Source organism: Miscanthus floridulus, chromosome 16 (assembly GCF_019320115.1).
Source record: "Miscanthus floridulus cultivar M001 chromosome 16, ASM1932011v1, whole genome shotgun sequence".
NCBI classification, from domain to species: Eukaryota; Viridiplantae; Streptophyta; class Magnoliopsida; order Poales; family Poaceae; genus Miscanthus; species Miscanthus floridulus.
In genome coordinates this window covers 116,416,894-116,488,982 of record NC_089595.1, presented here as the reverse complement: position 1 = coordinate 116,488,982, position 72,089 = coordinate 116,416,894, and the positions used below count along the sequence as shown (strand labels likewise).

General features: G+C 45.8%; 3 protein-coding genes across 5 annotated transcripts; 2 read left to right on the top strand and 1 right to left on the bottom strand.

Moving 5' to 3' along the window:
* The first annotated feature begins 28,811 nt into the window (after positions 1-28,811).
* LOC136514403 (protein RADIALIS-like 3) lies at positions 28,812-30,029 on the top strand. 2 transcript variants are annotated; one of them, XM_066508364.1, is made up of 2 exons: positions 28,812-29,246; positions 29,879-30,029. In XM_066508364.1, the coding sequence occupies exons 1-2, from the start codon at positions 28,960-28,962 to the stop codon at positions 29,901-29,903; spliced, it is 312 nt and encodes a 103-aa protein (XP_066364461.1). In that variant the 5' UTR covers positions 28,812-28,959; the 3' UTR covers positions 29,904-30,029. The 2 variants fall into 2 exon arrangements, with proteins under 2 accessions (XP_066364461.1, XP_066364460.1); XM_066508363.1 differs by having other exon boundaries at positions 29,876-30,029.
* Positions 30,030-33,904: 3,875 nt separating this feature from the next.
* Positions 33,905-34,785, top strand: LOC136512871 (protein RADIALIS-like 3). 2 transcript variants are annotated; one of them, XM_066506882.1, is made up of 2 exons: positions 33,905-34,245; positions 34,410-34,785. In XM_066506882.1, the coding sequence occupies exons 1-2, from the start codon at positions 34,027-34,029 to the stop codon at positions 34,464-34,466; spliced, it is 276 nt and encodes a 91-aa protein (XP_066362979.1). In that variant the 5' UTR covers positions 33,905-34,026; the 3' UTR covers positions 34,467-34,785. The 2 variants fall into 2 exon arrangements, with proteins under 2 accessions (XP_066362979.1, XP_066362980.1); XM_066506883.1 differs by having other exon boundaries at positions 33,908-34,296.
* Positions 34,786-58,141: 23,356 nt separating this feature from the next.
* On the bottom strand, positions 58,142-60,636 carry LOC136513655 (zinc-finger homeodomain protein 6-like). Its single transcript, XM_066507620.1, has one exon. It carries the CDS (start codon positions 60,149-60,151, stop codon positions 59,333-59,335), a length of 819 nt encoding a protein of 272 aa, XP_066363717.1. The 5' UTR covers positions 60,152-60,636; the 3' UTR covers positions 58,142-59,332.
* Positions 60,637-72,089: the final 11,453 nt, after the last annotated feature.

Sequence of the window (72,089 nt, the reverse complement as noted above, 5' to 3'; positions counted from 1 at the left end):
CCCTCGATTGAGATTTTGTGGGCATGGCTTAAGGTTAGGATCAAACGAGAAGGTCGAGATGACCCTATCTGCTTCTGAGTAGATCGGGCGAGGGCCACTAGGGCTCATCTATGTTTTCTCCCCTAGCTCTGTTTGACATGAGGAGGCCTCAAGCCCTTTGTGGGCTAGCCTTTGAACCCCGGTCGGTCATCGCTCATGTCGAATGAGGCGACTACCGCTTCGTGACGCAACACAAAGCGTTGTGATGCATTAATTTCATAGGCAATGCTTAGGATGTATGGGATGAATGAATGATTGTATGCATGAATGCGTGTATAAGAAAGGATGAATGAATGATCATGCATTAGAAAATAAAATAATGTAAGAAGGTTTGGTAAAGTTACTTTGATGACTCGAGTGATGATTTTTGAGGAGCTCTTATCGGATATGTCTGAATGGGATCCGTGTTCATCATTCATGATGGAGTCAGCATGGCCCACATGGGGCATCCCACTGCTCCTTACCCTTCTCTCGGTAGTCGCCTAAGCCATCCAATCGACCCAGGTAGTCCGTTGGTCTTTCCTTGACTGAGATCCTATTGGTGGGCCCTTCCAAACCCTACATGGGAAGGCAGAGGATTATTTGCGTGTGGTTGTGCCTTGTTTCCTACGCTCGGGTTGCGGTAGTGGTGGGCCCTGCCCAGGCCATGTCCTATTTTAACTAGGCGATGTTTTGTTGGGTAGGGCCGTGTAACACTCTCGGTGTTACACTGTACAACTTTTTGCTAAAACACTGCATGAGCATCATGCTTATATGTAAATATATGCAATATAGGGTGTAAAGCAATACACGGAAAGTGAAACATTCATCGGAAACACAAAACGAATGTTACATTTTATGTCGCGTTATATCGCTTAGGGTTCTAAATGAATTTTTATGGCATGAAAATGCTATAGAACACATATGCAAAGCTTTCGTAAAGTTTGTTGCATGAACTTTGTAGGTGACGGTGAAATACGTATGGTCGAGAACGGTATTCGCTAGCTAGTGTAACGAGTAGCTTGGAAATCACATTCGACGCGAAACCATTTAGGGCTTAGCAAAAATTTCCTAAGTCGGACAACGCATTGACGAAGCTAAGTTTGGCAATTTTTGTAGAACGATCGGGTTAAGCAGTGGCGTAGTCTTAAGGTTGGTTTTAGTAGCTTGATGCACCATATTGAACGTAAAATAGTTGGTTTAGCTACTGGGCCATCGGATTGAAATTTCAAGCAGCTTTAAAAGGCTTGCAAGTCATGATTTTGAACGATGCCAACGCCTGGGCGCGGTCACCCTGCTTGGCTCTCAGCATTGCCGCGTCGGCCACCCGACGTGCCTGTGCCCGCACGCATGCTCGCACGCGTGGCCCCACGCTGCTGGCCACGGCCTCCTACTACCACGCTCTGGCACGCAACTCACACGCGCACGCCAGGGTCCAGCATGCCTGGCTGCTCTACCCACCATCGCCATCACCATCGCATTGCCGCGTCCATGATTGCGCTGTGCTTCGACCGTCGTTGCCGCATGAGCACTGCTCCCGTTGACCTTTCACGGCTGCATGTGCGAGGGCCGACCGCTTGCCTTCACTTTCACGTCTACGCATAGTGCCATGCCACGCCGCTGTGTTCCCGAACATGCCAGCCTCTGTGGCATAGTGCCATGCCACCCTTGCCTTGTGTGTGTGGAGCTGTGGTCGCACGTTGGAGTGCTGGACTCGTACGCGCACAAGGAGTCATCACCGTCGCACTATGGTCCTCTCCCAATTAGTGAATGTGCCACGCCAAGCCCCGTCCCATCGCCTTGAATCGCACTGGCCAAGCCACACCGAGGCCTAACCATAGAGCAGGTCCCATCCTATAATTGCGCATGTTTGGAGGTCGCATTGGAGTCTAGCTTCGTGCCAGTCTCGCCACTATTGCAGTAGTACGATGTTGGGGTGCCAATTTGAGTTTTTCCCCTCACCGGCCATCATAAGACCGAGTTGAGTCGCCTAAAAAATTGGCCTTGTGTAGTCCACCTCCTTCCAATTAACCATGCGCACAACTAGTCTTGGTAGTTATCCAGCGATTGGAGTCGTCCCGGTGAGTTTCCATCTTACTGTGAGGTAATGCGGGGTGTTTTCCCCGCGATGGTTCGCCATGGCCGTCACGGTAGGTACTCGGCCAGGGCATCACTTGGTGCTCTATTGTTTCAATTGATGGGTGCCATTGTGCTATGTTGACTTGGTTGCCTCGCCTGTGTAATAGTTTCACCGACGGAGTAGCAGGTCACCGACGACGCCGTTGATGCACTTGTTGTGAACTAGAGTCTCCCCATGCTCATGGCCAACCACCTTGCCAAGTCTCACGCCTTCGTCTAGTGCATCCGTCATGAGTCTGGTGAGGCCCTCCTGCTCCTAGGGTAGTTGGTTGACTCAATTAGGGCCGAGGTTCATCGGAGCGCGTGGCTGTCTCTGGTGGATGTGGTGTAGGTGCTGTTACCGTGGCCGACGCGTTTGAGCGTAGTAGCGATTCAAATAGGACATTTATATTGTTGCCCGTAGTCTGTAGATGGTTAAAGAGTAGTGGTAGAGGCACTGGGCTAGGTAGATGCACTGACGTCGGTGTTGCCGTAGCCAGACCCCACCACGGCGCATGGCCACATTGTCGTGCTGCACCAATTGTGGCGTTTGATACATCGATCAATTGCTCTTTGCAAGTAGAGTGTTAGGGTGGTGCTGGTTGGTGTCGGGGAGGTCCATGCTCGTCGGCGTTGGCCGAAGATGCCGCGGCCTTATTTAGTTCTGACCAGGGACTTTGTAAAACATGAATTGGATTAAGGGAAGGGTGCTAGATGCGAAGACAGTGACTCAGCTAAATAGTGTGTGAGTGAGCTTCGTGAATAGAAAAGTAAATGGGGGTTCTTTAGCAAAAGCACCGGCTCACACGTGGGTTCAGCCGTGGGCCGCGTTGCGTGGGCCGTGTCCGTGTGCTGTCGCATGGGCCGCGCTAGTGCACGCGGGCGTGAGGGAGTGGGCCGAGCCGCGTATAGCGGGACACGCAAGGGAAATCGGTTTTCCAATTTTTCCAGTGAATTACAAATGTTTATTCAATTTAGTTTTTAGCTATACTTTGAGAAATTATAGTAAATTCTATAGATGTCCAAAAATAGGGAAACAAAAATTGTTAGGTTCACAAAAATGCTATCTCCCTGTTGGTATAGTTGGTTCACAGTTAGATGTTACAATGATAGGTTCATAAATTCAAATTGGAAAGCTTAATATTAGTTAGCTTAATATTTGTAGGAATTTTTGTGGCCAACCGGTGATAGCTTTAGCCATGAAATTTTTATAGTAGACTCATGAGACTACTATGTGCTTACTGTAATTTTTGTAACCCTAGAATAGGTTGATAAATAGAATAGGCTAAGTACTACTTGTTTTATTATATAAGGAGTAAATCGGTATTAAGAGTAAGAATACCCTTAGTTGCTATGATAACATATGTCATGCTTCATACTTGTTAGTGGTAACAGTAGGTAACTTAGCACCTTAGTCGGTAGGACTAGCTTAGTAACTTGATAGATGTATTTTCATTTTAAGAGCTGCTGTTGCCATATTACTAAGTGTTGCATCATCATTTCATGTATGTAGATCACAAGTTGGTAGAGTTCATGCCCATGGATGAACTAGATTACAAGGAGGTCATTGAGGAGTATGAGGAGGAGATCCTCATGCAGGAAGGAGCTCCGGAGCCTTTTGGTGCTGACTTTGCTGACCCACTGCCTGCCCAAGGCAAGCCCCGATGCATAACCCATATTTTATGATCACTGAATATATATATGATGTGCATTTACATTACAAGCATTTTATGAAAACTACATGCATAAATATATCTACCTATGAGTCCTACTAGTATAGGTTGAGTAGCTGCTATGCTCAGGATATCGGTAGCGTGAGTAACCTGCCGTTACTCACAAATAGGTGATAAATATGATCACTCATGATAAAATGGTGGAAAGGAAAAGTGGTGACCGGGCAGGGATATGGTTTGGGTACTGGTGGGTGTAAGAGGTTGTGTCCTATGGTCAACAGGGCATAGCTTGGTTACACTTTTTCTCTATCTGTGTCGGTTAAGGACATGTCATTGCATATGGCTCTAGGCAAGTCACAGACTTATTATTCCGAGCACATACTTAGGTATGGGTGTAGGGAAGACTCGTTGCTCTCTTGTTGTGGATCTGACTCTTTCTAGACCGACTGATTAGAGGCGGGGATGGTGGAGGTCCTTGCACCATACTAAGTCCGGGACTCAGGAGTGGGGGCTTGGAGTCCAAATTTGGACGGGGACCTGGACACCTAGGACAGAGGGTGATGGGTTAGTCCTGCTTGTGCCTAGGGTACAAGCAGGGCATGTGTTTTTGGGGTACCTAGCTGGGGGCATTGATTCGTGAATCGCCGGCATTCTGGTACGGCTTGTCTATGATTTAGCATCGTAGTAAGAACTGGAAGATGGAAGGTGATGAAATGGAACTGATTGCTCAACTCTTCCTTAAAAGTAGAACAAGTGCTTACATAGACTGGCTAGCTAATAAATTAATGTGGCTATTAATAATAACATACCTAAGGACTCACTACTAGTACTGCTTTTTGCAAAAAGGAAACCAGCAAACCATAAAGCTTCTCATATCTTTTGGAGTCGGGGAATTATCCCCACTAGATGGATAAGTCTTGCGAGTACATTGTGTACCCAGAGTTTATTTACCCTTGTTGCTGGTAATGCATGAGGAGTACCATTATGTGAAGGATTCTTCTGGTGGGCACAGATGGAATCCTTGCATACTATCGATAGCTGTTTTCTCGATGTTTATCTTCATTCTATTGTTTATTATTCCGTACTCTATCATTTAGTAATGTAATAATGTAATTTTTAAGAACTTCAGATGTATGAAATGGATAAGTATTGTAACACATTCTCATGATTGGATCCTTGGGGAAAAATGTTGATTTTTTGGTCTCTTCCTTGGGGTGTGCCCGACGGATAACGTCTATTGTAGCTTACTTTCGAGGTGCTTAGTATCTGATGGAAGATGAGCGCCTCCGTAAGTACATTATTTTAGGCGGTTCTGGCATAGCACATCCCATCAGTTAGGATGCGTCCCACCATATGCTTATCCATATTAAATAGGGGAAGGGAGAGGGTTTTTGTCCCATTCTTTCACCTTTCTCCAACTGCTGCCTCTCCTCCTTTTTCGCCAAGCCCGTTCATGCACCATGGCGGTTTCTAGGGGAGAGAGAGGGTAAAGCGAGGGAGAGGAGAACTCATAGATTCATTCATGAATCCGAGGCATGATGTCGAACTGGAGGCCATCTAACATCGATGAGGAGGTGCTGGCCGCTTTTGTCGAGAATGGGCTGCTCTCGCCGAAAGAGGTGGCACATTGGAGGGCTCCTGCGCTAGGGGAAGCTATTCCACCACCATGGGCTGATGGGGTTGTCTCCTTCCTCACCTTCCATGAGTGTGGGCTTGGATATCCCATGCACTAGTTCTTGCGTGGGCTCCTCAATGAGTAGGGACTGGAGCTGCAACACCTTAATCTGACTAGGGTGCTACATGTTGCCGGTTTCATCACCATTTGCGAGGCCTTCCTCAGGATGGATCTGCACGTGGATCTCTTCTAGTGGTTCTTCACCAGGTGAGCCTTATCTAAGAGGAATCCACTTAGAACTACGCTGGTTAGGGGCTTTGCCTTATAAAAGAAGCCAAGGCCATCGGGCTCCTACCCTGTGTACCCCCCTATGACTCTAATCGGGGGTGGCATGGCAAGTGGCTCTACATGAGGAACCTAGTGGAGGTGCCATTCCTGCCATTCACTGGAAGAAGGCTAGAGAGGTGGGAGAGCTGGTCATAGGGTCCCTCTAGTCGGCAGAACAAGCTAGAGGTCATCGAGGTGGAGCTTTAGAAGCTGGTGTAGCACTGCCTTGATGGGCTGTGAGTCTTCCACACCTTCTTCTACCATCGAGTCACCCCACTAGTGGAGAGGAGGAGGCCGATGTGGGCATACTTTGGCCCAACAGATCCTGACTGTGTGTCGTTGGAGGAGTTGCCGAAGGATGAAGTCTATAGTTGACTCGACCAGGTGCTGCAACAGAGGGATAAAGACTCCCTTGAAGGAATGCCTGGACCTCTTCATGCTGTGATGCTGTCCAATCTAGTATGCTCCCCTCTTCTTATTCCATGTCCTTTTCCCTCTTGCTCTCATGTATTTTGACTTTGAGTCATCCGTTTCATAGGGACTCACGGGTTACAAATCCCGATCGCATCTTCTGAGGGGGCAGGGGTGCATAGCTCGACAAGCTGCCCTGAAGGAGGTAGTGCTTGCCAAGAAGAAGAAGAGAGCTAAGAAGGCCTAGAGGAAGTACGAGAAGGAGAAGGAGATCAATGATGGGTCCAGGCGGGTGAAAGCTAGAGCGACGTGGAGGTGGAGCTCGAGTCGGAGGAGCCCATAGAGATGGGTGGGGATGTAAGCACCTCTGAGGATGAAGGATATAGGGGCATCATCATGACCTTAGTCAAGCATTGTGAGCCTACGGAGAAGCGTGATGATGTTTCCAAGTCAAGGAAGCATGCCGCGAGCGATGCCCTAAACCCTAAACCCTAAACCCTAAACAAGAGGCGAAGCATGCACTGTCGCCATGCCCTTTGGAGGCATTGTTGGCTCTACACCCCCCCTGCTCTAAGTGTGTTAGGGCATGCTGGCTGGTCGGAGGAGCATGTTCATGCCCCTATATCTTCAGGGTCGACGCATGTGCGCAACCCACAATAGGGAGATGCCCCGTTAGTTGATCTGGTTGGTTCGCCATGAGCTAGCGGTCGTGGCCATTTATGGGCCAATCGAGAACCAGCCAGGTTATCTCCTCCCTCGGTTGATGTGAGGGGGCACAAGTCATGACCCATGAGCGGTCCTCGTCTGGTGGGCTCGTTGCCAGTGGGTCGGGGCTTTAGGGCCCTACCACTTTCGTCTAGGTATGCATCTATGTTTCTTTTCGATCTCATAGTTGAGTTCTTTGAGCACGACTGACTTGCACTTATTTGATAGCGGCCAAGGATTGATGGGACTAGGCATCACGCCGCCTCCCATGTGGAAGGAGTGGAGACCTAGCCTGTAGCGAGTCACGATGAGCGATAGGGAAAGCCGATTGGCGGCTATGCGGCCTTCCCTTCTAGGGGTTGCATCCTACCGGCTGATCATGAGTTTGGTGACAACGACAAAGGCAGTGATGGTGGCAATCCCCATGGCGATAGTGGAGGTTGGGTTAGAGGTGACCCTTGCGATCCCTCCCTCAACAGCTATGGCGGAAGAGTGGAGGGAAACCGAGCTCCCTGCCTCACCCGATGGAGGAACACATAGCTCGCCCTCCTAGTTAGAGCTAGAGGGGTCGGGAGGAGACGTGGCCAGGCTAGAGGTAGAACATCCATCGGTGAGCCATGAAGTCTAGATAATGGAGATCCCCTGCTCCGGTGAGGCAGGCACTAGGGTGGAGCTGCCATCCATCCCGCGCGTCGCAGGAGTTGGTGATGATCCAATCATCGCATGATATTGCATTGGCTGGATCTTCCAGCAGGTTAGGGGTTTCCCGTGAGCTGGTGTGGCCCTGCCTTGGTGACCTAAGGAAGGCTCGGTTCATCCTTCGCGATGAGGAGGAGGTGGGGCTCAGGCACTTGCTTGAGGAGAGAGGACTATCGATGGAGTCTGTTCTCGCCCAAACCAAGGCGAGGCTCAAGGAGGTCTTGGAGTGGGTTGAGCTTATGCATCAGGCAGTTACAGCTGACCTACCATGCGTTGCAGAGGTAAGCTTTCTATGTTTTTAGCATTTGTCCTTGACTCCTTGGTCTTTTACTAGTTGTTTCAGCATGTTTGCTTTTCGCTTTACAGGATTTAGAGATGATGTTGATCCACAAATCCTGTTTTCTTTGGGAGGAACATAGTCAGATGGGGTAGGAAGCCATGATGTCATGGTGGGTTGATGAGTTTCAGCGCTAGCTAGAATCCGCCTGCCATGAGTCTCAAGACCAGGTGGCTGAGGTGATGAGAGCATGGGCGGCGAAACTACTCATGGCAGAACAGGCGACTGATGCTGAGCGGGGACTCAACGTAGTGAAGGTCCACTTGGTAGAGACCGAGGTGGCATTTCATAAGTCCTTGGAGGCTCTAGAGACGGAGCGAAAGGCCTGGTCGGAGGCTGAACAGGAAGTGGTCATGCTCTGGGGGTTGGTGCTTGGTGCCATGGAGTCAAACGCTCGTCTACTCAACAAGGTGGCCCTACAAGAAGGACTCTCCATCCTCGAAAGCACCTGCCTTGTTATGTATCTATTCCACCTTCAGTTGAAGCCTTGGTTTTTCCTCTCCTTTGCTTCTGAACTTATCATCCTTTTTCTAGAACTGGGTGGAAAAATTGGTTCTTTAGAGCGAGAGCTATAGACAACCAAGGCGGTGATCGATTGGAGCACGGAGGCACTAGCCAAGTCCCATGAGGAGCGACATGCTCTCAAGGGGGAGCTTGACCAAATTTGTAACATCACCTATGTGGTCATTTCTGAGGTGTTTGGATCAGGACCGAGCACCAGTACGCCCATCGTCCAGCTGGCGGAGGTCCCGAATGAAGTTTGGGTGCTCATCTCCAATGGCATGTTCTATGGGATGTTGGGGGTATTGACCTCAGTGGTGACGTAGCACCTAGATCTAGACTTCGCCACCATCTGTAGAGGTTATGCCAGTGGCTGGAGCGCCGATGTAATCCATGCGCTTGGGGAGAGCTTGGTGCCATATGCATAGATGGTTGCCGAGCAAGTTTCCGCGTAGTGGGTGATGGAGGCTCACCACTCGAGCATGGCTGAAGGCATGCACCAGGAAGATGCCATCTAGCTTATGAAAGGAGTGGAGACAGAGTTGGAAGTGAGCGTCATCCCGCCTCCGACCGAGCCAAACGTCGTCCAATAAGAAAACAAGCTGCCCTTATCCTCGTCGATCGCGTCGTCGGCCGATGCCACCAAGCGGCCACAATAGAATTTAGAGTAGAAACAATCAGTATATGTATAAGATAAGTTCATGAGGGAGCCTCTGTGTGAATAGTTTTTACATTCGTGAATACTTCAATTTCATTTTTGTGATGGAATCACTCGTAAGGAGAAGCTTGTCCCATCCGTCCTTGTTTTTACCCTAGCATAGCTTTGTTTTTATCCTTTCTTTTTCGTACCTACCCATTTGACCCATAGGCTGCAACTTTAAGAACCTGGGCATGGCCCGCGAGGCTCAGCTGCTCGTAACCGTAGGTTGTGGCAGGATGTGATCGGTTGGGAGTTTAAAACATAAATTACATAGGGTAATTGAAGGAACAGACTACCCTTTTGTTTGGGTGAAAAATATTACTATATGATAGTAAAAAAGAGGGGTGGTATCGCATCCTTGTGGAGTCCTCGAGCAACCTAGGCCAAGAGTGCTCGGGCTGGGGTGCTTTGTAGGAGGAAATGTTGAATGAAAGAAAATTTTAAGATCGAGTTTTAGGGGAAGAAACGATGTAACTGTTCGGTGTTCCATGTATTGGTGAGAACATTGCCGTTGTTGTTCTTCAGTCGGTAGGTGCCCAGTCAGATCACCTCGGTCACCGTATAGAGTCCTTCCCATGGTGGAGAGAGTTTATGTTTCTCCTTGGTAGATTGGTTTCTTCAGAGCACGAGGTCTCCGACCTCGAGGATCCTCCCTTTGATTTTTCTTTCATGGTTCCTGTGGAGAGTTTGCTGGTAGCGAGCAGAGCAGATGACGGTTGTCTCACGAGCCTCCTCGAGTAGGTCAATCGTGTCCTACTGAGCCTCCATGGCTTGGTCTTAGTCAAAGGCCTTCACTCTTGGGGCACCGTAGTCGAGGTCGGAGGGCAATACTGCTTTAGCTCCGTAGGCTAGGAAGAAAGGTGTGAACCCTATAGATCGGTTCAGGGTCATTCTCATGCTCTAGAGGATCGCTGGGACCTTTGCAACCCATCACTCGGCATACTTGTTGAGTTGGTCGAAGATTCATGGCTTAAGTCCTTGGAGGACCATGCCATTGGCTTGTTTGACCTAACCATTAGTATGTGGATATCTAACCGAGGCCCAGTCGATCCTGATGCTGTATCTGTCATAGGAGTCCAGGAACTTCTTCTTGGTGATGTTAGTTCCATGGTCAGTGATGATACAGTTAGGAACACCAAAACGGTAGATGATGTCAAGGAAGAACTTGACCGCCTCTTCCGAGCGAATGTTGGTGATGGGCTTCGCCTCTATCCACTTGGTGAATTTGTCTACCGCTATGAGTAGGTAAGTGAAGCCACCCAGGCCCTTTTTGAGGGGTCCAACCATGTTGAGGCCCCAGACCATGAATGGCTAGGTGATGGAGATAGTTTGAAGCTCTTGAGCTGGCAAATGAGTTTGCCAAGAGTACAACTGGCATCCCTCACACCTGCGGACGACCTCCTCTACATCTTGTAGTACAATGGGCTAGTAAAACCTTGGCAAAAGGTTTTTTCGACCAGTGACCTTGGTGTCGCGTGATGTCTACAGATTCTAGCATGGACCTCGAGGAGGAGTTGTTTCCCTTGGTCAGTAGGGACACACTTTATGAGTACTCTCGATGGACTTTGCTTGTAAAGTTCACTACTGAATGCGACGAATGTCTTGGCGCATCGAGCGATTCATCATGCTTCAGTCCTTTCTAGTGGGAGAATCTCCTCAAGGAGGTAGGCAAGTAGCGGTGCTCTCTAGTCAGCTTGATCGAGTGGTACCATGGCAACATCAATGGGCGACATCATCATGGAGGCACCTAGGTCAGAGCCCTCGAGTGCTAGATTGGCGTCAGAGTGTTTCTAGATTGGACCTTCTAGGATGCGAGCAGATGGCTCATGAAGGTCATTAATGAAGACCCCATTTGGAGATGGAACCCATCTGGTAGCCAATTTTGTAAGAAAATTAGTGGCATCGTTGTTTTTTTGGGGGACATGATGTTGTTCGATCCCCTAGAATTTGTCCTTGAGCTTACGCACCTCCTGGCAGTATGCTACTATGAGGGGGCTTTTGCAAGAGGACTCCTTCATGACTTGGACAATGACCAACTCTGAGTCGCCGTGGATGTATAGCCATGTAGTGCTGAGCTCGATGGTGATGCGCAGTCCATTGATGAGGGCCTCGTATTCCGCAATGTTGATTGAGGCCAAAAAATGGAGATAGATCATGTAGCGGAGCCTGCTCCCATCTGAGGAGATCAGAACCACTCCAGCCCCCGAGCTAGGCACCATCACCGACCCATCGAAGTACATCATCCAGTACTCATGGGTGACGTCTAAGGTCCAGAGCTAGACCTCCATCCATTCGGCAACAAAGTCCGCGACAGCCTGAGACTTAATAGTTATGCAGGGGATATACCTAATGTCGGGGCCCATTAGTTTGAATGCCTATTTGGAGATCCGTCCTGTGGCATCGTGGTTGTGGACGATGTCTCCTAGCAGGAATGAAGTGACGACCATGACTTCATGGTCGGTGAAGTAGTGCAAGAGCTTCCGGGTCACAATCAGCACGACGTATATAAGTTTCTACACCTAGGGGTACCGAACCTTGGCATTGGTGAGTACCTCTCCAATGAAGTATACAGGTCATTGGACCTTTAGGTGGTGTCTTGGCTCCTCCCTTTCAATGACTAGGGTGGCGCTCACGACGTGGTTGCTTGCCACGATATAGAGGAGGAGGGGTTCTCCCCGTTCGGGAGCGACGAGGATTGGGGCTGACATCAGTGATGCTTTGAGGCTTTTCAAAGTCTGCTGTGCTTCCTTAGTCCAAACAAGCACATCCATCTTTTTGAGAAGTTTGTAGAGAGGGATCCCCTCCTCGCCCAGCCAAGAGATGAACCGGCTCAGGGCGGCCAAACATCCGGTGAGCCTCTATACACATTTGACATTGCATATTGGGCCCATGTTGGAGATGGCTGTGATTTTTTTGGGGTTGGCCTCGATGCTAGGTTTGGACATGATGTACCCAAGTAGCTTCCCCTTTGAAACCCCAAAAACACATTTTTCGGGATTCAATTTGATGCTGAACCTTCGGAGGTTTGTGAATGTTGTGGTGAAAGCTCTAGTTTGTTTTTGGTGAATTAATGAAACCCTAAGTGCTAACCTAGTTTATCAAGTGATCATGAGATAGGTAGCACATTCCAAGTGATGAAGCAAATGAAGATCATAACATGATGATGGTGATATCATGGTGATGATCAAGTGCTTGGACTTGAAAAGAAGAAAGAGAAAAACAAAAGGCTCAAGGCAAAGGTATAAATAGTAGGAGCTATTTTGTTTTGATGATCAAGATACTTAGAGAGTGTGATCACATTTAGGTTCGATAGCCGTACTATTAAGAGAGGTGAAACTCGTATCAGAATGCGATTATCAAAGTGCCACTAGATGCTCTAACTCATTGCATATGCATTTAGGATCTAGTGGAGTGCTAACACACTTGAAAATGTTTGTGAAAATATGCTAACACATGTGCACAAGGTGATACACTTGGTGGTTGGCACATTTGAGCAAGGGTTAGGAACTTCACCGGTGGAGTGTCTGCCCATAGAGTGCGGACAGTCCAATGTTGCCACCGGCGCCCTAGACAGAAAAGACAGAGGTCACTGTAAATGACCGGACGCTAGTCTCAGTTGGATCGGTGCGTCTAGTTAGTGGTAGCAGAGGGCATGCAACGTCGGTCTCTAACCAGATGCTAGGTCACTCAGTGACCGAGCGCTGATAGGGTGCATCCGGTCCTACTGACGTGGCAACACACAGTGTTGTAGGTGACTGACCGGACACTAGCTGTGTCCGGTCAAGCATGACCGGACACGTCTGGTCATGAAAAGTCATCTCTGGATGCTTACTAGAAATGATCAAATGCTAGGGTTCAGCGTCCGGTCACTTTGAGCTGCTGCGTCCGATCGACTATTGACCGTTGAGATTGAGTGAACAATATTCAAAGAGAGGGGACATGTGGCGTGTATCATGTGATCAGACGCTGAGGGCCAGCGTTCAGTCGATATGACCAGAGCATCCGGTCACCCCATGTTGTGCCTAGTGAAGGGGTGCAATGACTCTATTTTGTGGGGCTTCTATTTAAGCCCCATGGCCGGCTCAAGCTCACTCTCTTGGCCATTTTGCATTGACATAGCAACCTTGTGAGCTTAGCCAAAGCCATCCCACTCATCTCCATCATTGTTTCATCATCATTGTGAGATTGGGAGAGAATCCAAGTGCATTGCTTGAGTGATTGCATCTAGAGGCACTTGGTGTTTGTGTTTTACTGCAGGATTCACTTGTAGCTCTTGGTGGTTGCCACCACCTAGACAGCTTGGTGCAGCGGAGGAGGATTGGCACGAGTCGGTGATTGTTCGTGGCTATCTTTGATGATTGTGAGGGGATTTATACCTTCCCCGATGGAGCACCGAAAGGTAACTCTAGTGGATTGCTCATGTCATTGAGTTACCTCACTTGTGGGTAGGTTCTTGTGGTGTCCAAATTATGTGGACGAGGTTTGTGCAACACCTCTTAGCCGCCGAACCATTAAGTGTTGGTCGACACAACGGGGACGTAGCGTGTTGGCAAGCATGTGAACCTCAGGAGAAATTTTTTTTGCCTCTTGCCATTTGGTATTCTCCCTATGATTGATTTACTATTCACCTTGTGATTGGTTCACTCCTCTATATGGCGGTATAATCACCCTACTCACTTATTTATATTCTTGCAAACTAGTTGTGGCAAGCTTTTTATTGTAATTAGAATTGAGAGATTGCTTTGTTATTTTAAGTTCATCTAGTGGAGCTCTTTAGAGTAGCAAGATTGAGAGCTCTTAGTGAGTAGTAACATTACAAGTTGTGTGCCTAGTAATCATTGTAACTAGAATTGTTGGATAGGTGGCTTGCAATCCTTGTAGAGCTAGAGCAAGTTTACATTTCGCTATTTGTCATACTAATCAAATTGCTCTAGTTGATTTGTAGATTTTTAAATAGGCTATTCACCCCCTCTAGCCATATTAGGACCTTTCAAGTGGTATCAGAGCTGTGGTCACCCTTTGATTGAAGGCTTAACAACCTCGGTGTCAAATTATGGCTCAAGTTGTGTTCAACCATGTAGGGGGTAAACCACCGTTCTTTGATGGCACATGTTATGATTATTGGAAGAGAAAGATGAGGATGTATCTTGGTTCAATTAATGATCAAGTATGGGAGGTGACCGAGAATGACTATGCTATCATTGATCTCGATGACCCCACCAACCAAGACAAGACCAATAAGCAATGCAATACAATGACTCTCAACACCATATACAATGCCATTGATTCCAAGGTGTTTGAGCAAATCAAGGATTATGAAAGAGCAAATGAGGTGTGGAGGAGATTGGATGAAACATATGAGGGCACACCGGCGGTGAAGAGTGCTAAGTTGTATATTCTCAAGGATAAGTTGACAAGCTTCAAGATAAAGGAAGATGAGAGCATTCCAAAAATGTTCCATCGGTTGCAAGTGATTGTAAATGACTTGAAGGCCTTGAGAGAGAAGATCAAGGATGATGATGTCTCTCATCGGTTCTTGATGTGCTTACCTCCAAGATTTGAGATGTTGAGATTGCTTATCATAAGAGGAGGATTGAAGGAGATTACCCCTAACCAAGTACTAGGTGATGTCATGACCCAAGAGACATATCGTGTGGAAAGAGAGGTGGATGACAAGGATGACAAGAAGGAAGAAGAAGACAAGAAGAAGAAAAGTATAGCATTCAAGGCTAGCTCATCATCATCCAAGAACAAGGGCAAGTCCAAGAAAGAATCAAGTGATGATGATGATCTTAGTGATATTGATGATGAAGCTATGGCCCTCTTTGTATGCAAGATGGGAAAATTCATGAAGAAGAAGGGCTATGGTGCAAGAAAGAGAAAAGATCACACCAAAAGCAAAGAATATGTGAGAAGATGCTACAATTGCAAGAGTTCCGATCACGTTGTAGCAAATTGTCGCTACAATAGTGACAATGATGAGGATGAGAAGAAGAAGCATAAGAAGGATAAGAAAGAAAAGGAGAAGAAGGAGAAGAGAATGACCTTCTAAAAGAAGAAGGGTGGACGCTATGTGGTCACTTGAGATAGTGATGGCTCTTCAGATAGTGATGACTCTAGTGATGATGGTAAGAAATCTATCAAGAAAGCACTAGCAAGCATCGCCATCAACAACAATCCCTCCATCTTCGACACTCCTTCGACATGCCTCATGGCAAAAGCCACCAAGGTAAAATATGATATGAGTGATGATGATGAATGTAAAAGTGATGCTTGTAGGAGTGATGATGATGATTAGGAGTACTCCAAGGAGGAGCTCATGGACATGTGTGAGCAAGTGCATACTTGCTTTGAGATGAAGAGAATGGAGTGCAAGGAATTGAACAAGAAAGTCAAATTTCTTGAGCAATCCCTTGATGGGCTCAATGTCACTCATGAGAGGCTAATGGAAGCCCATGAGAAGCTTGGCAAAGCTCACTCTAAGCTTGAGAAAGCTCACTCCTCTCTCATCAAGTAAGTCAAAGAGGAAGCCAAGAAGGAGCAAGTGATTGTATCATATGATGTGGGACTAACATGTCATCTTATTGATAAATCTTTTTATAAGCCCATTATAGTTTCTCCCACTAACACTTCTTGTAGCACTACTACTTCTACTTCACCTTTGAGTGATGGTCTCACTTGTGATGCCTCATTAATGGTGGAAAATGAGACCCTCAAGAAGGAGGCAAATGAGCTCACTCGTGCCTTAGGCAATGCCTATGGTGGAGAAGCCCGCTTGCTAAAGTGCTTGGGTAGCCAAAGGTTTTCTCTCAACAAAGAGGGATTAGGCTATACCCCCAAGAAAGACAAGGCGGCCTTTGTCACTCCCAAAGTTAATTTTGTGAAGGGCAATAGTCAGTTTTACAATAGATGCAAGCAAGTTGGGCATGTAGAGCAATATTGCAAGATTAACAAGAACAAGCTACCTATTGTATCCTCAATTAAATTTGATTCTTGTTACATGCTTGTTAAGGGTGCCAATGGTGTGAAGGCTAAGTTTATTGGTACACCAATTGTGGACCCAAAGAAGAAGGCCATTTGGGTACCAAAGACTTTGATAACTAACCTTCAAGGACCCAAGCAAGTTTGGGTACCTAAAAAGAATTGATCTTCTTTTGTAGGTCAATTACAAAGCCAGAGGAAGACGTTGGGTGCTTGATAGTGGGTACACACAACATATGACCGGTGATCCAAGAATGTTTAATTCAATTAATGAAAACAAGAGTAATGTGATTGATAGTATCATATTTGGTGATAATGGCAAAGGCAAGGTCAAAGGGCTTGGTAAGATTGCAATATCCAATGATTTGAGCATCTCTAATGTGCTACTAGTAGAGAGCTTAAACTTCAACCTATTGTTGGTAGCTCAATTATGTGATCTTTGTTTTAAGTGCATATTTGGTGTGGATGATGTAGAGATCATAAGTGTAGATGGCTCTAACTTGTTTTTTAAAGGATTTAGATATGAGAATCTATACTTGGTTGATTTCAATGCTAGAAAAGCTTAATTGAAAACATGTTTGATCACTAAGTCTAGCATGGGTTGGCTATGGCATAGAAGGCTTGGTCATGTTGGAATGAAATAATTGAACAAGTTGATCAAGCATGACTTAGTTAGAGGCTTGAAAGATGTCACATTTGAGAAGGATAAGCTATGTAGTGCATGTCAAGCCAGAAAATAAGTTGGTAACACACATCCTAAGAAGAGCATGATGAGCACATCTAAGGCATTTGAGTTGATGCACATGGACTTGTTTGGACCAACCACATACATAAGCATTGGTGAAAACAAATATGAATTTGTGATTATAGATAATTTCACTAGATACACATGGGTATTCTTTCTTGTTGACAAGAGTAATGTGTTTGCAACATTCAAATCATTTGTCAAGGGCATTCACAATGAGTTTGAAACAACCATCAAGAAAGTTAGAAGTGACAATGGTAGTGAATTTAAGAACACTAGAATTGATGAGTTGTGTGATGAATTTGGAATTAGACATCAATTCTTGGCCAAGTACACTACTCAATCAAATGGCTTAGTTGAAAGGAAGAATAGAACTTTGATTGACATGGCAAGATCAATGTTGAGTGAGTATAATGTGAGTCTTTCATTTTGGGCCAAAGCAATCAACATGGTTTGCTATTATAGCAACCGACTCTATTGTCACCCCATGTTGGAGAAGACACCTTATGAGCTTTTGAATGGAAGAAAGCCCAACATAGCATACTTTTGGGTTTTTAGTTGTAAATGCTACATATTGAAGAAAGGCACTAGATTAAGCAAATTTGAAAAGAAATGTGATGAAGGTTTCTTGCTTGGTTACTCCACTACTAGCAAGGCTTATAGAGTTTGGAATTTGGCTATTGGTACTCTTGAGGAGGTTCATGATATGGAGTTTGATGAAACAAATGGTTCCCAAGAGGAAGATGAGAATCTAGATGATGTAAGAGGCACTCAATTGGTCAATGCAATGAAGAACATGGACATTGGTGATATAAGGCCTAGAGAGGTGATTGATGTTGAAGATGACAAGAATCAAGTGCTCTCTAACTCAAATGTGCAAGCTAGGGGTTCTCATGATCAAGTTCAAGCAAGAACTAGTGATGACAAAGTGCAAGATCAACAATAAGTGGCTAGTTCATTATCTCAACCAAGTGATCTATCAAATGCAAGCAATCAAGTGTAAGTGCTTCAACCAACCAATATTACAAGAGATCATCCCTTAGACACTACCATTGGTAATATTTCAAGAGGTGTGCAAACTAGATCAAGATTGACTTCATTTTGTGAGCATTTCTCATTTGTGTCATCCATTAAACCTAAGAAGATAGATGAAGCTTTGAAGGATGTTGATTGGGAAAATGCTATGCATAAAGAGCTAAACAACTTCACAAGAAACCAAGTATAAGAGTTAGTTGAGAGGCCTAAGGATCATAATATGATAGAAACCAAGTGGGTCTTTTGGAATAAGCAAGATCAAGATGGGATAGTAATAAGAAACAAAGCAAGATTAGTGGCTCAAGGTTACACTCAAGTTGAAGGTCTTGACTTTGGAGAAATATATGCCCCGGTTGCAAGATTGGAAGCAATTAGGATCTTGTTAGCCTATGCTTGTGCCCACAACATCAAGTTGTACCAAATGGATATGAAGAGTGTATTTCTCAATGGGTACATCAATAAGCTTGTGTATGTTGAGCAACCTCCCGGTTTTGAAGATGAAAAGAAACCCAACCATGTTTACAAGTTGAGAAAGGCTTTGTATGGATTGAAACAAGCACTAAGAGCATGGTATGAGAGATTGAGGGATTTCCTACTCTCTAAGGGATTCAAAATGGGAAAGGTTGACACCACTCTCTTCACCAAGAAGCTTGGAAATGACTTATTTGTAATGCAAATCTATGTTGATGATATCGTATTTGGGTCAACAAATCAAGATTTTTGTGAAGAGTTTGGCAAGATGATGGCAAGTGAGTTTGAGATGTCTATGATTGGAGAGCTTAGTTACTTCCTTGGTCTTCAAATCAAGCAAATGAAGAATGGCACATTTGTGAGTCAAGGCAAGTACATCAAGGACATGCTTAAGAAGTTTGGAATGGATGATGCTAAAGCTATTAGTACACCAATGGGAACAAGGAGAAGCTTGGATAGTGATGCTAGTGGCAACATGGTGGATCAAAAGATGTATTGGTCTATGATTAGAAGCCTACTCTATGTGACCGCATCAAGGCTGGATGTGATGTTTAGTGTATATATGTGTGCTAGATTTCAAGCCTCACCAAGAGAAAGACATTTGAAGGCAACAAAGAGAATATTGAGGTACTTGAAGCATACATAAAATGTTGGATTGTGGTATCCCAAAGGAGCAAGATTCGAGTTGATTGGATATTCGGACTCCGATTATGCGGGATGCAAAGTTGAGAGAAAGAGCACATTGGGCACATGCCAACTATTGGAAAGATCACTTGTGTCTTGGTCATCAAAGAAACAAAATAGTGTAGCACTTTCAACCACCAAAGCAGAGTATAATTCGGTCGGTAGTTGTTGTGCTCAATTCCTTTGGATGAAGGCTACTTTGAGTGATTTTGGAATCAAATTCAAGCAAGTGCCATTGCTATGTGACAATGAGAGTGCCGTAAAGCTCACCAACAACCTGGTTCAACATTCAAGAACAAAGCATATTGATGTCCGCCACCATTTCATAAGAGATTACCAACAAAAAAGAGATATTTGCATTGAGAGTGTTGGCACCGAAGATCAACTTGCCAATATATTCACCAAGCCATTGGATGAGAAAAGGTTTTGCAAGCTAAGGAATAAGCTGAACATATTGGATTTCTCAAATATGTGTTGATGTATCCTTACTTATATGACATGCCTCCCCTTCGAGCAATCCAAGGTAAAAGTTGATTGGCATGGCATACATCATTGCTAAGGACATAATTAGTGCATCTAGTCATTTCTCAATTTTAATAGGCTCATTCATGAAAATCAAATGAATTTGATGATTGTATGGTACCACTATTGCTTCTATGCTTATTTTGATCTAGTGGTAGCATATGACATGTTTGTGGGCTTATAAACCTAGTGTTTGATCTAGAAAATGAGCTCTAAGTATTTAACTCAACATGGTACAAGATAACCCTTGTTTGGAGGTGTGAAGAAGCTTGTCCTTGGATCAAATCGAGTTAAATATCTTTGGTAAATGATCTAGATTGGACCAAATTTGGGAAATTGATTCTCACCCCATTGATTGACATTGATAATCTCAACCTATCTATAATTTAAGCCTTTGTGGTCATTGATGACAAAGGGGGAGAAATAGTGCACAAAGATAGTGAAAAGACAACACAAAGGGGAGAGAAATAAAGATACAAGTGATAGGGACATAAGGAGAGAGATATGACAAAGGAAAGGGATCAATTAACAATTAAAATTTTGAGCACACAAGTAGGGGGAGCAAGCTCATGAACTTGTATGATGCATTTGAATGTGCATTTCATATGTTTGCTTGCATGGCACAAGTCTTAAATTTCAATATTCATGCTTGTGTGGTGTACGCTAGTTATAGGTTTGAATGATGAAATGAAAATCTAGCATGCATAAGTTTATCTAATGATTTCATTTCCAAGTGTTTCCAAGTGGTATCGAGCTAACCATGGTGCTAAGCATGGTATAATGGTGCACTCCAATTGGTATCACGCTTCAAAGGTCCCTCTTTTATACCTTAGCATCATTTGGTATACAATGTCTCCTATATTTCCTATCTAAGCATATGTGCAAGCTCCAATCTAAACTCTTAGCACTTATGTAGGGGGAGCAATTGCTACCATTTGGGGTTCATAAAACTTGTCCATATCCTTTTACACATGGTAAATATGCTTGGGCAAGTAATATGGACTCAATTGAATTTTAATTCATATATTTGTGAAAGGGTTGCCATCAATTACCAAAAAGGGGGAGATTGAAAGCTCTAGTTTGTTTTTGGTGAATTGATGAAACCCTAAGTGCTAACCTAGTTTATCAAGTGATCATGAGATAGGTAGCACATTCCAAGTGGTGAAGCAAATGAAGATCATAACATGATGATGGTGATGCCATAGTGATGATCAAGTGCTTGGACTTGAAAAGAAGAAAGAGAAAAACAAAAGGCTCAAGGCAAAGGTATAAATAGTAGGAGCTATTTTGTTTTGGTGATCAAGACACTTAGAGAGTGTGATCACATTTAGGTTTGATAGCCATACTATTAAGAGAGGTGATACTCATATCGGAATGCGGTTATCAAAGTGCCACTAGATGCTCTAACTCATTGCATATGCATTTAGGATCTAGTGGAGTGCTAACACCCTTGAAAATGTTTGCGAAAATATGCTAACACATGTGCACAAGGTGATACACTTGGTGGTTGGCACATTTGAGCAAGGGTTAGGAACTTCACCGGCGGAGTGTCCGCCCGTAGAGTGCGGACAGTTCGACGTTGCCACCGGTGCCCTAGACAGAAAAGATGGAGGTCACTGTAAGTGACCGAGACGCTGGTCTTGGTTGGACCAGCGCGTCTGGTCAGTGGCAGCAGAGGGCGCGCAGCATCGGTCTCTGACCAGACGCTAGGTCACTCAGTGACCGGACGCTGATAGGGTGCGTCCGGTCCTACTGACGTGGCAACACATAGTGTTGTAGGTGACTGACCGGACGCTGGCTGTGTCTATTCAAGCATGATTGGACGTGTCCGGTCATGAAAAGTTATCTCTGGATGCTTACTAGAAATGACTGGACGTTGGGGTTCAGCGTCTAGTCACTTTGAGCTGCTGCGTCCGGTCGACTGTTGACCATTGAGATCAGGTGAACAGTATTCAAAGAGAGGGGACACATGGCGTGTATCACGTGACCGGACGCTAAGGGCCAGCGTCTGGTCAATATGACCAGAGCATCTGGTCACCTCGTGTTGTGCCCAGTGAAGGGGTATAACGGCTCTATTTCATGGGGGCTTCTATTTAAGCCCCATGGCCGGCTCAAGCTCACTCTCTTGACCATTTTGCATTGACATAGCAACCTTATGAGCTTAGCCAAAGCCCTTCCACTCATCTCCATCATTGTTTCATCAGCATTATGAGATTGGAAGAGAATCCAAGTGCATTACTTGAGTGATTGCATCTAGAAGCACTTGGTGTTCGTGTTTTGCTGCGGGATTCACTTGTTGCTCTTGGTGGTTGCCACCACCTAGATGGCTTCATGCATCGAAGGGGGATTGGCACGAGTCGGTGATTGTTCGTGGCCATCTTCGGTGATTGTGAGAGAATTTGTACCTTCCCCGGCGGAGCGCCGAAAGGTAACTCTAGTGGATTGCTCGTGTCATTGAGTTACCTCACTTGTGGGTAGGTTCTTGCGGTGTCCAAATTGTGTGGACGAAGTTTGTGCAACACCTCTTAGCCGCCAAACCACCAAGTGTTGGTCGACACAACAAGGACGTAGCGTGTTGGCAAGCACGTGAACCTTGGGAGAAAATTAGTTGCCTCTTGCCATTTGGTATTCTCCTAGTGATTGATTTAATATTCACCTTGTGATTGGTTCACTCCTCTACACGGTGGTATAATCACCCTACTCACTCATTTATATTCTTGCAAACTAGTTGTGACAAGCTCTTTAGTGTAATTAGAATTGAGAGATTACTTTGTTATTTTAAGTTTATCTAGTGGAGCTCTTTAGAGTAGAAAGATTGAGAGCTCTTAGTGAATAGTAATATTACAAGTTGTGTGCCTAGTAATCATTACAACTAGAATTGTTGGATAGGTGGCTTGCAACCCTTGTAGAGCTAGAGCAAGTTTGCATTTTGCTATTTGTCATACTAATCAAATTGTTCTAGTTGATTTATAGATTTTTAAATAGGCTATTCACTCCCCTCTAGCCATATTAGGACCTTTCGTGTAGCCAAGTTCGCAATCAGGTCACAAGCTTGAGCCGTTTTGACCACTATGTCATCTACATAGACGACGATTGTTGGTTTTGGCTGCTTGACTTGGTCAGGCTGGTCGAGCGGGTCGATTTAGTCGGCAAAGCATTGCTGCATGCACCATTGATAGGCGGCGCCAATGTTCTTCAGACCAAAAAGCATGGTTACATAGCAGTACGAATCATACGGGGTGATGAATGAAGCTATGAGCTGGTCGGACTCTTTCCTCGTGATCTGGTGGTAGCTTGAATAGGCATCTCGAAAGGAGAGGATTTCACATCCTGAGGTGGAGTCGACTATTTGGTCTATGCGTGGCAAAGGAAAATGGTCCTTCGGACATGCCTTGTTGAGGCCAGTATAATCAATGCACATTCTCCATTTTCCGGTCTTCTTTTTAACAAGAACAGGATTGGCTAGCTAGTCAAAGTGGTATACCTCCTTGATGAATCCAGCTGCTAGGAGTTTTGTTATCTCCTCGCCTATGGCCCTACACCTCTCGTCGTCAAAGCGACGTCGGCGTTGCTTGGTGGGCTTTGAGCCTAGGATGAGGCATGATGCATGCTTGGTGACCTCACACAGTATGCCTGGCTTGTTAGAAGGTTTCCATGTGAAGACATCATGATTGAAGCATAGAAAGTCGATGAGCTCGCATTCCTATTTGGCCAGGAGCTTGGCCCTGATCCTCACCGTCTTGGTTGGGTCGGTGGGGTCGATCCCCACCACCTTAGTTTCCTCGATTGGGTGGAAGGTAGTCGAGGAGGTTGGCTTGTTGCAGTCTAGGACTGCTAGAGTCGATGAATTTCTGAGCTGAGGGAGCTCGGCTGAGTTGATGACGGCAGTGGCGAGCTCATAATACTCGCGGTCGCACGTGTAGGCGTGCGAAAAGGTGCTACCCACAGTGATGACATCGTTCAGTTTTGGCATCTTCAACTTAAGGTAGGTGTAGTTGGGGATCGCCATAAACTTGGCATAGCATGGCCACCCTAAGATGATGTGGTAGGACCCTAGGAAGTCCACCACCTTGAAGGTGAGGGCCTCCGAGCGGAAGTTGGCTCGGTCGCCAAACATGACGGGCATGTCAATCTGCCCAAGTGGGTATGCCTGCGTCCCTAGGATCACGCCATGGATGGGAGAGCTCACTAGGTAGAGCTCTGACCAGGGGATGCGCATGGCGTCGAGGGTGTCAATGTAGAGAATGTTGAGGCCGCTACCTCCATCCATCAGCACCTTGGTGAGGCACTTCTTATCGACAATGGGGTCGACGATGAGTGGGTAGTGACCCGGTCTAGCGACATGGGAAGGATGGTCCCTCTGATCAAAAGTGATCGGAGATTCTGACCAGCTAAGGAAAGAGGGGCCGACCGTTTCGGCGATGCATACCTCTCTATAGCGCACCTTATGCTGACGCTTGGAGTAGATGGCATCAGATCCCCCAAAGATCATGAGGCATTCCTCGAGGTTGGGAAAGCCATCATCATCCTTGCCTACCGTGCCTTCTTTCTTGGCCGCTACCTCCTTGCCCTTTCCTTCCTTTGGCCCGCCGGCCTATCGCAGAAAGCGCTTAAGGAGTTCACAGTCCTTGTAGAGGTTCTTGACAGGGTAGGCATGGTTGGTGCATGGGCTTTCCATGAGCTTGTCAAAGTGGTCGGGCTAACCCTGTTGGGGCTGCTTGCCCGCACGATCGGCCACGGTGACCAAAGCAGAGTTGGCCGGTCGGCGCCGATCCTTCTTGTTATTTTTGCCCCTTTGCATGGAGGGGCCCTCGCGCTTGGCCTTGCCCTTGTCCCAGCCTCTGCTAAAGATGGCTTCGACCGCCTCCTCGCTGGAGGTGTGGTTCGTGGCGATGTCGAGCAGGTCACGGGTGGCACGGGGCTTTAGACAACCGAGCTTGTGGATCAAGGACTCATAGGTTGTCCTAGAGAGGAACGCGCTGATGATGTCCGCGTCAACAATATCAGGAAGGGAGTTGCATCATTTTGAGAACCTACAGATGTAATTCTGCAAGGACTTATTGGGCTCCTGCTGGCAGCTCTTGAGGTCCTAGGAATTCCTAGGATGGACATACGTCCCCTAGAAATTCCCAGTGAAGATCCTTTTGAGATCCACCCAATCATGGATGCTGTCAGGTGGGAGGAATTCGAGCCATGCTCGAACATGCTCCCCCACATAGATGGGGAGGTATTGAATGATGAAGTGGTCATCATCCACTCCTCTGGCTCGGTAGGCGAGCCAAAAGTCTTCGAGCCATATACCAAGATTCATTTCCCCGGTGTATTTGGTGATGTTGGTGGGTGGTCAAAAGCGCTATGGGAATGACGCTTTCTGGATACGATGGCCAAAGGCCCATGGTCCTAGGCCATCTAGGCTAGGACTTCGGTCGTCTGGTCAGCGACCATGCCTAGGGTGCGTGTCTCTACTCCCCTCAATGGTCCAGCCAGGGCCCATGCCGCCTACTCTCATCGCCCCTTGATGGACGTCATCATCGTATCGGGCTTGACGCCGCTTGTTGATGATGCTACGAACATCGTGGTTCGGTCTGAGCCATTCATGCATAGATGGTCGGTGTGGAGCAGGCGCCGAGTCTAGCCATGATGTAGTTGTGGCCTCCTATTCCATGACTGGTGACCATAGTGGTGAGCGGATGGAGCGATTCGACTGGTGCGCCCCCATTCCCCTAGTGGGGAAAGAGGTCACGAGCCGGTGTCGCGATGTGGAGCTCTCCGCTTGTTGAATGTCGGTGGTTTCCACCAGCGCCCGGAGGTTCTAGTGGATCGCCTACTCCTAGGGGTCGATAGGCTCAGGAAGGCCGCGTAGAAGCATCGCTATAGTGACGATATTCTGGCCAACCCAAGCAAACTATGGGGGATTGTTTCCTCTATCTAGGATGTTGCGCTGGACCTGACAGGCGTGACCCTAGGCACCGCTCACCAGGTTACATGTGTGTGGCACAGCATGCTGCGCTAAGCGTGCCAGTGCAGGTGGCAGTTGGCACTACCACCTTTGTCGCATCTCTTCGTAGTGCTCCTGTGCACAAGCTAGGGCCTCTACATGAGGGTTCAGAGGGGTATGAGTATATAGATACTCTGCTATCACCGGTGGTTGTCCCAGAGCATTCGCCATAGCGCACTCTCAGGATAGAGGGTGGTTAGGTGCCACGACGTCGCCGATGCTGAAGCCGTCGCTTTCAACCTCATCATCCACGAGGTCATGGAAAGAGGCAGGAGCATAGCCTGCCATCCCCATGAATTTGGATGTGAGAGGGGGCGATGTCAGCATCTTTTGGAGCCCCTTTTGTACGCGTCTGCGGGGGACGTGAGGCCGTAGGGGAACCAGCCGCACGACGGTTGCGGTGGGGACAACGGGGTCCCTTTGGAAAGTCGGCGGAAGATATTAAATAGTGAGTAAATTACAATATGTACGTTACTCATAGTAGGGTTTGAGCCTAGTGTGGGCTTAGAGCGAAACGCAGGTGTCTCATCGTTGAGGTCATCGGGTGGCCCTGAGCCGATAGAGGGAGCTCCTCCTCCGATGAGCGTCGGGACAAGTGCCTCCTTACGAAGGCAAAGCACGCCGAGCTGGTCGGTGATGAAATCCAGGCTTTCAAAGAGGAAGGTCTGGAATGGTTTGAAGACAGGAGGAACCCACATCCCAACAAGCGGGAGCGTGGGAAACTCCAGCGAGCCGAAGCGAATCATATCGCTTGAGCCCGTCATGCCGAAGATGGTGGAAAGGTGGGCCATCCGATGACCAAAAGCTTGAACGTACGACGTCCTCCCCACAGACGGCGCCAACTGTCGGTGCGAAAAGTGACCAACAAGTAAATATTTGTAGTTTTGCCTTACGTGGTGATCGAATGTGGCCTAGCACTCAATGACACAGGGTTTATACTGGTTCAGGCAATGTGCCCTACGTTCAATTCTAGTCGGTCGATGACTTTATTCTTGAGCCCAGGTGCTCAAAGTTTGCTGTGGGGTTACAAACGAGTGGGAATAAGAAGGGGGTGTTAAAGGTCAGGTCGGGTTCTGGACTGAAGGGCCAAGAGTGATGGGAGCTCTTATGTGCGCTAAGTATTGGAACATATGCTCTGTGTTGCTTTACAGTTCTAGAGCCGTGGAGCTATTCGAGTGCTTAGAATATCTAAAGCTTAGCAGAGAGAGAGAGAGAGAGTCAGAATGACCATCGTCCGTCGGGAGAGAGCACATCCCCTTTTATAGGCGAAGGGATGGCCTTACAAGTGTGTGTGTGAGAGAGTGTGTGCATGTATGTTACTAGGCTTTGTTGCCCACGTTGTTGGGTATAAGATGGTCGTTGGCACCCACAATACTGTTTATGTCATACGCATGTGGCAGGCTTTACCGTGCTCGCCTGGTATGGCAAATGACGATGCCCACAGCATTGTAAGGCAAATGTCGGCGCCCACAACACTGTTTGGGTTCTGACATGCCTGGAAGGTTGCAGAGCACCCTTCTGACATGTCCTGGTGGTACTATCCTACATGTGTGCAGGGTACGGTCCTCAGTATTACGGTTGACTTAAGTGCCTTGCCTTATCTGCTCTGCCTAATTCTTGGGTCCTCACCGAGCGGGCGTCCTTGAGCGGGCATCCTCGGCCGGTCGTTCCCAGTCGCCTCCGACCGTGCCGGTCGGAGAAGAGCTATAAGTAGAGGTTCGACGTATTCCCGGTCGGAAAAGCGGGTCAGAGTCGGAAGCGAGCGTCATTCCCTCCTTGGCCAAGCTTTCCGGTCGGAGACTGGATCGCTCTTTTGGCCTGTCGTTAGGTATCTGGGCCGGCCCACGAGTCGCGCGTTGTTGTAATGTCGTCTGCTGGGATGAGATTTTTGCTAGGAAGCGGGCCCATCGGGGACCCTAGGTTTATGAACCCGACATATGCCGTCCTCACTCGAACCTCAGTAATTTGTAAAGAAATACACACATACAATATTGACAATATAAGATATATACTGCTAGACTCATATTGTTTATTTATCTTTTTTTTTAAAACCCATCATATATAGAATATTTGATGAGTTAGGTGATGTTTGGATCTCGTAAGGAAAATGAGAATGAATAGATATAAAAATGAGAATGGGGCACTTGAATTCTAGAATGAGATTCTAAAACCCAACAAACTATCCAAACTCTGCTTTTTGGAGACTCTAATTATGCAAGTGCAATGGATTCAAACACCCTTCATTATTTTTGTCTAAAATTTATATTCTACATCACTATCTAGATCGTCAGTCCTAGGCACAGGCTGTTTGTTGGGTGGTGTCTGCTGCCAGTGACCTTGCCATGACGTCCTCCAGGTTCCTCGATTGCTTAGCTTCTTCTCACCATATGCCAGGTTAGCGGGACCATGATCCCCTCTTTTGGATCTCCTCATTCTCAACTGTCGGACCTCCAACCTTGGAGGTTTCCTCTCCTCTAGGGGCGTAGGTGGAAGGTGATTAGATCTCGTATAAGCTCCATAGAAGATGTACTTCACAGCTGTCGTCTATCAATTTTGACTTAATCAGTGCCTTACAACCCATGGACTGGAGCTCATCAGAATTTTGTATCTTGCGGTGCATTATTCGGCGTTCATCGACATGCCTCCGTAGTGAGAGTTGTAGCATTGTTAGTTCTCCCTGTGGTTAGTGTGGTTGTATCTCTGTATGTGATATTGCTGGTGTTGTTGTTGGTTGCAATCTCTTTTCCCTCTCTCTTCGTACCCTGTTGGACTTTTCAAGGGTCGCCCATGTACCAGGTGTTTTGCACCGTCTTCATTATCGGTTTGCCGAAACTGTGGTAAATTTATTCTGGTGGAGTCCCTCGGCTCCTTCGACATTGACCTAAACAAATCTAGATCCAAACAGAACCTTAATCTGAAGGCTAGAAATCACACACGCATGATGCGCGTGTATTTAGATTTTTTTTATTAACTTCTAGTCTCTTAACTATCCTTGCTCAGCCTCATGCATGCATGGACCATGGTCAAGGAGGGAGAGAGAGAGAGAGAGAGAGAGAGAGAGAGAGAGAGGTCAGAGGTGGCACACGGCGGCAAGCAAAGACGACAAATAAAGGATTGGAGCACGCACGTACGTCACGTAGGTGTCAGCAGCGAGCTCGGCCCGCTATCTTGTTCCGACCGTACCATACACACGCTCTCTCTACCTCTATATATACGCTCCTCCTGCCAGACAGTTTAATTATCTCAGTAACAACGAACCATTTGCATGCACTCGACATCTGGCAGTCGCAAGCTATAGCTAGATAGATCGATCTGACACTGACACTACTTCACACTTGTAGAAATCGTAGCAGCAGCTAGCAGCATTCAGAGTACCCCGGCCCGTGCTCGAGCTAGCTAGAAGTAGAACGAACAGAACAATGGCTTCTGGCGGGTCGTCGTCGTCGTCCCGCGCGTGGACGCAGCGGCAGAACAAGCAGTTCGAGTGCGCGCTGGCGGTGTACGACCGGGACACCCCTGACCGGTGGCACAACATCGCCCGCTACATGGGCGGCACCAAGTCCGCCGACGAGGTCCGCCACCACTTCGAGCAGCTCGTCCACGACGTCACCCAGATCGAGGCCGGCCGCGTCCCCTTCCCCCGCTACGGCTACGGCAGCGCGCCGCCCGTCGCCGGCGGCGGCCTCGACGACATGGCCGCCACCAGGTACGCGACGTAGCCATCATCAACAACTTACTTTTGCTCGTCGCAGTTAGGTCGGCAGTTTGGTACGTAGGTGTTTGCATGTGGAAAGTGTGGACATGCACTACAGTAGAGCTGGTTGGTCACATGAGATCTAATCCTGATGCATGCATGTGTGGCAGTGATAAGCTTTATTATTGGAAAGGTCGCTAGATGCACATACATATATATAGCCCATATTCAAACAAACAAAACGGTGCTAGTGCTAGCTAGATATACGTGTAGATACTAGATAAATATGTGTACCTTAATTCCACATGCATCCTATATCATCCTTTGCCGACATCTCCGTTGTCTGACACATAAGAAGAGCTAGCAAGCTACATTAACACATGCCCTCACATGCATGCACCGAACGCATCTCTTAAGGCCTGTTTGCATGAGCTAGCGCTAATTACTAGTTAAACTAAAAATTAGCTCAACTTAACTTAGTTTGACTAGCTAATTGGTTGACAACTAGTTAGAAACTTGACTAAATTTTTTTCTATCTATTAGCCTACCTATTTAGATGCACTAGGACTAATTTTAGCTAGCTAATAATTAGCTCTTGTATCAAACTGGTCCTTAATTACGTGTTTTATTGGATGCACCAGCAGGGGCAAGTATATGAAGCTGCAGTGATGAAGACAAATGCCAGCCGCCCGAGACGTACAAAATATGTATGACAGTTCCTTGCAACTGTTGGTGTAAACTTATAATATTACCGTACAATGGCTCTCCGAAAATAACCCTAGCTATATAGGGAAGAAGGAGGAGGAGGAGGCGAAGAATGGAAGAGAAGTATCATGTTTAATTTCACCCCTCCTGTATATATGATTTACAATTGTACATTAGTTAATTATTAGACTGACATTGATCGATCGATGGTCGGTCAATGCTTGTGAAATAATGTCCATGTATTACTAGCTATATTTTAGCTAGCCATATCACAATCAATGTAAAGTGTGTTCCTCAGCTTCTCCATTCGAGCACAAATACTTCCAAACACTGATTTATTGGGCACACCGCTTTTCATGAGAATAAACATATTATCTCTCCAAAAATAATAAGAATAAACTTATCATGTGCATATTCAATAGAGATTTATTATTACCACTACTCAGAAATATATATAATTCCATTCGAAACGACACTTTGACTAGCAGCGTATAGAAAATTATGCTCCAAGGGATCTCCTAATCTTCCATCAAATATTCTGCTTTTTTCGATGGACTCGGGTGTTTTCAAATACCTATGGAGTTTTGTTTTGTTTGTTTACCGGCTTCATATAATTATGAAAACACAAGTTTTCTTGAAGCCTCTTGCTCATGTCTCTCATCAAAGGGTGTATTCTCTATAATATTTCTTTAGCAGTCCCTGTTCAAATCATATGTCATGCTTTAGCCGTAATCTAAATCAAAATTATTTAATTTTGACTAAATTTATAGAAAAATATATTAGTATTTACAGTATCAGATTAATTAGCTCTAAATTCTTCACATGAAATATGTTTTCATAGTGATTTATTTGAACTAGTAGCATGTCGATGTGAAGTTAGACTTATTAGCACGAAGCTAAAATCACAAACGCAGATAGATTATGTTTATATTTTCGACATGGGATTTGAAACTAGGGGAGGATATCTTTATTTAAAAAACCCTTATGTATGATGTTTTCTCTTTCAAGATAAATAAATATTTGAAAAGATATAAGTATTGCTGCACAGTATGATGAACTAGTCGGACTAAAAGCTGTCTGACCCTTTTGAAAACATGCATGTTTGAGCACGCACTACGACTTCGCTTCATATATATTAGCGCTTTAACACTAGCAGATATGATTTTTTTTTCGATTTAATTTTTTTCCCGAGTACGTTTACTTTTCTAACGCATCTCATGTGAAGGATTCTCGGTTCAACTTGCAAAAAGAATCAGAGTGGTCACATCATCATCACATGTTCCAAGGATCGAGGCGCTTTTTACAACAAGTGGGCCAGGGATAACAATGCAAGTTCGAATATGGTAAACTTTCGTTTTTGTTTTCGACGTATTTTGTTCGATCAAATAGCAGCAAGCGGCAATAATCGAGGATACGTACCTTTTTTCGACAATGAAAAATGGAAGACTTGGTTTTTTTTCTGGAATAAACAAAAAATTTGCGCATCTTTGTAATTATTAAGGTATAAATGTTTGGTACAAACAACACGTTTCTGGCGAAGCACAATAATTTTTTCACAAATTTTATATAAAACTCAAAATTAAATAATATAGCCATCAAGAGTACATACTGAAAACTAGATGTAGCTTAAGTATCCGTGTTCTTTGATGTGGAACTTGCCCGACCAAGTTTGACTCATCGATTCAATACAAGTGCTCATATTTTTTCAAGGGCACTATCAATGCATAAACTATTGGATGATTTTCATAGTCTACGAAACTATCCAAGGAAATCACATCTCTTACAATGCTGATTTTTTCGTGCGGGGCCCTTTCTTACCCCTTACCCAATCCGCTCTCCTCATCCAACTACTGGATGGATCTAGTAGCCCTCCACAATGTAGCATTCGTAGTTTCTTCTACCATCCATTCACGTGAAGACACAGTTCCTTGCTAAGAAACCGTTTCTTCGATTCTTACTCTCTCTCTTCAATAAAGTACATGACGCATCAGCAAAATGTCCATGTAGCAAGATAATTAATAGAGATAGAAACATGTTAGTTTATATGTATTAGGAGTGTCCTGACTACTTATTTTTTCGTCAATAGACCGTAGACGACAATGCCTGTCGACGTTGCCTGCCTGATTAACAGGGTGGGTTGTGCTATGTTTTGAAAACAAAAACGATAATAAACTTTGTGCACATAATTTTATTTTATTTTGAATACAATGCTGCATATCGATAATATAATTCATAAAATTTAAAATCTGTTTTCTTGTGACTGAAAGTTCCACATGAAAACTGTTCACAAAAAAAAGTTCCACATGAAAACCACCAGAAAGATTAACTTCTACCAAATGAGAAAATTAAGGAAATACTGCGCTGTGTAGACATTAAGGAAATACTATGTATATACACCTGAACCTAAGCAGCCACCACCAGCACTGTGTCAACTGTCAAGCACTAACCCATTTTCCAAAAAAACAAACAAACAAACTGTCAAGTAACCCGGTATCGTAGGTAAATAGGTTCGGGATGACTTGGTCAAAAGTTTATAGTGGATTCCTTCCCATTCTGAAACCTGAATCACTTTTGTTTAGAAACATCAGAATTGAATCTCTCTCTCTCTCTCTCTCTCTCTCTCTCTCTTTTTTCTGACAGAGGTCCAAACCTAGTTCATATATTAGGTGTCAATCCGCAAGAAGGATGAATTAACTTTTGTTTTCATTGCAGTGAGTACATGCACGTTCGATTGAGTCTATAATTTTATTATTTATTTAGATCATGACATTTTTTAGATAATGGATAGAAATCAGATCAAGACATATATAGCTACTTCTTTCTTCACATAATTCCTTTTCTATTGTAATATATGTTTCCTCATCATCAATATATACACGTAGAAGAGAATATACAGAGTTGAGAAAGGCGAGCCGTTGCCTTCAAACGTTCCTGAATCGAATCGCCTAAAGGGATGAACAGATCCGAATATCGGTCGTAGCACACACACTCACAGAGCAGGAATAATCAGCTTTAGTTTCTGGTGATTAAATTAGTCATTCACTAAAAGGTTGGAGCTAGATTGCTCGATATTATTCTCTTTGAAAAAGCAAGATATATACGCTCACCTATGGATCTTATTACCACACACTCTCTTTCTAGTGATGGAATCCAATCTTTCTTTGCAACTAGCTATTTGGAGACAGCGACTGAATGTTCTTGACCAAATAATTGTGCGTGTAAGCTGTAAGTTGTCAAGCATTTTCCGCAGTCTGTAATGTGTGCATGTTCCAACGAAAACCTATGATTTTAATTGTTGTGTTCGATCGATCTCCACATGCAGCGCCTCCTCCTGAATATTTTCACAGTGTGAGATAACCAGTGTATTTGGGTGCCTGAAAGAAGTAGGAAATAAGAACATACTCTATGCTTGGTACTGGCTAGGATTTCAGCTCCTTTCTTGTGTTAATTAACAACAGAACACCTTCATGAGTAGGAGTATTTCATTGATCATAAGAGAGTATGGAATAATTGGAGATTGACACACATTCATGCCGGAGAAGCGATCGAGCTAGCTCTCAAGCTGTGAATATATGTTTGGTCAGGATCGGAAGAGGAGGAGACGACAGAAGAAGTAGAACAGATGCCAATCTCGACGTGACCGGAGAGGGGGGATGCGATAGAAAGGTTCGGAGTAGATGAGATCCCCCACTCCCAGGGGACAGAAATCTTTGTTCCCTTCCCAGCTGCTGCTCCTGCTGGGTCTCTTTAGCTTGCTCCTCTCTCGCCTCAACTGCAGTGTGTGCCCCCGCTGGCATTATTCCTTCCCTCCTCTTGTCTTTTCCTCCTAGTCGTCCTAGCTCCTCCTCCCCACCACCCTTGATCGATGATGCGCCATGGTCCACCTCCCTCGGCCATGACTCCCGTGAGGCCTCCCTTCCTCCCGCCACGGCCACTGCTGCTTCGATCTATAAATAGCATCCCTTCCCACACCTCCTCCTCTCATCAGCTCAGCACACAGCATCTAGCTATAGGCTATAGCTAGCTAGCTTCCTCTCGACCCGAGCGAGCTCTAAGCTAGTGCATCGAAGAGAAGCAGCAGAGTGGGATGGCGTCGCTGTCGATGACGAGCGCCGCAGCGGCGCGCGCGCAGTGGACGCCGAGGCAGAACAAGCTGTTCGAGCAGGCGCTGGCGGTGTACGACAACGACACGCCGGACCGGTGGCACAACATCGCCCGCGCCGTCGGCGGCGGCAAGTCCGCCGAGGACGTCAGGCGCTACTACGACCTGCTGGAGCAGGACGTCGGCCGCATCGAGTCCGGCAAGGTGCCCTTCCCGGCGTACCGCTGCGCCACCGGCTACGGGGCCGCCTGACAGGTGTGCGGACGCAGTAGCTTGCTTAGCTGCCAGCTTGTATTAATTAGCCGTACCAGCTTGTAGCTTATCTTTTCATTCAGCACTGATGGAAATCTGTATATGTGCATGTACAGGCTGAAACATCTGAAGATGTAGGATGCGATGATGAACATAGGACGAACGATCGATGATCCAGAAGATGCAAACATGTGTATATATATAGGATTAATGGGACAGCATGCATGCAACGGTCCATTCTGCAAGTGCATGTGATGTGAAAGCAAGAATCACATTAGATGCATGCATATGCATGTGTTAATAAATAAAATAATAGTAATAATTTTAGTACTAACAGTCACGCGAGATCGACCGACCCATCTATCTCCCATGCATGCATGCAAGCTTGTGTTCTCTCTCCCTGCTTGTCAACTTGCGTGTGTATATATTATATTATGTACTATTATTGTAATTATATATGTATATATATGCGACTATAATTGCATCTGTGTACCCTACCGATCAATAAGCAAGAACTTGATACTACTCCATCCGTCCCCAAGTAAATCAATTCTTATAATCTATGTAGGTCAAACTATCTTTAGTTCGACTAATAATAATTTATAGAAAGGAGTAACAAGAACTATGACATAAAATGAGCACATTATAAAAATATATTAATTATATGGTATCTCTAATTATACTAATTTGATGTCATAAATTTTAAAGGGATTTTCTGAAAATTCGGTCAAAGTTTAAAAGATTTGACTTAGATAACTTTAGGAATCTATTTATTCAGGAACAAAGAGAGTACTAGCTAATGCATATCTATGACGACCTCTTTGTTTTCCAAGCAGTGAGTGCAGGAACAGGGATAACTTTTTTAAAGGGCTGCGTCACATAATTTATATATAAAGAGGAAAAAAGAGTTTTTTGGTCCGGTTTTTTAAGGAGCAAGTCTCACAAAAACCTTGCAACTAGAGGTTTATTGGACAGAGATGATAAATCTGTGAAAACATTAGGAACTGACCCTAGCTCACTTGATTGTGCGTGTGAAACTGTGAAAAATACTCCGAGACGACCCAATAAGTTAAGTCCTCGAGGCGATTTTCTTTTAAAATAAAAACACTGTAATGAGTATTGTTTTATAAGTGTTATATCAGAAAAATTGATGTACCAAAAAATTCAATACGACTTATAATTTGGAACGGAGGGAAAACCTTATATCCGATATTCATCAAGAAAAACAATTGATAGTGCAAAAGACGTTTAGAAAAAAAAAGTATTTTGAAAATATCGCCGGCTGACAAGTAAACTGCACAAAGCATTGCCTCTCTGGGCCGGAGGTGCGCACGGTACGACCCAACTACGGCCTGAGGAAGTGAGGCGCCGAACAGAGCCCGGCCCAAAAGGCCCATGGCTCTAACCCGTCGGTGGCATCCACCAGAGCAGAGCCCACCGGCGGCGGCAACTCGCGCCGCGGCGGTTCCCAGCCTTCCCTCGCGCTCTCCGTCCTTCCACTTCCATCTCGCTCGCTTCCATTCCATGCCACCGCCCTCGGAACTTCGGAAGTCCGAACCCTCCCACCGCCGCGTGCTTTCCGGATTGTTGTGCTCGCGGAGTCGCGGCCTCGGCAGGACAGCACCGGCCTCCGATCCGCACCCCGCGACGCCTCCGCAGCGCCCCCGGCGTAGCCACGACCATCGCCGTCTCGCCGAGGCCCGCCCGGTGATCCGATCGGGCCAGCGCTTGGGGACGCCGTCTCCCTCCGATTGAAGCAAGCGGAAGCGGGGATCGGTTTGTTCACGTTGTTGCCGGGCGTCGTCCTCTTTGTCCAAGCAGGTGAGTTCCGCATTCCGCATCGTCCATGCCCGCCTTTTAATTTCTCTGGGAGCATTAGCTAAGGTCATTGCATCGCATCCTTCATTGTCTGAGACTGTGAGGCGTGGTTGCTATGGGCTTAGTTGTTGTTTATTACGGGAATACGGCTGCTCCTTCGAGGTCTTTCCTTCCTGCTGAATGCTGATGCTGGTTCATGTGTTGATTCGTCGGCTTGGTGACTTGCGGTGCCTGGTTTATTCATGATACTCAGGTACCGATTGGCTTGTTTCAACTAGGAATCCAGCTAAAAAACTGGAGCATGACCGCGCGGTTGCTTTTGCAGGATAGTGTGCCAACCAGGTCATCTTGGATCCTAGGCTCGAGCATTATTATTATCTGAATCCTGGTCACAACAATATTCATTGAACTGTGGTCTGTCCCGTGAGAACTGAGAACTCACTAGTTTGAGATTAGCCACCTGTTCGTTTGGCTGTGGCTTGTCATAAATAATTGTAAATTTCTAGTCGAAATGGTATTTTTCTCTCACACAAATCAACCAGCAGTATTTCTTCACGAATCAGCAACGATACGAGCCAGCCAACCGAACAGGCTGCAAGTTTTCAAACTAGGGCACTTCTCTAATTATTTGCAGAATCAAGTGTGTCGTGTGCATATGGCTTCGGCCAAACACTGCATTTCTAATTTGTTGCTACATGTATCAATACCTAGGCCCTAGTGAATAGAGAAGTCTGTCCCGGTACTGGTTTAGGAATGATAATGTATTCAGTCTAGAAATTTTATATGAAATTCATAATCGGAAAGGATTTTTAGTTGAGCCATGGTATTCGCATCATAAGTTCACAATTCCTTTTTTTAGGGAATTTAGGAATGCTTCTTTATTTGATAGAGAAATGTTATAGATTTTTTTTAACACGGAACAGACCTGATTCCTAATTCCTTTATGGATCCTCTCATATCAATGATTGTAGCTGTCGACACAAAAATATGACGATGTGATCATCACACAGAAAGCTGGAAGGATTTGCTTGGAGTAAGCCCGGAGATCCGCTTGGCTTCAATAAAGTACCAGCCGATCCTGTGAAATCCAAAGGCGTGCCAGTCAATTTGACCTGCAATTGACAAAGAGAGAAAGTCTTATCAGTAGTTTAAGGCGTAACGTGTCGGTTTTGCCCAGACAGTTCCAAGTGTGCTGCATCGAGAGCAACCAGACGGGAGAATCGACTAAATAGCCGATATGAGGAGAAATCGACTCTTAAGGACTATGATGTTCGTGGGTCACGACTAATTTATGATAACAAGTACAATGTATCCAGATATAAGTAACATCATCAGCTAGGTGGATATAACCAGTGTAAAGCATTGAATTGATAAATTTAATGAGAAGAGATATAACATGCGAACAAATCAACTATCTAGTACAAATGAATCTACAAACGCTCTGAATCAAATTTATTACCATCAACAGTGAGGTTCGACCGGATCGATACAGCTACTATAATAATAACAAACTAGAGTCAAAGAATCCATAAAACCATCTATATATTGACAAGTTCATAAAAAACATGCTATATGTATGAAAGCACAGGCGAATCGGCTAAAATAGTCGATTCGGGTAGAAAAATGATTATAGCATGTGAACAATCGACTATTTAATATGGATAGATCTATAAACTCATCAAATCTAACATGTTATCCTTAACAATGGGGTTCGACCGGATCGATGGCAGCCATGATAAAGATAACAGATCAAACCTTTAAAATAAACAGATCTATTCACATTTAACAGAATCATGAAGACACACTTAGGCCCCGTTCGCTTGTTCGGCTTTTTTCAGTCGGAGCAGTGTTTTTCTCTCACAACAATTCAGTCAGAATAGTGTTTGTCAGCCAGTTTCAGCCAAAATTCTGCCAGCCGAACGGGGCCAAAGCGTTAAAGTATTGGCAATCGGCTATTTAGCCGATGCAGGTATAGCAAACAGTCAAAGTCACGTCTGATCGAAAGCAAATCTATCAACTAGCATACTCCGATTTAAAGTGCTAACAGTAGAGATCGACCAAATTGTTACAGCCATAATAGCGAGCTATAGACCAGATTCAACTAGCTAGTAAACATTCTCAAGATCAGACATGCCTTAGCCGCGTACTATGCATGATCAAGATCGAAGTAGAATAACCGATAAAACATAATCCGTCCTTTAAAGTAATAACCATCGCAATGTGATAAAATAAACTATGGACTAAAAGGATGTGAGGCCGATCTAGATCGATCTTGATCGGGAAGGTTGATGTTGCTGAAACTAATGACAACAAGAACATCAGTAAGATCGGTAACTTAATGAATCTACCTGAAGGATGCCACCCTTAGGTAGACCCGATAACTTGACCTTAATCTAATTCGAGCAATGGAGGTCGAGCTTAACCGATGTAGCCGTCCTTGAACTAGATAAGGATCGATAACTAACTTATACTAGAGTTCATAAGAGATCGGCCGGACCGATGCAACCTTACAAACAAAAGTATAAGCCATGACGATACTTACAGACAAGTCGGAGGTCGACCGGATCAATGCAGCCCTGCTTGTAGAAGAACTCATCGAGATCTACATTACTCCTACTCCTAAGAGTTGGCGTGAAGCCGAAAAGGTAAAGATTGTTTTGATTGATTGAGAGATGTCCTTGATACAATGGCCGATGGTTTATATTTATACCCTGGGTTGATAAGAGTCCTAAACGAACACGACTAGATAATAAAAAGAAATATCAAGATACATGGACTCTAATTTCCCTTTATACAGAATCATTGCTTATGAAGCTTCCTTGGCCGATGTATCCTCTTTCATTCCATGTACATGCATGTACACAATACATATGATACGTGTCTTTGTTTCCTTTATCGTTGATGTGCACCTGGACGTTGTATTTTATCCCAAATTTCCTTTCCTTTCTTGTACAAATTTATTTTATTTGGTCATGCATCGACCAAACAATTTGAAGTCCTGGTAATGCACACATATGCATGTACTTCCTCTTGTTGACCTTATCTTTGTTGGCTTGCATCTTCACCACGTCGGTAGCCTGGAGTCATGTACGTACACCATCCAAACTAAGGCAAGCAACACGATACATATGGAGTCCGGCTGACTTCCTTTATTTTCTTCAGGCACGTGTAAACCAACTCACAATCCCAACTACCCTTATCCTCATGTCAAGAGATCTTGGACGTCATGCTTCCCAAAATATATTAAACAATATTTCTTTAGACATCACCGGCCGATCTCTTCCTTTTCAGGGTAAGCTTACCCAATTTTGGTGTAAACATAGGCCCTCCTAGTTCGGAGTATGAATTTTCATGCTTCGAACTATTTTGATCCAATAATCTCCTTTTCCGAGTCAGCGACATCTGATTGCAATACTTGGCTTTGATGATTTACTTGGGTTGACTGTTCATCTGCTTTAGCCGATTAAGAGCTGGTCCTCGAGTTCGATAATAGCAATACAAGTTAACCGGCAGTACGGAAATATGCTGCATAAAAGTTCAAGTATTCTACCCGATAGTCTTCTTCCAAGGATCCAAGGAATTTGCTGGCAGCGATATTACTTTATTCCAAGCCTCACCTACACATGTGAACTTTGAAGTGTCTATCATACCATCTTGGGTGGTTGAGGAATGGAACGGATAGAATCCGATCATCATCGCTTCCCCTACTCAGAAAACTTAGGGGTTTTGAAAGATTTTCAAATTAAAATATAGCTTTGCCCCTCAAATGATTCTCTCAGATCGTTCAATGTGTATAGTTCCTCGTCAAAACATTGCTTTGTCTCTTCTTATCTTACTTCTAAAAAGCTTATGTGGAGTCTTAGGTAAGGATAAAATATGTAGCGTACTTACTGTCGGATACCGTGAGAAGGGGTACCCTAAGCAAGAACCAAAAAACGACTGCTTAGACTTCGTAAAGATCGAAACCAGCTAACAACCGCTGGCCTCGGCCGACTCTCTGACTCGCCCGAGGCCCCCTCATCGCTGGCCTTGGGCGACCTCTCACCAAAGGCCTCGGCCAATTCTCTGTATCGCTCGAGGCCCCCTCACCGCTGGCCTCGGGCGATCCCCCACCAAAGGCCTCGGCCGACTCCCTCTCGTCGTAGGCCTCGGCCGGGTCGTCGACCCTCCGCCTCACGCGAGGCGGGCTCGGCAACACTCCGCTGCCTCTTCCTTCACCTGTCCCTCTAACAAAACGTCGCGTCGCATTAACTCAGCCAACTGCTGCCACTGACATCGGTCGCATGCTCGGCACAGTACAGCGGAATGGCCGACAGGACGGGAGATAGGACTGGGCAGGGGTTACCCGCCACTGTGCCCACCGCTATGCACATGGTTGACGCCCATGCCGCACTGTGCTGCCAACTCCTGCTCCGAGAACAACGCGGCGTGGGGAGCCACGTCCGGGATACTGTGGCCTCGGAATCAGTACCCAGGACCAATAATTCCCTCCAAAGCCTCGGCAGTTTGCTTCAGGGGCTCGGCAGCCTGAGGATCCATGTCCGCCGAGCCCCCCATGATGGCTCGGCCTCGGCATCTGCAGAGCCTCGGCTCCCTACGACGTCATCGCACGATGACCGGCACGTCACCCGCCATGTCCTGCCTCAAGCTGTACTGGAGCCCCACGACGCACAAGATCAGGTATGATCGGCGCGTCACTTCTGCACGACGAGGACAGAGCCACTCCATCGACCATACCACAACAGTGGCCGGCTGCAGGGCTCGGACACGCCATCCCCATTCATAGAACGCTATGTAGCAACATATGTACGTTCCTGGTTCTCCCTTAGAGTATAAAAGGGAGGGACTGGGGCTATTTCTAGGGACGGAAGAACAACGAGCAGAAAGAGGAACTCACCAATAGAACCACACACTTCTACGCTACTTGAGAACAACACCTCAAGCAGCTCGCACCACCCCCGCCGAGAACTGGGGCTAGCTCCCTCTCTCACCTAGCTTGTAACCCCCTACTACGAGCACTCCGGTGCAAGGAATACAAGATCGATCTCTCAGACTAGACGTAGGGCGTCGATTACCTGAACCAGTATAAACCTTGTGTCTCTTTGCATCATCATCGGGGATTAGGGGCACGCAGCATAAATTCACTCGTTGGTTAAGGACCCCCCCGGTCCGAAACGCCGACACTTACCTTCCATATATTGTAAGGTCAAATCCCGGATCCAAGGAAAGAAATGTCATACTCTTAGATCAAGATATGTATGTGCGTGAAATATTTGGTGGCTAACCTAATTCTACTATGCTCTCTGAAATATATTTCTCTTATGGAATATTTTTGCGAGAACATGGGCTATCTTTTCTCATCTTTTCTTTTTCCTTATTTATTTATTTATTTATTTTGGACTTCTTTTGTATCCATCTTTTATACATTTTCGCATAACTCATGTCTCTCTTTATAACAAATTTTTGAGAGAAATATTATCAAGAACTTGGAACATTTATTCTAATAAAACCTAACATATTTTTGTCTTCTTCTAGTGTAGGAGCAGAACATTTTAAGGTGGATGAAAAACATGTTTTTGTGTACTTCCAATAGAAGTAGCATATATATGTGGCGTGTACGTGATCTTGATCTTGGGAACATGATAAATCTCTTAACAAGGGTCAACAAGACTTGACAACACTCAACACAGAGCAAGCAACTTATGTGGAAGGTTTTTAATGAGACTAATATATGGCTCTAGTAGAAATTCAACACCATTGAGGAGACAAACTATTGATTTTGAATTTTTGTAAGAAAATTTCCTAAGTACTTTGCAAAAAGAAGCAAGGTTTCTTTCACCATACCATATCTCATTCATCAACTACTTAGATAGCATGCTTTCCCTATGATAGATTGTTCACAAGTGACAGAAAAAGCATGAAATAAAGAATATGCGTACCTCCTCTTTGAACCAATGAATGTCTTTGCTCAAACTTTCTCCCAGTATGTATATATCAGCTAGACTTCATCGGCCTTATGATCTCTGTGTTCTCAATCAAACATATGATATGGCATGACTGTACGTACTTCCAAGATCTGACTCATCCTCTTTGTGCCCACGTACAGCGTGTATATATATGCATGGAAATCTAACTTGCATGCACTACATAAAGGGCTCTATCGGCTTGATGTCTTGATCTTCCAATTCTGAGCCGATTGTGAGCAATCTTTCATTTACTGCTTTCGACTTTTTAGTAAGGCGATTGCTAGTTTCAGAAGTCCCGCAATCAAATCAAGTTGAGAACACAGAAAAGAGCACTGCGAAAAATTCGCTTGCCAAAGCCACAAACTGCAACAAAGGTCAGGGCTGGTCAAGAGGCTTCCTACGTTGGTCGCTGAGTGCACTGTAGGTACATCTTGGTAGTGCAAATGCCTTTGTTGTCGTCGGACATGTCCTCACCAAGCATGAGCTTAGAGACCCTATCTTTCGCCAGCTCCTATATTGTCGCCAATGGAGCGGTGGTCGGTCATGTTGGTGCGGGGCTTCATGCTGAGCCGTCTGAAGGGCGCAGCGGTAAATGCCGAGGAGCTTGGGCACTGTGGTGGTCAGCTCAAACAATTTGCTGATGTCGACGTTGTTGCACTGCTCCGAGAAGGACGTGGATGCGTTGGACAAGACGCAACTGAGGTCACTCACCATATCAATGAGACTCCGCGTGGACAACAATGAGCAGCATTTGTCGTGTTATGGCCCAAACTCTTCCATGTCCTTTGCCCATCCATCGGTTATGCCTCCATGAGAGAATATAGTTGATGTAGAGGAGGAGGTCCACAGCCTTGTTTGCCAGTATCACTTCCTTGTCATCGCCGTCAACCACGAGTTCCTTAATCTTGTTCCACGGTAACTTGTTGCTGCTGCCACTAACCTTGCGTCGCCACACGTACATAGCAGTCTCTACCCGATCAGCCATTGCCAACAAGTCATGCTCTGACGAGATGTTGAGCGTGTCAAGCAAGAATTCCAGTGAGAACTTGTCGGCGCCTAGCATGACGTGATACACTGGGTCCTCATGCTTGTTTATCCACACTTGGGGAAAAATGGTTCATAGGCTTGGGGGCAGTCGATTCTACTTAATTGGAAGATGGCGTCTAGGACATAGGGCATTGGCAGCCATCACTAGTCCTCGCTCTGGTGATCCAACCTCCTGAATGACAATGGTGTCCTCTGCGATGACGATGAAGTAATCAAGCCAGATGACCTTGTCCTAATATCCTTATCGATAGCTAATCTCCACCATCTTCCGTATGTCGATAATAATTTTCAGCCGATGGTCTCCTATCGGTTGTCAGGTCATCAACCTTTTCCGTATCTCTGATACAACCTCCCATGATGACTTTTCCTTCTTATTGAAAAATATACTTGGTCGAACAGCCGATGACAATAACCCATGGAGGAAAACTCAATGTGACCTCGATAATCAAACTAGCGATGGTCATCGGCTATGTTGTCCTCATTGGCTCTATGTGATTATTCTTGAAATTCCACTGCTGTACCAGAAACTGATATCTCACTAGTCTTACACCCTTGTCGATTGGTTGTAGACTCCGTCAGTTTGAAGGGTAAGGTCTTGAACCAACAACCGATTCTATCTTAAGAGAGGTGATTGGTCTTTGTCAGTTTGGAGAGTAAATGTGTCATCGACAAGACCCTCCTCGCATGGCAACTTAAAGAAACAACAATTCCTTGCTTCCTAGTCTGCTTTTCAATAAAGGCCACTAACAGTAAAACGCCTTCATGCGTATGTAAAATAGCTAATCTCAAATAATCTATGTTATGTACGCATCCATGAATAGTAAGCCAATGTAAAAATAGTCGATCTCCATATATTAGAATAATCATTATTAATTTGATCTTCTCTTGCTTGCATCGGTTGGCATAACAATGATATACTCCGAGCATCTTATCGGCTATTGACTTGACACCTTTGTTCTTGGCTATCACAATATTTAAACACACTCTGAGAACCTTTAAATACTTGGAGCCAATTTTCTGTATGTTGGTAATAACTTTCGGTCGATGGTTATTGCTCAAAATCACTCGGCCGGCGATGGGGTAATTTGAAGAAATATTTCCTTAACCTATCAGCCATTTATAATAGCATGCAAACCTGACCTGCGAAAAACCTGAGTTCGAACTCCACCTCTTTTTGTAGACGCACACATGCAAATTTTCCTTTTATTTCTTTCTTCATATATGCATCATGTGTCACAATATATTTGGAGTCCTGATTCTCGGCCATCATATAAATACTTGCATATGTGATAGTCCCCGATAGATTCCTGTTTGCACTCCGATCCCTTCCTTTTTTGTTTCAGCAACAAATTTAATCGATTGTGGCTGCATCGGCTCTACATAGCCGATTGTGCGTTCAGAACACCATCTACGTATCTGAGCTCTTCATGTCGCACGCGGTCGTCCATTGCTGACATACCTTTGCTGGCGGTAGCTCTACTTGAGTCGGCCACATCATGTCTGTCAGGCCAAATGGCTTCATTACCTGATGCATCAGCTGAAGTGGAAACTATCTAGACTCTTGATTCTTGGCTGCTTGCAGTAAAAGACCTCATCAGCTTTTATTGACATGCGTGCCATCGGCTGTCATAAGTTGAAGTTTTTGAACTTGATGATGAATTTCTCGTGCACCTTGAACGTGTGCAGCTCCCTGGACCTGACTACCTCAGCGTACTTTGTGACCTGCTTGTCGAGCTCTAACAGCTCGTGGTGGTCCTGGTTGTCGTCACCGAAGGAGTCAGGATTGGTGGTAGCCTAGTTGAGGCCGTGCGACATCCTTTGTACCGTGCCAGTGCTTCTCGTTCATCCTCGCCGTAGTTGGCGAACATGGTACTCAAGATCATGCTCAACCCAAATTCGTCGGTATGATGTCCGACGCACTCGGAGCCATATCCATCGTGTCGTTCACTGCGATGTAGATGTCTATCTTCCTCAGCGCTGACGTGTTGTTCACGCCATCACTAGTATGCCATAGATGTGTCTAGCCACTTCATGATCTCGTACCTGCACTTTAGGAACATCTCGGTGGATCCATCTACCTTGTTGATTGGACCGTCCATCGCCGGCCTTGTTCTCCGTGATGTCGTGTCATAGTGGATCGAACAGTGGCAGGAGGCCGATGAACTGCCATGGTTCGTAAGCGCTTTCCTTTTCCCATTTAATGTAGTTGTGGATCTTTTCCTTGGCACTCTTGTTCATCTAGCATGGCTGATGATTTGCTCGGGGTTCACATCATTCTTCTTTCGAACTTCGTTACGTGACCATGCTTCATTGGCTATTAGCTTCTCAATAAAATCACTCCATTCGGCTAATACTCCATCGGCTATTTAGTTTTTACAGCCGATGAGCTATACTCATTTTATGCAAGCCGATAGGCAACTTGGAGGACACTTAGGATTTTATGTGAGCTGATGAGTCGATAGAATTTATCCATGATCTTCCAAGCCAATATCATTATTCTAGAATATAATCATTAGCTGTTTTACCTTGTAACATGAACCTTCAGAAACACCTATAGTTAGATGCGTCCATAGCCGATGAATTTACTTCTGTCAGAAGCTGATTCTAGATGTATATGACCATGTCAATAGAGTCTGCTCCTGTTTTGATCTGATTCTGTAGGAAGTTTGCTGGAGAACCCGAGGAACTACTGGCGTGATCTTGGAGCTGCCCGCACTCTTCATCCACCATGACTCAGATATTTGGAGAATCGACGTGCATGAGTTCAGGCCTGATAGCCCCCTCCAATGCATAGTCAATGCGGGGGACCGAGACGTCGGGCGTGTTCATCTCTAGGATCTTGTTGGCTCCTGTGATGAGCTGATTGTATTGTTGGTGACATGAGGCTTGGCGAGGAAGGTGGAGAAGAAGTCGTTAGGGGTGGCCGCTTTTGCCTTGTATGGGACTCGTTCATCCTGATCTTGCCTTGTATCTTCTTTCATAGCTGACTGTATCGGTTGTTTCACAGGCCGATGTCCTAATAACTTTCACGATATATTTTATATTCTTTTTGATCACCAGATCATCAATGTCGTATATATATATATATATATATATATATTCTATTTTCCTGGTTGGTGACTTATTTCTTTCCGGTTCTTATACCAGGAGCCGATGAAGGTTTAATGCATCGGCTCTTGAGCAGGTATTGATCTATCATCGTCTTGGTAGAAGATGCTGACTTGTCAAAGTAATTGGTTGCTATCTGTCAAGAGATTCTCAACAAGGGCCAAGAACTGAAGAATCTTTCTGAAGCTATCTTATAGAACTTGCACCAATCAATGTTGCTTGATAAAATGCCCAATCGACTATTAGCCTGATCTTCGCATTTTGAGCTAATGAGTATCTTTGTATCTTCGATGCATATGTCAAACTAAGCCGATGGTGTCCTGCATTTGTTTCCATCACTGTGCCAACGGTGGTATGGCCTACAGTTCTTTCATGAATCCAATCAATTGGGATCCTCAGTACTTTAGTAAGTCCATCTACCACTTGATCTGCTAATGTCCTTGGTAGCATTGTGGCAGCAGCTGAAGTACATAAACCACCATGTGTTGGCAATGTGTCAACTTCTGATGCATCATCAGGACTTGCTGACACGTATGTGATAAGAATTGAATTTCTCTCATGTTGATCAGTTGGGAAGCCAAAGACGGTAATCTAGTGCAGTAGCTTTTCATCCAAATGCATGTCAGTGTCATGCAAATTTTCATTCGTACTTGCCTCAGTCCCTCCATCATTGGCTTTATTTAGCCGATTGGCTATAGATATGTATATGCTTCCCTTTAGACAGCTTCTCCTTCTTAAACGCTGCACCTCTGTGATCAAGCTAGTCAAATAATCCATGGTATGTGTTACCTGTCTGGCCTGTCCCTTGTTTATTTTACAATAATGAATTAATTTGCAGCGTCTTGATGATGGCCGAATAAATGCTAACATCAGCCTCTGACTTCTGATCAAACAATTGCGGTCCCATCGAGCGTGCCAAAAAGCGTGTCGACACGAAAATGTGGTGATGTGATCAACACACAGCAAGCTAGAAGGATCTGCTTGGAGTAAGCCCGGAGATCCGCTTGGCTTCAACGCAGGGCCAACGAATCCTGTGAAATCCAAAGGCGTGCCAGACAATTTGACCTGCAATTGATAAGGAGAGAAAGTCTTATCAGTAGTTTAAGGCGGAACGTGCCTGTTTTGCCTAGAAAGTTCTAAGTGTGCTGCTTCGAGAGCAGTCAGACGGGAGAATCGACTAAATAGCCGATACGAGGAGAAAACGACTATTAAGGACTGTGATGTTCGTTGGTCATGACCAATTTATGATAACAAGTACAATGCACTCAGATATAAGTAACATCATCAGCTAGGTGGATATAACCAGTGTAAAGCATTGAGCTGATAAGTTTAACGAGAAGAGATATAACATATGAACAAATCGATTGTCTAGTACAAATGAATCTATAAATGCCCTGAATCTAATTTGTTGTCATCAACAGTGAGGTTTGATCGGATCGATACAACTATGATAATGATAATAAAATAAAGCCAAATAATCCATAAAACCATCTATATATTGACAGGTTCATGAAAAACATGCTATATGCGTGAAAGCACATGCGAATCGACTAAAATAGCCGATTCAGGTAGAACAAGGATTATAGCATGTGAACAATCGACTGTTTAATATGGATAGATCTATAAACTTATCAAATCTAATCTGTTATCCTTAACAGTAGGGTTCGACCGGATCGATGACAGCCATGATAAAGATAACAAATCAAACCTTTAAAATAAGCAGATCTATTCACATTTAATAGAATCATGAAGACACACTATAAGTGTTAAAGTACTGGCAATTGGCTACTTAACCGATGCAGGCATAGCAAACAGTCAAAGTCACGCCTGGTCGAAAGCAAATCTACCAACTAGCATACTCCGGTTTAAAGTGTTAACAGTGGGGATCGACCGGATCGTTACAGCCATAATAGTGAGTTATAGACCAGATTCAACTAGCTAGTAAACCTTCTCAAGATCAGACATGCCTTAGCCGCATACTATGCATGATCAAGATCGAAGTAGAATGATCGATAAAACATAATCCATCGTTTAAAGTAAGAACCATCGCAATGTGACAAAATAAACAATGGACTAAAAGGATGTGAGGCCGATCTAGATCGATCTCGATCGGACAGGTTGATGTTGCTGAAACTAATGACAACAAGAATATCAGCAAGATCGGTAACTTAATGAATCTACCTGAAGTATGCCACCCTTAGGTAGAGCCGATAACTTGACCTTAATCTAATTCGAGCAGTTGAGGTCGAACTTAACCGATGCAGCCGTACTTGAACTAGATAAGGATCGATAACTAACTTATACTAGAGTTCGTAAGAGGTTGGCTAGACCGACGCAGCCTTACAAATAAAAGTATAAGCCATGACGGTACTTATAGACAAGCCAGAGGTCGATCGGATCGATGCAACCCTTCTTGTTGAAGAACTCGTCGAGATCTACATTACTTCTACTCCTAAGGGTTGACGTGAAGCCGAAAAGGTAAAGACTGTTTTGATTGATTGAGAGATGTCTTTGATACAATGGCCAGGGTTTATATTTATACCCTGGGCTAATAAGAGTTCTAAATGAACACGATTAGATAACAAAAAGAAATATCAAAATACATGGACTCTAATTTCCCTTTATACAGAATCCTTGCTGATGAAGCTTCATTGGCCGACGTATCCTCTTTCGTTCCATGTACATGCACATACACAATACACATGATACGTGTCTTTGTTTCCTTTATCGTTGATGTGCACCTGGACGTTGTATTTTATCCCAAATTTTCTTTCCTTTCTTGTACAAATTTATTTTATTTGGTCATGCATCGACCAAATAATTCGAAGTCCTGGTAATGCACACATATGCATGTACTTCCTCTTGTTGAGCTTATCTTTGTTGGCTTGCATCTTCACCAGGTCGGCAGCCTGGAGTCACGTACGCACACCATCCAAACTAAGGCAAGCAACTCGATACATATGGAGTTCGGCTGGCTTCCTTTATTTTCTTCACGCACGTGTAAGCCAGCTCACAATCCCAACTGCCCTTATCCTCATGTCAAGAGAACTTGGACGTCATGCTTCCCAAAATATATTAAACAACATTTCTTTTGACATCATCGGTAGATCTCTTCCTTTTTAGAGTAAGCTTACCAAATTTTGGTGTAAACAATGGCATAAATGATTGACAAATAGATTTCATTTAGTTATATATGAGAGTGTATAAGTAATTGTGGGTTGATAACACACTCTTGCGTGATTAATTTCTTATTTAGTTTATGATTTGTCTCACATGGTACAGTGCAATTATGTTTGGATGACGACCATTAAACTTGTAATGCATATTATTTGTTGCATGGTGTGTACTTGGGCTAGCGCTTTACACCCCTCCCCCCATGATACTTTGCAGGCTTCATTTTTCCGTTTTGCCTTATCGTTTCTTTAGTTTCTCTCTGTAATGAACTATTATTGATGGTTTTCTGAGCTTACTTGCACATCAAATTGTGCTTTCTGTCTCATTGGTACCTACTTATGTCAAGGATAAACTTATATGGTATTAGTTGGTTGTGAGGATGTAAGCCTTCTGAGGTTGCATCATCTATATATTCTTATATGCCTGTAAGTTACATATATATTTAGTTACTGTGCACAAGAAACTGTCTTACATCGATTTTTTAAGAAGAGTGCTGTTTTAACCTTGAAGGCTTACATCCTCACAAGTTGGGGCGACTAGGACGCTATCATGCATTCAATGCAGATGATCCTAATCTTTCTATTTAACCTCTCAGATGAGTATATTCCCCTTGGCTGCTTTACTTGATTTCTCTTTTATAATCGTGTGTTGTGCGTGCAGTTTCTTAGGCATGCACTTAGACACTTAGATGTTTATATTTTGTTAATTGTCTCTGAATACAAAGGGGATAGTATAAACCTCTCTAACAATTCACTAATAAGATAGGAAAAATACTTATGCTGGATTGTTTAATATGTTGATCTCTTTCTAGATCTAAAACTAAGAACGTCTTGTTTATCACCTGTCTTATTATTTATTATATAGGTATCTTTGTCAACTGCATTGTTTTTTATTGTGAGTCGTTACTACTCCTACAGTCCTACTTCCACTGACTGGTGTGGTCAACGGTTGTGTCAAAGTAGGCAAGAGGCTACCTCGCTGTCTATACATTTTTTCTGGCAAATATGATTGCAGTATATCTTGGTAAGTTGTTATCGCCATTTTCTTGGATGGTGGCCATTTTTTCTTTTATTTTTGTCATAGGATTCTGAGTTCACAATGCATTTCCATATTCAAGGTAGACTTACCTAGGTTATGTATTCACTAACAAAAATTTATCACATGTCATCATGGCACTAGTATTTGAAGAGGATCACCTATGACCCATGTATAATGAACTTGTAATAGTAGCGAGAATAAAGTTAAAACAACAATATGATAGTATAGACTATCCTTTCATGAACCTAAGCCAGTATTAACTGATGAATTATTGGAGGGACAAATATCAAAAATTTTCTTCAAATATATGGTGGAATCTTGCTTACACAAGAGGAGTTTACCAAACATAGGGAGTGCCTAGCCCCCCTTCCCCCTCCCTCCCTCCACCCCTCATCACTTCATCTCTAGCCCACTTCAACTTTCTTTGTTTTTTTTTTCTCAAACCGTGTTAATATAGAAATAACAACCTAAGTACAAGCAGGTGCCACCGCATATAGGTTAGGTTTTTTATAATATGTGCGTCCTTGTAGAACATTATAGTATTATCCAACGATCTAACCCAAAAGCTTTCATAGGCCTTAACGTCAGCCACATCACCCAAAGGATTGTATGCTTGTGGATCTCCTACAATACTATCGGGTCAATCTAGGTGATTAGGATCACCAGTGAGTTGACACCTTTGCGCTTGGTTATCTGTGTGCCTTATGCCACTACTCACAGAATCGTGCCTCACCGCCAAGTTCTGCAGGCCCGCTCTACAAACCACTGATATCCAATCCTGGCGGGCGAACACATAGGACGTGAGAACTTAGGTTCACAGTGTGGGAGCACTTCCATTACCAAGCTTCCCACTCCGCCGGGGTGTTGGGCATGGCAACATGCAACTGGTGCCAGAGAGTGCTCAAGGCCGGCGCCACATACGGCTCGTTGCCATGACCTTGGTCCGCCACCAGTGTCGGCCACCGTTGGGCTGTCCCCCATGAATGATCAACTACTCCACTACTCTATGGTCACCACCGATTAGGAGTACCGGGGTTGCCATAGGCACGGATCTAGCGGTGGGGCGGAGGGCTCAAGCCCCAATACCGTCGTTGATCTCATGGAGCCCCTAGAGTCTCTCCAATAATTTTTGTCATGACTGTTTTGAGGAGAAAAGCTATAGGTTTAAGATGAAATTTGAGCCAACTGGACTATCATCCTAGATCCGTCCCTCGGTCGTTGGTGAGAACTCTTCCTGGTCAGTTGCAATCCTGCGAGCGAGGCTGTCCGTCATCTAGGAGTACATCCGTGGCATCCACAACTTCCGCAATATCTTTCACGGCTCAAATGAGCGAGGTGCAGCCCACGAAAAAATGGCCTTAGGCGGAGCTTGCCCATTACTACACCCCTGAGCAATCCAGTGACCAAATGTGGACATGACCGGATGAAAGCTGCCCCAATATGAACACAAAGCTCTCCAGAACCAGCCAACCATGTTCCGTACTGACACGTGTCATACATGATCCCCTCTTTTTAAGACAATATATTTATCCGAACAAACACAGTTGACAACAGCTGAACCAACAAGGATCACAAATCCGTTAGCACTGTATGTAAGTGCAGTACATCACTAGTTGCAATTAACAAAGCTGCTGTTTCTGGCTAGGGTTCAACCACATGGTGTGGCGCTGTAGTACGAGAGCCTTTCTGGGCGATGCGAGCCATAAAGGCCTTAATATAGGTGCTTAGGTAAGGAAATGATCCCCCAGGGTCCCACAATTTCGTCATATAGATTTGTTAAGTACACTTATCAAAAGCCTAGTACCTGAATGTTTTGTATTGATCTGTTGATTAGTTGTTTAAACTTGTTTGTTGAGTGGCTAGATGCATATGCAGCTCAGCTCTATATGATTCTTGTGCACGGGTGTGAATTCTTTATCCCTCTCCCCTTCCCGAACCCGCTTAAATCCAGTTAATTTATTATCTTTCCTGTTAAAGATTAGGACTTGTTTAAGCAAAGATGCATGTGCTAGTGTTATGTTATCCGTAGTTGTCAGATAGAGTTGTAGTTTAAGTCTGGGAAGGATGAGATCAGCAATTACTAAAAAATATTTGGAGCTTGGAACTTTGAGCATGATTGGGTTTGATTAGCCTGCACGTTGCTTAGGAACTTGGAGCCACAGTATTGCTGGGGCAAGGTTTTATCAGTTGTGTCCAATGGCAAGGTTTTATCAGTTGTGTCTAATGGCAACTATCTGATACGAGCTAATGCGATCTTAGCTCTTTGCTCTTTATTTACTACTGGGAATATTGTCTAGGTCTCGTCTTTTTCCGACAAATCCTTGAGAACATATCTACGCAGACACTTTCTCTGCTGCTATTGATGATGGTTGTGTTTTCCCCTCAAAAGATATCTGGCAAAAATCTTTCCACTGCATTCTTTCTTGTGTGACGATCATTCCGTTGTCGAATTACTAGAGGGGTGGTAATACAAGTGTTTCAACTTCTCACGGCTCGTCGTGATGTTTTCCTTTGGAATACAATGATGATGTCAACTTCTCACAGTGCTCACAATCACGTGGGTCTGCTCAATATGTTTTGGCTACACACGTTTAAGGTTCTGTCTGTTTGTTTGTTTGTTTGTTTTAGCTTGTAGCGGATTGCGGCATATCAGCTGTTACAGTTTACAAGTTGAAACAAACGGGTCACGTATTGTTGTAATTCAGGGATTAAGGTTGTTACAATCCAATAATCTATTTCCTTCATATTGCAACTGTAGCACTGTAGCAAACTGTTTTAGGCCATGCATGGTAAAACAAACATGGCCTAAACGAGGCAAACAGTTTAATAGTGGTACTTCCTTGGCGTCATTGTGTCAGTTGAATAGTTGATTAGGTCTGAATTATCGTTGTCAGTCTCTTAGGTCCGTCCCTTAGAGCGTGTTTAGTTTAGTGAATTTAGGAATTTGGGTAATGTAGCACTTTCGTTTTTATTTGGCAATTAGTGTTTAATCATAGACTAATTAGGCTTAAAACGTTCGTCTCGTAATTTCTAACCAAACTGTGCAATTAGTTTTTTTCGTCTACATTTAATACTCTATGTACGTATCATAAGATTTGATGTGATGGGTACTATAGTACTTTTTAAAAATTTGGGATTGAAACTAAACACGCGCTTAGAAAAAGTCTGGCTTAAACTGATGGAAGGAAACCTGCCACAAATGCTGGGACAGGGAGGGCAGCAAAGCAAACAGCTCTCAAAAATCGCAGTATTGGGTTTAGACACGGTAGCACACCAAACAGCTCTTGATTTGAATAGTTCAGCGCTTAGGATGCAGAACTAAAGTTTAAGAGATGTTTTATTGGATGGTATAGGCGTTCGGATATTAATAAAAAAAAATTACGAAATCCATCCATAATCTATTAGACGAATTTATTAAATCTAATTAATCTCTCGTTAGCATATATTTCTATATTATTAAATCATAAATTAATTAAGCTTAAAAATTATCTCGTAATTTAATCTTAATTTATATATTTAGTTTTATATTTAATCTATATTTAATATTTTGCTGGACAATTAGCCAACATGTTGGGTTATTTTTTAATAAGACCTGTCAGAAGTGCAGATGAAAAGACAAAACTATCAGAACTGATAGGACTGATCATTCAGTAGCACCATGATGGGCTAAAGTTCAGCAACTGTGCAGAAGTCCAGGGTCACTGCATTCTGTGTCATACACCAACAGCGCAGGTAAAGGACGATCCCAATACAAAAGGACGTTCGGCTGGCAGGTTAATATTGTTGCTGGTTTATAATAAAGTATCGTTGGCTGGTTTGTGTGAAAAAAAAAATTTATTTCGGCTGAGAATTTATGATCATTTACGATAAGCCACAGCTAAACGAACAAGCTATTTTTATCTCATGCACAGTATTTTACGTCCTAAAATCACACTCCAACGAAGGACACAAAAAAAGGCAACCATTTTACGTAGCAACCGAGTCCGAAGGCAAAAAAAAGCATCGTCGTTCTCAACGACGCAAAACACTGAAGAGAGAGAGGGAGGAGCGATCGACGCCGGGCCCCGGCACAGGGGCGGGGCCAATGGAGGTCGGTGGAGGTGCGAGTGCGACTGCCGTCGTAGAGTTCGGATCCGCCGAGCCGCCATCGGAGGGAGCAGGGGTAGGCGGCATCGGGCAGGGAAGGGGCTGCGGCGGCCATCGGAGGGAGCAGGGGAGGGGTTGCGGTCGTCGTCGAAGGGTGAAGAAGCAGCGCAGCCAGCAAAGGGCCGCTCGTTGCGAGTGAGAAGAGCGCCGCCAGCACGGTGAGGCTAGGGCTGGAGCTCGCCCGTACGGTGGCGGCGGGTCCAGATCTCGCCAGGCACAGCGACGCCAGGGCCGGAGCTCGCCCACACGGTGGCACCGAATCCAGAGCTCGCGCCGTGAAGCAAGCTCGCAAGGCGACGGCCGCCCCGGACCCCGCTCCTCTTTTTCCTCAACGCCGGCAACCACTCCCTTCTTCCTCAAGCTCCTCCTCGGACGACGGCGAGGCGAGCCCGCGGCGGGGCGCGGCCAGGCGGGACTATGGCGGGGAGCCGCCGGCGCGGCGAGGAGCGGGCGGCGCTCGGCCTTCTGCGTTGGACTTTTGCGTCCGTTGTTGGAAACGTGAAGTTTTGGGTGCGTGAGCTTTTCTCTATGCGTGACCTATATGCGTCATATATTTGGGTTTGATGTGTTGGAGACGGTCTAAGGCTACGTTTAAATTCAAGACCTAAAAATTTTAGAGTGTCATATCGAATATCAAATAAGATGTTGTATAGGATATTCGGATATTAATAAAAAACAAATTATAGAATCCGTCAATAATCTGTGAGACAAATTTATTAAACCTAATTAATCCGTCATTAACACATGTGTACTGTAGCACCACACTGTCAAATCATGGACTAATTAGGTTTAAAAGATTCATCTCATAAATTAGTCGTAAACTGTGTAATTAGTTATTTTTTAGTCTTTATTTAATACTCAATGCATGTGTCAAACATTCGATGGGATAGAGAGTAAACTTTAGAGGAACTAAACAAGGCCTGATTTTTTATAGGAAGAAATCATGTCAGCAGTTCACCTGATTCTGCTGATGAAGCCAATAGATAATGATCTTTCCACTAATTTCTATTCTTATGGAAATTTCAATTTGTGGCAATTCAAGCCCTAGATGTTTAATTGAGCTGAATAGATGTAAAACACAGTAAATAACACTTTTTTGTAGATGCACCAATGTAGTGTACTACTGGTTAGAACACAGCAAATATTACCTGTTTATTTATGATAAATTTTGAACGGAACTATATTAACTTTTTTTTTTTTGCATTGCACATGTTTTTTCCCCCTAACAGATGCAACTTATCTAAATTTGCGAAGGCCAGGGCCCCGCCCGCCGGTGCTAGGGGTGGAGCCAGAGCAATATCTTGCCTCATCAGCCGTAGTTGACATTTTCGGTGGTTACTGGTTAGTCAAACACATCATAAACAAATGCTTACAAAGAGTCCGTTTGGCCGGGCTCCGAGCGGCTCCGGCTCCTGACTCCTCCTCTGTTTTCTCCTGTAGCGACTAAAGATGGCAACGGGGCTCAGATACCCGATACTCGACGGGTATTTGATCTATCAGGGGACGGGGATGGGATCATATCTTTACCCGCGGGCATTTAAATGAACAAGAATCTATCCCCGACGGGTATAGCGGGTACGGAAACGTTCCCTGTTTACCCATCTCCGTTACCCGTTGGGTAACCCGACTATTTGAGTTGTCATGCGAGTATTAGGCCCAAAGAAGTTCAGCATAGGTATTTTGGCCCAAATCTGAACCATCATATATATATAGTTTGTGTGTTCTAGGAACCCTAGTTTAATTTTTTCTTACCATCTCCGCCAGCAGCACAAGCACGCCTGCCTCACGAGCGCTCGTGCTCCTCGCTTTCTCAGTTCGGTCTCTCTGCCACATTTGCTCGTCCTCCTCGCAGCCTTGCTCCTTCTCCTCGGCATCTCCGAGACTCCGACACTTATAGCCGAGTGAAGAAGAAACGTCTCCGATTGTAAAGCTGCGACCCCAAGTGTCCTTATTTATCGGGTATGCAGTACCCGTCGGGTATCTGTTACCCGACCGATGCCCAACGGGTACGGGGATGGGTAAGAATCTATACCCGAGACAGTTAACGGGGACGGGGACGGGATGAATTCTCCATAGCGAGGAAGAGAACGTTCCGGCGATACCCGACGGGTACATCCCCGTTGCCATCCTTAGTAGCGACACTGTTCACCGGAGCCGTTTTTCTCTCTCCTCCTTTCCTCTCACTGACAGTGCCAGAGCCGAAGAAGCTCGTTTTTTTTTACTCCTGCGCGCTACAGCTGCGCTATAGTGTGGGAGCCAGAGCCGGCGGAAGCCCGGCCAAACGCACCCAAAGTCATGGCCTAGACTGTGGTGATAAGAACACAATTAGCAAGCTGGCTTTGGCATATGGGTTGTGGCATGCTCTCAACGTGGCCAAACCAGTCCAAATCAACTTCAGTAGGCGCATGCCTCAATGCCTGCAAGCGAGGGGCTGACATGTGAAAAAAAAAGAAGGTTAGTCACTCTGATTGACATAATAATCACTCTCGATCCTATAATCCCATCGAAACTGGTTAGATTCTGGAGCATTTGAACCCACGTATTTTTAGAATCTCAGAATCATATATTCAAAGAATTCGTCCCCAATCCAAGGGCCTAAGCCCCTGAAAAATCCGGCTCACTCAACGCATTGTTATTGCAAGTGTTTTATATGATTTTTTTTTAGAATTTATGGGCTTCAGAAGTAAAAAAGAAAAAATTGAGATAACTTGCTGCTGTGTTGCTGTTAATCGCCACCTATTTTCAGAACGAAGACTTACCCCAACTTAAAGGGCCAAAGAAGCTTGTTGACTTGATTTTCAACACCGCAGTCCGCAGCTGCTGCTGCCGCCGGCGAGTCACAATGCTTACAAGTTTACAAGTCACAGCTAGTTATTCTACTTTTTCACAGCAAGAACTTTTCTATGCTAAAACTTGTACGTAACTCAATAAAGTAGTATGACATAATGTTGAAGAAAATATCCAACAAGTGGATAATAGTGGCATCGTGTGTTCTTTATGTCCTTTTCAACTGGTTTGGCAAAACTGTCCAAATTTAGCAATTAACCTTTGAAGAAAACCGGATATAAGCCTGTCTCCACTGATTGCGAAACCAAACACAAAATGGATCTATAACACAATACATATAGCCTCCAACACAATACATATAGTCTTCAACAGAGTATTTCTATGGAAGACTCATTTTAGGTGCTAGGAGAAACATAACCCAAATCTAAATATCCTCTCTCATAAAGACTCATTTGTAAAAAGGGTTATCTTTTGAGTTTTATTATTAAAGAAGACCAAAAATATATATTAAATCATTTACATGTAGCACTATCAGGAAGGGCGGGTCTGGTGCAAATAGTAGAGTCTTACCGCCTGTGACCGAAAGGTCCCGGGTTCGAGTCGCGGTCTCCTCGCATTGCACAGACAATGGTAAGACTTACCACTAACACCCTTCCCTAAACCCCGCACAGACCAGGAGCTCTCTACACTGGGTTCACCCACCTATGACGCTATCAAAGAACGAATGGCCCTTGTATTTTGAGTCACGGTGGTAGAGACAGTCTAAAGAAACCAAATTGGCGGACCCATCAAAAAAAAAGAAAAAAAGAAGCTGAGGGATGATATCAAAGAACAAAAATCCTGTGATGCCAAGTTTCTCATTATCCACCCTTTTTTGTTTCTCCCATGCCTTGCAATTCTCTTGGAGCGCTTCATTACATCCTTATCTGCCTCTCACCGCCTCATCTCTTGCAGCATGGGCCTCACAATTTCATGAAACGAAATCCTTGTAAAATCCTTAGCCTCTGGACGGTACTGTAGAGGCGAGTAAGTAGGCAACAGCAGCCATGTGAGTACGTGACCGTCCGGCCATACCCAAGCCCTCCCGGACCAGAGACTTGGAGCTCCAGCCCTCCATTAATGGAGCCAATCAGGTCTGGAAAATGACACTCGCTCCATGCATGGCAGTAACGGGATGCATCTGGAGCCAAGTACAGTTTAAGCTTAAGACACCACAGCAGGCAAGTACACCTCCAATTGAATGGCACACCCAGACAGAGACAAAGGTATGAGCATTTGATGAAAAACTTCAAGACTCTCTAATGGCGGTGTCACAGATAATAAAATCTGCATGCAAGCATTGTTTTCCACTATATTCCATCCAGTCTTTCTCCTCCCCCAGAATATCCTAGCTAGAACTATTGGCTGCTACTCTCTAATTAGCATTGCCTGAAGAGAACTCAAGATTATCATGCCATTATGGCCATTAGTTTATGCTGGGTTTCAAGCTTGAACAAAATGTAAAATTAGAAGGGAGGAGAGACCACCGGCTATATTCTCTATTGATTAACAGATTAAGTGAAGATGAAAATATAGACCTTCAGAGCAAAGTAGAGAGAATTTAGATTGGTTAACCTTGCCGGCCGAGGGGGTCAAATGGCAATAAGGTAGTAGGATTGTAGCTACAAAGCATGCACAGTGCCTCCTCCTCCTTCCAATTGATCCCCCAAACTCGCAGGAACAGAAACTCACAGCCCAGCATCAGCCGGGCTTTCGAAACCAACCGGTGAACAGCGCGAAAAAATTGAAGGAGAAGGTGAAACCAAAAACGGAAGGGAAGAAAGGATTAGAAGCTCCTCCTGACTTCCCTTGTTTAATCTCACACCCCCTCACGGAGCCCATAAAAAAATTGAGGCGGGGGATTAAGCAAATGGTGGTGGTGGTTGCTGAGTGCTGAGCCTTGTCTCCCACCATGGCTACTGCTCCTGCTGCGGCTGCTGGTGTGCCTGCGCCTGCGGTTGCTGTTGGGACTGTTGCTGCCTCCTGCCGCCGCTGCCGGTGTGCTTATTGTTGTGCATCCAAACCTTGAAGACCTGGTGGCGGACGCCGACCTGGTCGCAGAAGTGCTGCACCAGCGCGTCGTCCTGCTTCTGCATCCGCCAGCCGAGGCGCTCCGCGAACGCCAGCATCTGCTCCTTCTGCTCCGGCGTGAACTTGGTCCGGAACCGCTTCCGCCGGACGTGGCCCTGCGCGTGCGCCTGCGCCTGCGCGGCGGCAGCGGCCCCGGACGGCGGGCCGCGCTCCTCGCTGGACGACTCGGTCGTGGTGCCGCCGCCGCTGCCGCTGGGCGTGCCGTGGTACGGGAACGGCGGCGGCGCGTAGTGGGGGTGGTGGGCGGCTGCGCCGGCGGCGTAGTGGGGGTGGGGCGGCGGCAGGAACAGCGGGACGCGCGGGGCCGGGGTCGTGGGCGACAACACCGGCGCGGGCGACGGGAGCAGGAGCTGGTGGCGGCGCCGCGCGTCGTCCTTGCGGTGGAAGCTGCGGTGGCAGCCGCAGGCGGCGCACTTGATCCTGTCGCCGTCCCCGCCGGGCATGAATTCCCCGCAGCCGTCGACGACGTGGCCGCCCAGCGCCGCCGCGTGGTTGCGCAGGCACTCGTGGTACCTCGCCTCGGCGGCGTGGTTCTGGTTCCCCCGGGCGGGGACGGGGCCTGCAGCGGGGGCGGGCGGCGGCGCGGAGTTGGCGCCCATCTCCTCCGAGACGGGCTCCTCCTCCTCCTGGCCCCTGAATTCCATCAGCGCATGCTTGCCCTAGCGCCCTGCCGCGGCGACGAGGACCCTGTCGCAGGGGCTGCAGCCTGCTGGGAGGTCGGGGTCGGCTGGCTGGGCGGTAGCGTTTAGCTATCACTCGGTTCACTCCTCCCCCCCAACTCGTATCCGTCTCGTCGTTTTCCTAGGGGTAGCAGGGGGGTGCCTTGCCCGGGCCGACCGCCTGCGGCCGCCCTGCCGTGTGGGTTGGCTTTTGTGCTTTTGTTCGCGTGTGGTGTGGGGGAGGAGGAGGAGGACCGGAGGAGGAGGGGGAGAGGCTGAGCAGGCCGGCAGCGGAGGGACCGCCTGCGGCGAGGCGAGTGGGGTGACGGGACGGGACGGGGGCGGTGGTGGTTCCGGGCTGCCTGCGCTGGGGAACGGCGCTTTTGTTTCCTACCGGCGGGCGGTGGCGGTGCAGTGCAGCGACCGACATGGGCAGGGGTGGGTGACCCCGTCCCGTCCCGATGCCACGAGGGCCCCACGCCCCAGGCTTTAATGATGCAGCCGGCGAGAATTGGGCAGCGCGGCACGTACCGCGCTACGGCCATCGCCACCGCACTGTAGCCACGGGCCCGGGGTGGGTTTATGGCCGTCCGATCGGGACGGTCATCGGGGAACAGCGCGGCCGCTGTCTAGGCCGTGGCGCCAGCCCCCAGCCTACTAGATACGGTGCACGGTGGTGTAGATCAGGCGTCCGGACCGGACCCCGGCCGCTTCCACCCCACCCATCCCTCTCGGACTGGTGGCCGGCTAGTGCTAAACGTGCTCACGGCTAGGTCGTCTTCTCTGATTAGCTTACAGCTATGCCCTCTCTACTACATTAGCTACTTTGATTTATCGTCATTTTGGACGTCCTTTATTTTAACCACTTTTTTTTTTATAAAATAAACAGTGGTCAGGCAGTATTTGTATTTTTGCCTTGTGTAGGTGTATAGATATGCGGTAAGGGGCCACATGTGATAAAAAGTTTTTTTTTCAGACAGCACTTGAGAGGTGAGCGCTCCACCTGAATATTTCCATTGATACCGGCGAGACGGGAGATGGAGGATGCCAAGGGCACCTACAATTGGAGGTATGTGCTGAAAAGTTAGACATAATTATTGTTTTAATTTTTAATTAGTGGTGAATTTGCACACACCCTTGTACTATCTATATACACCTAACCCCTACCTGTCTATTTTGAAATAAATGCATTATTGAAATATGTTTTATATGAGGAATGTCGCCTTGTTCTGCAGCAGTATTTTTTAGCGAACGAACATCGTTTTTCTCTCATATCAAATCAGTATAAGCAGCAGCATAAGCCAGATTTCAGCGAAACGAACATAGATTTAGTGAAATCTCTTTTTTCTTTTATTTGGCGGCTAGTGTCCACCATTATATGGCCAAAGCCTAAACAGTGAGTATATCCTATGACTGGATGGAACAACATTTGGGAAACCGGCCCGTCCAGTCTAAGACCTCGCTTCACGTTCCATTATGAAAACAAACTATCGTTTATTTTGTATTTTTGGGGCCTCAAAACAATTATTTTGTGTTCACACGTGACGGTTGTTTCCACGAAATTTATGGGATACGGGATGCACTGGGAGGTGCAGCCGTGCAGGCCCTTGACAACAGCGACTGTACTCCCATTTGCTGCAGCCTCGCTTCGATTGGTAGCAGCGCGGCGCGTGCTGTCGTGCGAAGTTGCAACGCCAACGCACCATTTCGTTGACCGGCGGCTCAACCACATATTTCTCTCGAGGGCCCGTACCACCACAGCCACAGCCACAGTGACCTCGGCGTCGCAGTCAAGGATGCACAGGTTACATTTGATTTTCCCTCATATTTTTGTCTTTTTTTTTGCGAACTCTTATTGTGTCATTATTATATAACACCATACGAGTACTAGGCTTGAAGAACACAGCAACAGTTGAAACCGGATACGTACGTGTCTCGAGTCTGGACAAATTGCAGAGCCTTGTGGGCCAAATCGGTCGTTCAACCAAAAGTCATCCTTGGATTAGTCTTCGGGCAATACTCCGATCATTGGACATACAATTCTACGTACTTGTGTTCATATAATTGAGTGTGCGTACGTATTGAACGTCTGCATATGTACGTGTGTAATTCGTAAAAAAAAAAGGACATAGTAGCTTATTGGCAAAATAGAGCATGCTTAGATCCTTATTCATAGTTTAGACAAATTGGACGGTATGATGCTACAAACGATCTCTCCTCCAAAGTCAAGAGGGAAAAAAAACATAGCCAGCTAGTTATACTGTACCAGACCGTGCTTCTGTGTGGGCTAATGATTTATAACTATTAAGAGTTTCTAGATAAATTTAGGATCCACAACTAAACAAAAATTTCTTAGCAATGACTCATATTATGTCAATCTGTAGTAAACTTTGATTACCAACCACTATATGTATAGTTTGTTTTTCTAACCATACTCATATCTTTTTATTTTTGCATCGCATTATCCTTTTGTTTTCATTGTGTCTTTAGTCGAAACATTAGCTTCAGTTATGATACCTCTTGTTGTCATGTAACCGAAATTTAGGCTTTCTAGTTTTGGTATTATTAGTTATTGTAACTTAAGATGCAAATCTATTGTTTATTGTACCTCTTATTCAACTTTTTATATTATATATATTGAAAATACGGATTCTAGGTACTAGACCGGAGTGATTACCATAATGGCATGAATAGACGTTTCAAAAAAAAAATCCAAAGCAACAAGTAACATAATTTTGTCATGAACTATTAACATAATTGTAATGCATTGTTAGTGTATTGATATATGATTTTTTTATGCGACTGCTAAACCATTGCATTATATACATGTACGCCCAATGGCACAACATGAATATTTGCTTTGATTTAGTCTTTTCATATATGTCGTAATGGTCTAAGAAAATTGCAGTTTCTTCATATAATAGATGTGGGTGGCTTAAATGTAAATTTAAGGAGTTACTTTATATTATCTCGTAGTTAATTTGAATATAAATTTAAAGAATTACTTTGGATTATCTTTCATAAAAGAACATACGGGGTTATCTTAGATGTAAATTTAGGGGTACTTCAGATTGTTCCCTCTAGGACCAAAAGTATGTTGTTTAGGATAAAATTTTGTTAAACCCTTATGATAACTACAAACATAAAAAACTCCTACTTTATTTGGTTTCAAACCGTATAAGCTATATCTGTCATTTTGTAATTAAAATACTTACAAAATATACTATATTAGAAGGATTTTACGAACATACTCTAGAAGAACCTGGCCGACCAGCACGCCAGGGGCGCATTACCGGGTATTCTAGAAGAAAGTTTGGTACAAGATACGTGTCGAAAACCATACAGAGCCGGATGTGTCGGTATTTGTAACCGAAGGGAATCTTTTATAATGGTATAGTCAGAGTTACATTAGATTAGCATAGGTGGGTAATTTGAAAGAAAAATTATAGGCGTGATTAGCGCTCGAACGTCTGGACAGACACCCGTGTCCGGATGCCGGCGCCTGCTGCTCCATTTCACGCGCGCCCTCGTGCACACGAGAACTTACGTGCCTCCCTGTTCGAACGCTTGCTCCTCCTTGCTTCCCACGCCCGCATGCACGCGGGGCCACGAACCCCTGCCTCCATCCTCCTCCGCATCACACGCCTGGGACCCCGCACCCTTGCTTCCATTCCCCTCTGCTTTCCACGGGCATGCATGGCGCCCCAGCAGCTACAACATGCAACTGCAGCAGACGGGTCCTGTTGCAACATGTGTTACACCATATATACTTTTGTAGCATCCAAATAAAATACTTGTAACATATGTCCAAAACAGCTGAAACACATGTGTCGGTGTTTCGAGTTATCACCGACGAGTAAATTTCTAGTATTACACGTCTGGCTCGGATGGTGTGCTTAGAGGACACGAGGTTTATACTGGTTCGGGCAAAAATCTCTACGTCCTATTCGTCGCTACTGCTCGTGTTACTAGCACTAAAAGTTTACAGTAGGGTTTACAAACGGGCGAGAGAGAGAAAGGATCTCAAGTCTCTAGTGAAAGGAGTGAGTGGGTGCTGAGAGCTCGATCGCTGCTCAGCTATGTGTTTGTGTCGTGCTCTTGTGTGGATCTGGATCGGATCTCGATGAGTCGATCGATTCCTAATTATTCGATCGGTTTGGATCGGATCCCCTTCATGGGACGCCCTGCTTTCTCTTTTATAGGCCAAGAAAAAGCACGGGTTACAGCGGAGAAAAATAGAAGAACGAGAGAGAGAAGAAGGCCTTCAGGATCACTGGGTCCTTTTTCTCCTTCATGCGGGTCCCGCTGATCCTGTAGATGTCAACAGGGACAACTCCACGTCGTGGCCCTATCAGTCACTGGTTCCATGCGCGGGAGTCGTCTGCCGGTCATGGCGTTCCATCCCGTCCCGGCAGACGTCGTGGTGAATTGACGCGCCTGTCATCGTTTGTACGAGGGTTAGGCAGAACAACACCGCCACGCTGCTCTTGATGTGAACCCTCATGTATGGCCCGTCATAGTCACGGGTTATATCAAGGCGTGTTAGTGTCTTCCCTGGTGTCAGAGCTTTGACCCAGGCCCATACGCTTGGACCTGGAGTGATTGGCGGCGGTATGGGTCCTCGATGGACGAGACGGAGCCTGCACCCAAGGGGTTGAGCGAGGCGGAGCGCAAACCCAAGGGTCAGGCAAAGTGGAGCCCGCGGACTTGAGGTCGGGTGTAACACCCTCGGTGTTACACTGTACAACTTTTTACTAAAACACCGCATAAGCATCATACTTATGTGTACATGTATGAATTATAGAGTGTAAAGCAATATACATAACTTGAAACGTTTGTCGGAAACACGAAACGAATGTTATATTTCATGTCGAGTTGTATCCCTTAAGGTTCCAAACGAATTTTTGTTGAACGAGAATGCTATAGAACGCATATGCAAAACTTTAATAAAGTTTGTAGTACAAATATCGTAGGTGATGGTAAAATACTCGCGGTCGAGAACGGGAGTCACTAGCTAGTTTAATTGGTAGCCTGGAAATCGAAGTTGACGCAAAACCGATCGAAACTTAGTCACTTTTCTTAAGTCTAAAAATGGGTCGACAAAGCTGAGTTCGACAATTTTTATAGGAGGATCTGGTTAGGTAGTGGCATGGTTTTAGGGTTTGTTTTTAGTAGCTTGATATACCATCTCGAGCGTAAAATAGTTGGTTTAGCAACTGGATCATCGAGTTGGGTTTTTGGGTTGCTTTAAAAAGCGTGCAAGTCACTTTTCCCGGCCGATTGCAGCGTCTGGGCGCGATCACCACGCCAGCACTCATCGTCGCCGCGCCTGCTGCCCAATGCGTGCGTCACACGTGGGCCACCACGCTGGCCGGCCCTACCGTCGTTGCTACGCCCTAGCATGCCACGCACGCACACGCACGCGCACAGCAGCGTGGACCCACACCACCGTTGCCGCGCACTAGCCGCTCAGCCACCACCGCCGTCGCCACGTGCCCGCTGCTCTGGCTAGCCCGCTGTAGCCACTTTGCCATGTCGCTGACCCCACGCGTTGTACCACTATGTTGCTGTTAGCCGCGGCTGTTTGCGTGAAGTCACCGTGTGCGCCCTACCACCGCCATTGCGTTCGCCTATCGCCTTGCCGCCTCGCACTCGCCTGTGCGGTGCCGTGAGTGCATGACCAAACTTGGCCCTACCCGCACATCGCCTTGTCGCGCATGACCTTGACCCGTCTATATTGCCAGCGCATCCGCCTTGATGCGACGCTTGCGCTGACCGGCGCCCTGCCACTACGGCACAGGACGGAGCCACTGTCGTCGGTTGCGATTTATGGCCGTGCGACCCACCGTCCTGAGCACGTTTGGCCGATTCCCCGTTGTCCTATAGTCGCACTTGTTTGTACACCAATTAACAACCACGTCACACCACGACAGCAATGAGCCAAGCCTCACCTGTCCTCCCCTGTCTACATTGTCGCCATGGTCGACGGACCCGCTCCCTTCAATTCACCGTGGTGGAGGCACCTCAATCCAATTAACCCTGTCCTTGGCTCCGCTGAGTAGCCACCCACCCACCTGACCCCACCTTGCAGCGAGCCTCGTCGTGCCGTGCTCCAATTTGGAGCTACCGTTCCGCCGGGTCAATAAGACCGTGTTGGCATGCACCGATGGCAAGCCACCTATTCAGTGCAGCTCATGTCAATTCCTTGCACTGCTAGATTTGGCTCCACCTGCTAATCACCCTACTCACCTCTACCAAATCGCTACCACCGCCTAGCCTCCCCAGACGTAGCCTTGTCACCGTCGTGCGCCACCGCGCCGTCCGTGCGCACGTGGCTAGCTCAGCTTGGCCCATCTCCGGTCAATCCACCACATCTGGTAGGTTCAGGGTGAGTTGCTGATGCCCATACTTGAGCTCGTTCATGTTGTCTGTGCCTCGGCTCATGGGAATGTGGTCATCGTCGCAGGGAGGAGTCCGCCATCATGGAGGGAGCTCGGGACAGCATCTCCGTTCACCGCGTCACCACCCATCACTTTGGGTTTATGCCTAGGTAAGCATCGGCTTGCATTTAGGGGCAGGGAGGGGCTGGTGTGGCCGGCGCAACCACCCTGTGCTAGCGCCGCCACGCCGATGCCGAGGGTGTCATCGTTGCGAAGACAGGTTCTTCCGAGGGTTCATCTATGAAGTAGCTGGTCGTAGAAATAGTGCCATGGGTCTCAGGGTGATTCGTCGATAGGTCAGGGTCGTTTCTATAAAATAGTCAAAGCGCATGGGTCTCCTTGTCGTAGGCCGCCGTCGCGTGGATGGGGCATGCCGCGTTGGGCCACGCTGGTGTACCGCGTGCGCACGCGCGTTTGCACCGAATTGGGCGAAGACGTCGCGCTCTGGGCCGCGCGGTGGAATTTGGTTTTCATTTTCCAGTAAATTAGTAAATGCTTATTCAATTTAGTTTTGAGCTAAACTTTGATAAATTATAGTAAAACTTGTAGATGTCCAAACATAGTGAAACAAAATTTATTAGGTTTACAAAAATGCTACCTATTTGTTAGTGTAGTTAGCTTACAGTTAGCTATGATCATGATAGGTTCATAAATTCAAATTAGAGAGTTTAGTATTATGTAGATTAATAATTATAGGAATTATTGTGGCAAATGGATGATAGATTTAGTCATAAAGTTTTTATAGTAGGTTCATTAGATTATTATGTACTTACTGTAAATTTTGTAGCACTAGAGTAGGTTGATAAATAGAATAGCTAGTACCCTTGTTTTATTATATATAGAGTAAATCGGTGTTAGGAGTAAGAATACCTTTAGTTGCTAAGATAAGATATGTCAAGCTGCATACTTCTTAGTGGTAACAGTAGGTAACTTAGCACCTTAGTCGGTAGGACTAGCTTACTAACTTGATAGGTGTATTTTTATTTTAAGAGCTATTGTTGTCGTATTACTAAGTGTTGTATTATTATTTCATGCATGTAGATCACGAGTTGGTAGAGTTTGTGCCCGTGGATGAACAGGATTATGAAGAGGTCATTGAGGAGTACGAGGAGAAGATCCTTGTGCAGGAGGGAGCCCCAAAGCCTTTTGGTGCTAACTTTGCTAACCCACCGCCTGTCCAAGGCATGCCCCGGTGCATAACCCATATTCTATGATCAATGAATATATATATATATGATGTGCATTTATATTACAGGCATTTTATGGAAACTACATGCATAAATATATCTACCTATGAGTCCTACTAGTACAGGTCGAGTAGCTGCTATGCTCAGGGTATCGATAGCTTGAGTAACCTGCCGTTACTCACAATAGATGATAATTATAATTACTCATGGTAAAATGGTGGAAAGGAAAATGGTGACTGGGTAAGGATATGGTTTAGGTACTGGTTGGTGTAAGAGGTTGTGTCATGCGGTCAACAGAGCATAGCTTGGTTACACTTTTTCCCTATCTGTGTCGGTTAAGGACCGGCCATTGCATAAGTCTCGTGGAAAGTCACAGATTTATTATCCCAAGCACATACTTGAGTATGGGTGTAGGGAAGACTCATTGCTCTTTTGTCGTGGAATCCGGCTCTTTCTAGACCGACAGATTAGAGGCGGGGATGGTGAAGGTCCTTGCACCACACTGAGTCTGGGACTCAGGAGTGGGGGCTTGGAGTCCAAGTTTGGACGGGGACCTGGACACCCAGGACAGGAGGGTGATGGGTTAATCATGCTTGTGCCTGGGGTACAAGCAAGGCATGTGTTTTCAGGGTACCCAGCTAGGGGCATTGATTCACGAATCGCTGGACAATCCGATACTGTTTGTTTTGGGTCTATCACCGTAGTAAGAACTGAAAGATGAAAGGTGATGAAATGGAACTGATTGTTCACCTCTTGCTTGAAAGTAGAACAGGTGCTTACATAGAATGGCTAGATAATAAATTAATACGACTGTTAATAATAACATAAATAAGGACTCACTATTAGTACTGCTTTCTGTAAAAAGGAAACCAGCAAACCATAAAGCTTTGCATACCCCTTGAAGTCGGGAAATTATTCCCACTAGTCAGATAAGTCTTGCGAGTACATTATGTACTCAGGGTTTATTTACCCCTATTGCAGGTAATGCATGAGGAGTACTGTTGTGTGAAGGATTCTTCTGGTGGGCACAGACGGAATCATGGCTTACTATCGCTAGATGTTTACTTGATGTTATTTTTATCCCGTTGTTTAGTATTACGCACTCTGACATTTGGTAATGTGATAATGTAATTTTTAAGAACCTTGGATGTATGAAATGGATAAGTATTGTAACTCGTTCTCATTATTGGATCCTTGGGAAAAATGTGGATGTTTCGGGCTCTTTCTTAGGGTGTGCCCGACGGATACCGCCTGTTGTAGCTTGCTTATGGGGTGCTTAGTGTCTGGTGGAAGACGAGTGCCTTCGTAAGTGCGTTATTTGGGTGGTTCTACCACATCGGGCATGATGGAGCCCGCTGCCTCAGGGTCGGGCAAGGCGGAGCCCATGGCCTTGAAGTCGGGCGAGATAGAGCCCGCGACCTTAGAGTCGGGCGAGGTGGAGCCCATGGCCTTAGCGTCGGGCGAGGTGGAGCCCTCCCCCAGAGGTCGGGCGAGGTGAAGCCCATGAACCTGGTGGTCGGTTGGAGCTATAGTCACACTCTTGACTGCTCAGATGAATTAATGTTGATGACCATTAGCTCCTCCTCTTCAGGTACCCTAGTATTGGTCCCCAATAGTAGCCCCCGAGCCTACGGAGGAGTAGAAAACTCCTTTGGAGGCTTTTCCGAATGGGAGGACTCTGAGGGCCTTGGCCTGCCTTTGTCGCCCACGGCATGTCCTGGGGACAACAATTCTCTTTCATCGTGATCAGACCCCTTGGGGGTATTGCCATGAGATTTGGTGGATCAGAAAAGGTCTTTCCTGATTCCAACCCCTACGGGGGTCTGTCGTTCTGCGACCATGCGTTCGGTCTCCTTGTGAGTCTAACTTTCCTCAAGCCTCCACCCATAGCAGGGGTCCGGTCGAGGGTCAGGTCATCTTTGTGATCATTTTCCCTCGAGCATTTTTTTCCGATAAAAATGGAGGGGTTGTGCCGTGCCATGATTTTCCTCTATGGACGAATCATGGTGCATGATGAGCTGTTAACGGGCTACTCCAAGTGGGGCCTTGGCATCCCATTCACAGGGGTCCGGCTTGGGTCAGCTGATGACCGACTCTAGATTCTCAGCGGTCAATCCATATAGTTCTCGGGTCCGTTCGATAGGTCCCAAGGGCTCTCTACCTTTCTTCGAGACTCAAACATGTGTTAGGATGCCCGCGGTGCTCGTGCGCTCGGGTACTAGCCCTACTGGGCCCATCCCTTCCCACCCCTCACTCTCAGGGTGCCCTGGAGCAACCATGAACCTGTTGGTGGGTCGGCCTTCGAAGAACTAGGCCATAGGAGTGTTTTTGGCTCTGTATCCCTCCTTACTTGTGATGGTTCTTGGTTTATCAATTGGGCGAATTGTTATCCAGTGTGTCCTTTGAGGGCACGGCTAGAGATTACGTGCGCACGATCTTCGGATGGAGGTGTCTGGTCATGGCGCAGCGGGCGTGTGAACCTAGGTGGACGGTTCGCTTTCTCACCCCGCTTTGCCTTACAAATAGCGGCCTTCGCCTTGATGTCTTTGCACACCAAAACTGCAACCTTACCTTCTCTATTTCTCCGCCGCTACCATTTTGGATCTGCCGTGCTTGCTAGTCCACCACCGGAGCCCGAGATCCATAGCCTCCGCTCCTCCACTACCATTGAGCTTGCATCCATCTGCCTCCACCTCCAATGGATCCGTGGTGTTGTTCTAACATCAGCTCCTAGCGCATGGAGGGCCTCCTTCGCCATGGTCTTCTCCTCGCGTGGACCTCGACCGAGGAGTGGCTACTACCCAACGATGAGGATTTGCCATCGCTGCCCGACCGCTACGTGGTGTCATTCGCCTAGTTTCATGATCGTGGGCTCATGACCCCCGCCCACAAATTCCTCCAGGGGCTGCTGCACTTCTACAAGATCGAGCTGTAGCATCTCAATCATAATGGGATCTAGCACATGGCAACATTCGTCGCGCTGTGTGAAGGATTCCTAGGGATCAGCCCCCACTTTGACTTGTAGAGGTATTTCTTCATCGTCAGCCTCTAGAAAAAGAGGGAGAAGGGCGGCAGGCAGGAGCTACACATGCCGATGGGGTACGCAGGCATCTAACTTTGAAACAATCGGATCGGTGAGTACCCCTCCATGTGGCTCTTGATATCCAACAAGGGGTGGCACTCATAGTGGTTCTACCTCAAGAATGATGTCATCGCCCTTCAACCGGAGTTCACCGGGTGCCTGATTGAAGAGGCCCCGAGTAGTGGAGGAAGTAGGGCGTCCCGGAGAAGGACAAGAAGAAGATCCAAGACCACATGGCTGCCATCCACATCCTAAAGGAGAATGACCTAAAAGGGTGCGGCATCATCAGGCTTACCATGCAAGGAGGGTGGCGCCATTGATGACGCGCGTGCTCCCGCTATATGCAATGGCGCTCGAGGTGTCGTTCGATGGAACGACGCTCACCAAGGGAATGCTCCTCAACTCTAAGATCGTGCAACGCATCAAGGAGGCGATGGAGCCTTTGCAGGATGACGTGGGTGCCACCCTCGACTTTGTCTACCTGGTGCCGGGGCATCCTCCGATGCAGTCGGAGCCAGGCTACGTTGTCTTTGTAAGTTTCCCTTTCTCTTGCCTTCTCTTCAATTGATTTCCTGACCCTATGAGACTAACTTTGAGAGGGGCAGGACCAACCGAGGGACCTCATCCTCACGGATCACCCGATGTCGCTGCTAAGGGATTCGGCCATGAGGGTGGCGAATCGTGCCAAGGGCGAGCGGCTAAGGAAGGTGAAGGTGAACAAGAGGAAGATGAAGCAGCGGAAGCTGTAGGTGCAGGAACGAGGGGAGGACACTGACGACCATGATGACAATGATGATGGTGACGATGATGAGGTGATAGAGGAAGAAGAAATGGTACCCGACGATATCGAGTGGGACAACCTGGAGAATGAGGATGCGCTGACAGGCATCGGTTCGTCCTTGCAGGCATCGAGACCCTTCTCATTCCATGGAGGGGAGGGCACATCAAAGGAGCCAGCAGAGGAGGGTCATATCATCGGCCTGCCCCAGGAGCCAATAAAGGCGGGCGGCTCTGCCATCATGCCCCAAGAGCCAAGGAGGGTGGGGAGTTCGGCCAATGTGCCCCAGGAGTTGTCAGGGGTGAGCCCCTCTGCTCAGGAGCAGGGGGCGGGCTCAAAATGGCCTCATTCTGACGAGGCGGAGCAAGGGTCATGGGTTCATCCCCCAAATGCATCTGCCATCCAACGGCGCTGAGGTGAGTTATCAACTCCTCTG

What these genes read in the sequence shown, in the direction of transcription:
- LOC136514403 (XM_066508363.1), top strand. Translation starts at nt 28,960, where the DNA reads ATGGCTTCTGGCGGGTCGTCGTCGTCGTCCCGCGCGTGGACGCAGCGG. An exon ending in GACGACATGGCCGCCACCAG is followed by an intron (nt 29,247 to 29,875) that starts GTACGCGACGTA and finishes TGGATGCACCAG; the next exon opens with CAGGGGCAAGTATATGAAGC.
- LOC136512871 (XM_066506882.1), top strand. Translation starts at nt 34,027, where the DNA reads ATGGCGTCGCTGTCGATGACGAGCGCCGCAGCGGCGCGCGCGCAGTGG. An exon ending in GCCGCATCGAGTCCGGCAAG is followed by an intron (nt 34,246 to 34,409) that starts GTGCCCTTCCCG and finishes GTGCATGTACAG; the next exon opens with GCTGAAACATCTGAAGATGT.
- LOC136513655 (XM_066507620.1), bottom strand. Translation starts at nt 60,151, where the DNA reads ATGGAATTCAGGGGCCAGGAGGAGGAGGAGCCCGTCTCGGAGGAGATG.